This window comes from Protopterus annectens, chromosome 16.part0, assembly GCF_019279795.1.
Source record: "Protopterus annectens isolate FY-2018-M chromosome 16.part0, PAN1.0, whole genome shotgun sequence".
NCBI classification, from domain to species: domain Eukaryota; kingdom Metazoa; phylum Chordata; order Ceratodontiformes; family Protopteridae; genus Protopterus; species Protopterus annectens.
The window spans coordinates 285,234,399-285,306,487 of NC_056750.1; positions in this window are offsets into that span (position 1 = coordinate 285,234,399).

Consider the following 72,089-nt stretch of genomic DNA (forward strand, 5'->3'; position numbering starts at 1 on the left):
AGGGAGGATCCAGTTTACCTAACAAGATGTTAGCATTGATGGTCATATGGCTGGTAAAAAATGTAGTAGTTTCACTAATATATTAATCCTTGTTCCTCATATTTGTTACTGAACTCCCTCATGGTTATAGGTACTTCAAACAAGCAAACTGTGAGAATATTTATATTACACTTTCCCAAAAAAAAAAAAACAAGCTTCATAAAAAAATCAGTGCAGCTGCGATATTATTACAGAACACAGAAAAGGTGTATTCTCATGAAGAATCTGGTATAGCATTGCAAAGTACTCTTTTGTTTCATGCTAAGTAAAATTCCAGTTTTACTCAGCTTTTTTTAAATGTCTCATCCAGTTATTTTACAGCAGTACGGTGGCCTAGTTAATCTCCCTGTACTAACAAGTTAGCTCAGTAATTAAACACTGTAAATCACTTTTTGGTCTTCTTAATTCACAGAGGTTACTTTTAGGTAACCTCATTGGCTTAGTTTCATAAAGTTCCTCCTTAATACACGTCCTGCATAGTATTTTTCCAAAACTCTCTGTCAGCTCTGCAAACAATGCAGACTTCAATAATTTTTCTGCATATAGTGAATTGTTTTTTTATCTTTCTATTCAGGTATTAAAATATGAGAAAGGAATTGCATTACTGACTATATGACATTTCCTGTTATAGTTGATCAATAAAACTGATAAAATCAAGCCTCACCCGATTACTCTGCTGTTCCAAGCTAACTCACTTGCTTTTAATGTTGTGTCTTTTACATTGTGAATTCTGTGATGCACCTGAAAGTAGTCCATGTATACTTCTATGGCTATCAATTTAGTTTTGTAATTATTCTCTTAAATGGTAAGTTGAAGTTCTCCTACCTGATTTTCTCATCATGTGTTATATCACTCTGCACAACATGGGGTGCCTTGCCACACTCAGTGGATTTCCCTGATCCATTGAACACTCACTCTGGCAAGATGGTTTAGTGTATAACTATGAACAAAGACAGCTATGCTTGGATATTACCATGCCAGATATCAACATACCCATCATCTGATCCTGATTTTAGAAAATGTCTCTGATTTTACTTCATATTTTTGCTCTGTCCCCCTAGCAAATCAATGAGGGCTTTAGTTACTAGGAAATGTCAAACATTAGCATTTAAACTTGTTACTGTTTAGAAAATGCATATTAATGTAAATCCTACTGATCATGATCAATATTTCAAATATGATCCTGATTTTGAGCCATTATCAGGATGTTTTGTTTTTTTCAGATTTTTGGGTTAAAACAGAGTGAGTTATAGATTGGAAATATAAAATCTTGAGATAAAATGCTCTTTTTAAAATTCTTATTTAGGGTCTATATTAGATCAGCGAACGCTTAAAAATGCGAATGCTGATTGATCAAACTTACGTAAGCGAAAGTTTACAATCTCAAACTGTCAGATCAGTGATTTTTTCCTAGGAAATTAACATTTAAAGGGACAAGTACTAAATAGAAAAAGAAAGGAAATGGATAATGCAAATGAGATAAATACTTCACATTTACACAATTCCTGGTAAGCTACAACATAGACATAATGACTACTTTAGTGTACTTTCAGTAAATGTAAATAGTATCAAAAATATAAGTAGAAGAATAAACATCCTAAACTGGTGAAGTTAAGTGTGATGCTGACATAATAATATTAGAAGATACAAGATTTTTGACACAGGAAGAGAGATTACAAAAAGAAATTGGGGAGGAGTTACAATATGAAACCTAGAAAAAGAACTATGTTTAGACACAGTTGTACTATGCAGAGAGTCAGTGAAAATATTGAACATAAATTTGGCAAGGATGGGAAGATTAACTTTTGCAGATCTCAGATGGCATAATCATGTATATAGAGTTATAGCACTGTATGCCTATGTTAAAAGTAAAGAAAGGGAAAATATATTTTATAAAAATTTGGACAATGTAGTAATTAATATGAATATAATATTAATGGGAGATTTTAATTGTGATTTGAGAGGAAAAAATAAGAAAAAGAAGAAGAGTAGAACTGATGTTAACAAAATTCTGAATTTAGAAAATGTGGCAAATTAATAATTTGGAATAATATTTGCAGCCATATACTCAAGGTATATATAAGACAGAAATAAATTATTTTATTGGCACAAGGGTTAAATATAGCTAAGAGGGAGACAACTGTAACAGGCTTTTCAGATCACTCAGCCATATGAAGTAATACAAGAAAATAAGGACTATATCAGCTTGGGAAAAGGAATAAAAAGAATAAATGAAAAAATGTATAGATTGGCAGAAAATACGTCTTAAAAGTCATGAATGAGTGGTTAAATGTAGGTTTTATGTGTGAAGATTTATGCAGTGGTGTACTTAAAATTGTATGGAAAAGGAAAATAAAAGTAAAGTTGGAGACGTATAATATTGAACAATACAGATTTTAAGATTTTTATGAAAATAATTCAGAAGAGAATGGAAAGTAAAATGAAAAATATTATGGAATGTAATGCACATAGTTAAAGGGAAAAGGATATCAGGAATTATTACTCATAGTAAGGGAAATTATGGATGATATTATAAACAAGACAGATGATAACAAGATCCTAATAGGACAACTATGGAAGAGTATAACATTAATAAGAAAATCAAGAATGTAAGTTGCTCTGCATATAATAAAAATAAAGTAAGAATTTTAGGAAATGGATGCTTAAGAAAATAAATATATATAAAGAATGGCAAACATCAGGGATGTCCTATGACTAGTATATTATTTGCATTAGTTATGAATATATTATCTAGAGATATAAATTTGTATGAAATGTGCTACTTATATTACCAATGTAGGGATACAAATTCCAGTCATGTTTACTTACGTAGATGATATTATATCGATTACAAGAAACAAAGTCTAGATAAAAGAAGTTATATGTTATATACATCAATATTTAAATATAATAGGCATGACTTTAAATAAAGAAAAACGTAAAGGACTGGGTGATATAATAAAGATAGGAGTAGTATCTGTCTCAATGAAATAATTCTTTGTGCTAGGAATAAGAGTTTGGGGTAAAAATATAACTGAAAAACAATGGAATAGAATACCAGATGAAATAAAGCAGCTTTGTTGTTTTTGGAAAAAAGTATAGCTACTGTTTGATAAAAAAAAGTTCATTTAATTAATTCAGTTATACTAGTAGATTGCATATTTAGCTATTGTCTATATGTTGCCTATAATTTATGAAAAAGAAGTGCTACAAGTATTTTTTTACATTTATTTGGGGTTCAAGACTGAATCCAGTGAAGAGAGGAGTTTGATACATAGACAAGGAAGATGGAGGTTTGGGATCAATAAACCCAATTGTTTATTTAGCTTCTTTGAATTTAAATAAAGTTTGTTTTGCATTACTGAAAAAAATGAAAAGTTAGTAATAAATTTGCTAAACTACAACTATAAGAGGCATTTGGGTATGTTAAAAAATTCGAAAGAGGAAAAGGATGTTTAAATGAAGCAATGAGATGTTATCAAGAAAAAAATTATTTTATCGAAAGTAAAAAGTGATGAATTATAAAATGAGAGGAAAGTGTGATATAAAATATCATGATACAATATTATTATGCTAATCCTTGGGCTGAGCTAGCAAATGAAAAGGTTAAAGCTATAAAAGTATGAAAAGCATGGTGTAATAAGCAAACAGAATGTCAATATTTTTATGGAAAATATTGATTAATAAATTACCAATAAAGGGAACTATGCCATATAAAAATTTAAGCAAAAGTTTATATATATATATATATATATATATATATATATATATATATATATATATATATATATATATATATATATATATATATATATATATATATGGGTCTACTTCATTTGATCGAAAGACCATTTGACCTAAACCCATTTGATGAAAAGTTCATTTGATAGAAAACCAGTATTCAAGGCATAAAACAGAGATTTGTCCCCCTCCCCAATGTCGTGCGGCCCTGGAGTTGGTATATATAGTTAGGGGGTGTGGGGGGTGCAGACCCCCACATTGGGGGGGTGGGGGTCGAAGCCCCCCACCTAGTTTCCTTTAAAAGAAGAAAATAAAACAAAACGTACAGATTTTAAATGAAAATAGGTGGGGGCTTCACCCCCACACTCCCCAATGTGGGGGGCTTCAGCCCCACACTCCCCAATGTGGGGGGCTGCAACCCCCACACCCCCCTAACTATATATACCAACTCCAGGGTCGCACGACATTGGGGAGGGGACAAATCCCTGTTATCTGCCTTGAATACTGGTTTTCAATCAAATGGGTTTAGGTCAAATGGTCTTTCAATCAGGTGAAGTAGACCTATATATATATATATATATATATATATATATATATATATATATATATATATATATATATATATACATACACACTGTGGTAAAGAAGAAACTACAGCACATTTTGTTAAAATGAATAAGGGTTACAAATTTTTGGGAAAATTATGTATAGAAAATTTCTTCGAAAATATCAAGGAGGTAAATTAAATAACTATGGTTATGATTATGTGTGGATACCATTGCCCATAAAAATAAGAACTATGTTAGTAAAATAGATAAAAGATAATTTTATGTTGTGTGGACCATTTGGAATAAAAAGCTAACTGAAATCATGTTTAATGGTAAATGGAGAGACTAGCAGTAATTTTAAGAAAGAAATAGATGGTGGTTGCGGAAAAAGGCATTGGGGTCTAATAAAATAATGAAACTAGAAGATTAATATAATAATGAAAAGTAAGATATCTGTGATTGTATGGCAATAATTGAAAGGAATGGAAATTTGTACACTATATAAATTTATAAATATGTAAAAATGTAAGTCTGTAAACAGTATGAACCACTACTCTTTTCGATAGGTACTGTGGGATATTTTACATCCACTTGAACTATCACCAACTCAAGCAGATAGAGCCCCAGTCTAACATCTCATCAAAAGGACTACACACTCTGGAGTGCAGCACCCCCCCTCTTATGTTGCACTGCAATGTTAGCAATCTATCTACCTAGTGTGGGAAGAGAGACAAGAGCCTTCTGCACCAAGGACCAGTGTGCTACCTGTTGCGATGGTGATACTGCTTCTATTTCCCTAAATAAAAATTAGCACATCTACAATCATGAAATTATAAGAAGCAGCAGCTGTTTCCTTTGTATCCAATGCAATTGTAAGTTGTAAGCTGCAGAGCTCTTTACTCAGTGATAAACATCTACTAACTCAGAAGTATTAATCCATTCATTCTCCTCTAGTAACCTGCATAATTCAATTCAGGGTCGTAGGGGAAATAAAGATCTGTTGAAAAGAAAAAAAACATTGTTGCTTCTCTGGATTAATAAGGTAGTTGTCACAGTTTGTGAAAGTTCACTAGCAGTCTGATTTTTTTTTAATCAGGTGTTACACGGTATTATTGGTTCATTGCTTTTAGCCATTTTACCAATCACATTTTAGTATATCTGAAGTCCATTTAATAGTCAGCAATAAGGAATGCAGAAGTTGATTAAGCATGCAATAATGCCTGATAGGGTGTGTGTTACTGTGTAAATAATGCATACCCATGGATGTTCTGAGTTACGATGCTGCAGGTTGTGGGCCTATACAACCCTAGAAGGGCATTATTTATACAATAACATACACCATTGTTGTACTTAGAGAATGGGCTGTCTGTTAATTTGTTTTGTATTTTTTTTAATTAATATATATTTATATATCTATATCAATACACACACACACACACACATATATATATATATATATATATATATATATATATATATATATGTATATATATATATATATATATATATATATATATATATATATATTTATATTTTTGATTTAAAATAGTTCCTGCTGAAGTATATGTAATTGTTGTTGGAGGAACTATTTTACATCCAAAATATAAGTTTGTTAAGTACTTCATTTCCAAACACACACACACACACACACACACACACACACACACACACACACACACACACACACACACACACACACACACGCACACTCAAAAGCACAGACATATAAACATATAAATAGAAACACACATTCAGAAATACAGACAGACAGACGTACATACTTATGCACAGAAACACACACACACACACACACACACACACACACACACACACACACACACACACACACACACACACACACACACACACACTCACACACGCACACCAATTACAACCAACTGCATCCTTAGATGTTATTAAAAAAACATAGAATACAAGGTATTGCAACTCTCTCCTCCCACCCACCCCACCTCTTTTCCTTCCTTCCCTTTACTGTCACTGATTTTGCTAATATTGCTGCTGTTTACCAGTAAAAACACAGCTGAATAAACTAAGTCAATAATGGTGGACATTAAGAGTTTCATACCCTTTAATGTTTAACTAAAACATGCTGATAAACTGCCTGTTGCAGGCAGTGCTCAATCTCTCTGTCTCAAGCTCAATTCCACTTTTGTATGAAACCAAACACGCATACACTCACACATGCAGAAGGGAACATAAACACACAAAAACACACATGCATTCACAGACACATAAACCTGTTTTTCTTTTCTATTTTTTTATTTACTTTTGTTTTAATGTAACGTTCACAAAACAGCAAAGCACTGTTTAACGAATGTAAAAAATGGAGGCAGTTTGCATTTTAATTGTCTGACCTCCACAGCAGCTTAATATGCTGCTGTAGTGCAGCAGGTCAGTTTTTTTTAGCAGGAATTACTTGTACATTAACACTCTGATGGAGAACATTCATTCTCCAATCAGGGTGGTGATATATAGATCATTCTTTAACGTACATTATCATAGCCTTGGGAATAAATTAGTGCTATTGTTATAACTAGGGTTATATTTTGTTTATGTGTTCTAATCCTATAGTTTAGTCATTTTAATAAACTGCAGACAATGAGTCCATCCTGGACTGGCAAGAAATTCATCCTTTTCATTTTTGAACATGTTTTTTGTAATAATGCATGTAAGATGCAAAGATCATAGGTTGGCTATGTGGTAGAGAGGAGCCAAGCCCTGGTTATAACCTAGGTGGCCTTAGTTCATGTAGCACGTTAGGTGGTGGAGAAACATAACAGTGGAGGTAGGAATGAGTAACTGCTGCCAAATTTCCCATCTCTGTGAGAGGGTAACTGATGAGCCAGTTACTGCAGTGACCTCTAGCAAAGGGTACAACTTGCTGTGGCAACATCAAGGATAATGCAGAGCAGTTGTAAATAGCACAAGGGGAAGTTGATGCATGTGTAAAAGCACATATGCAGAAAGGAGTGGTATAGTGCATTTATATTTTAGTAGCATAAATGCCAGGTCCATAAACTAAGAGGTTAGGGTAATTAAAAATCTATTTTCTCATTGTGGTATATGATGGCTGCTTGGAAGTTCCCAATATGAAGACAATTACAATCTGCCATTAATTGTGAGTAGCCCTACTACGGGGTGGGTGGTGAAGATATACCCTCAGTCTACTGGGATGAGGATGTTTTTTGCAGTGTTTATCACTGAAGAAATAACCATACTTAAAATAGATCAGTACAAGTAAAAATATAAAATCAGCAATGCGAAACGTTTACTTTAATGGGAAAAAAACAGCATGCTTGTAGCTTATACTCCCACACCTCTGCATCTCTAACCCAGTTAACTCTGAGACCAATTATATTTGGAGATAAGGATAACATTCATTACCCTTGTAGTTCCATGATCTCATTAAATAAAACAGGGATTTTTTTGACAAAACATTAGAATCAAAATTTGAAATATTCTCATTTCATCAAACCAGGGGGACATGCTTTGCAAATATCCCATTCCGATGGAGTGAGACAAGGGACAGGATGAAATTCCCTTCCTGGATGCCTGGATGACAGCTTCACCAATTTCTTTAGGTGTGAGCTCAAGATCTAGTAGAGGGGTTTCTTTGTTGGCAGGCTTAAGGCTGAAAATGGCTGAAAAAGGCACAAATACCTTACTGTTACAGCCACAATACAGTAAAGAACTTATAAAATAACTTCCAGTTTCAAGGATTTCAGAATTTCAGAACATCAATTTCACTCTTCCACACAACACACAATAGAACTGTAAAAGAATAACCTTACATATTGTATTTCAGCAATGCAATACTCCTCCAGAAAATATGGAATACTTCAACAGTAATCTTATCATCAGAGTACAAAGAAAGACGTTATTTCAATATTACAGATATAATTTGTAAGTGTGGTTCAATTTCTAAGTGTGCATTTCTTACAACTACAATTTAAAGGCACACTCAAAATAATACTCCATCTAGGGGCAGAGATTTTATGATGCTTCAGGTAGAAACGCATCTCTAATTGCTCTCAATAAGATTGTTGAAAATTTTGCACATCACGTTATAGTTTTAGTTGCAAAGACTGATAAAAAGCTACAAAATGACAAACCTATTCATTAAACATTTTTGTCAGAAAAGGTTTGAAAACACATTGAAATGACTGAATTTTTTTTATCTTTTAGCCAACATTACTAAGATGAATGTTGATGAAAATGAGGTTTAAAAAAAACTCCAATTCAGTTGTCTTTTGTATTATTTTAGAATTCCTGTTGGGCATAATTCTGGCACAACTTCAAAAGATCATAGCTAATTTGAGTGATTTTTCTTCAGATATTGCATCAGGACAAAACTGAAACTGAAATGAAATAACATGTGTTCCATTTGAATCCTGAGAAGAAAACTACCACAGATAATAGAAAAACATCCAATGAAGAACCAGGCATGGGTAATGTAAATTTTAATGTTAAAAGTACACAGCAAGCACTTTCCCCAAAAGTTCCATTAGACTGAACACATAAAAATTGCTCAAACTGTAGTACTCAAATAACATAGTTAAAATGATGTAACCAACCTATTTAAAAAGACAATATCTACTTAACATACAAGCTTAAAAAGTAAAAGCAAAACAAGAACAACATAACATTGTTATTCCCCTAAATATTTATTATTATTATGATTATTATTATTATTACTTTATATTTCTTAATTTTCAATGATCATTTCTTTAGAAGCGGTTTCAGTAAATAATTATCACTTAGACCTGGGGATGTAAAGAATCCAATTCAGTAATCCATTTAAACTCATTTTCTTTAGTTAAATTAATAATATCTCCACCAATTAGGTGTTTCTAACAATATATAAAACTATAAAAGAAAATAATGTTGTATATTAGTATCAATTATATGTCTGGCTAGTGTATTGGTTTTATTTAATTTCTTGATATCGCAAATATGCTGACTGATGCATTCTTTTAACATCCTTGTGGGTCTTGCCAATGCAGAATGCATTATGTAATTGGCACATAGCCAGAAAGACTACATTTTTAGTTATGTAGTCAGCATAATACATAATATTATATATCTTAGTAAAAGGATGTTCAAAAACTGAATTAGTATCAATGCATCTACAAAATGTATATCACTTACATGGATGTGTGCCCCTTCTATTCAATAACTTATAAGGTTCCTTAAAGTTATAACAGAGTTGCCTTTTTCTCAAAGCTATAACAGAGTTGCCTTTTTAAGTTACTCTTATTTTTAAAAGAAAATCTGGAAAGAGGTCCAACTATGTTGGCCTCTCGCTTGTCAGCCTGTAACATATTCCAGTGCCTTTTTGTAGTGTCACAAATAATATTAGTGTTGTTAGAATAAGGTAACAGTATTTTAACAGCATCTTCTTTTATTTTGTAAGTATTGGCTGAGGTACCACATATCTGAATAATATAACCCATTCTGGATTGCTTAATATCTTCACATATATTATCAATCACAGTGCTTTCGTAGCTTCTTTAAAATCATTCACAAATTTATCTAAAGTAGCAAAGGAATCCTGCTAATGGGTAATGAATTTACTTGCAATAAGCATTTGTTCTATGGCTATGTATGGGTAGGTTGCAAGTTTCTCCTGTGCAGATTTGTGTTCTTGCAATCTGTTTGATGTAATGTGGTGCATAAAACCCTCAATGGTTCCTAATTACCACTGACATCTAAAAAGCTAATTTCATTATCTGAATAACGAATCAAATCTTAAAAAGATACTGAATTTTTTAAAATATTAGCAAAATCAAATAATTATGTAATCACCTTGCCAGAGAAAAAACACATAATATCATCCACAAACCTGCTATAAAATAAGATATGAGAATAATACTTGTGTTGTGAAAAAATAAACTCTCATTGTGCTAAAACAAGACTGGCATAGTTGTTGGCACAAGATGTGCCCATCGCTACACCATCTTTTTGTAGATACAACTGATCTTTAAAGCAAAATACATTATTTTCCAAAATTAATTAGAAATAGTGACTACATTAGAGAGAAAAGCTCTAACACAGTAAATACCTGTAATATTAGGAATGACTGTGAATAACAAGCCTACATCTAATGTAATCTCTACAGCTATTATTTTTTTCAAATATTTTTCTTTATTTTCCTATTTCTCTTTTGTCACTTTCACCTTGATATTCATATTTATACATCACAATCAAACATTTTAACAGTAATACAGTTATAGTACAAAATATTCTTTAAAAATATCTGTTATATTAAATGCCAACAGAATATGACTTTATCATATATTAGAGTGCAAGAAAGAAACAAAAGACAAGCAAAATAACATATGTACACTAGACACAAGTGCTAACATTTGTACAACTGTTTGATATATTCATTTTGTCATATCTTCTTTACATCTTTGTTAACAATAGACCTATATTATCTAACACAAACAAAATAAGATACCGCTTACATCATTTTATTTACATTCTAAGTTCTATGTCCTGCCTGTCTTATTTTAAGATGTGGTCAAGGAGGATATTCCAATATAGTGTTTATTAGGATTATTTGTTATTAGCTTATGTGCTGATATATATTTAGTTGCCATTTGTCTGAAGCTGTCCCATGTCATCTGAGTCCTACCTACCTAGTATTGAGTAATATATAATTTTATTAATGAGAAGATGGCAATTAATATGTGTAATTTTTGTTTTGGCAATTTCTGAGACGTAATATATAAGACTGCAAATTCCCAAGATAACGTGGACTTCTCATAGCTCAACTTCTCTAATCTGACTCTTAATGAACACCATAGGTTGTAAGTACATTTACAGCTCCAGAAGATGTGGATTATGTTTGTTTTCTGGGAGTGGCAATATGGACAGTCTGGGTAGACTTTTGCATTGAAATGATTTATTATTACTGAGGTTAATAAGCATTGTTTGTGATCATTAGTTGGTTATAGATAAGTTTTTTTAAAAGGGGTTAGTTTCATTGTCAGTAAATGAAGCATTTTGTTTCATCCAGAAGTTTGAAAAAATAATAGATGACTGGTATTTAAAGGATGCAATCAATTTGTATGAGTATGATATTATTTTCTTCTTCAGTTTTAATAAATTCCATAAGGTTCTACAAGTACTGACATTATTTTTGTTTATTTCAGAGTTACCCACATCCTTTAGGGAGACTTAAAGCTTTTCTTGTGTTTTCCATAGATTTGTATCAATATTCATATAGGTCTCATAAACTTTTCTCTTTAATAAAAGGGTAGCTGTTTAAATTTATCATCTCACTATTTAATCTCAGGCCTGGATTTAAGTGTGTTGGTTGCATCATATTAAATGACAAACGAATCAGAAAAGTACAAACGCCACAAAAACAAACACGCCTGGTCACAGAACCACCTGCAGTTCAATTCTTGGCACGGAATGGCACCAAATGGTTCTAAAAGGAAACAGCTCCAGTACTTATTATTAATGCCCACCCCTCCAGGCATATCTAAAGGACAGTTCCCTGTATTGCCTCCTATTAACCTGGTGAAATTGGGCATCCTGAGGCAATGTAGCAACTGCCTCATGTACAGCGACAACCCTCTCCTCTTACCTCCCAACACTCAGACTTGCGAGAGGTGCACTTATATAACCAAATTGGAAGCCACGCCCTCTCCAGCCAAGACTGGAATAGCTGGTTAAGAGGAGAAGGTCAACACTTGCAACACACCACATGGAACACATAGCCCTCCAGAACACACACCAGCACTGCCTTCACATAAAAACACAAACCACACACCCACCTTCGCAGAAGCTCTCGATAAAAATCTGCCCAAACAACAGATACCTCCAAGGCAGAAACACACTCGACCACCACAACACAACACTAATCACAAGACACATAACTCTCCTAAACAGTGTGCCACTCAACCAAAACCACGAAGGCAAAATAGCATGCCCAACACACTAGTCATAAGTGACTCGATAGTGAGGCACACTGATGTCCCACTCACTATGTTGAATAAGGAGAAAGTAACAGTCAGCTGCCTGTTAGGTGCCAGGATACGCCACATAACGCACGCACTCAGGACCCTCAACAACAGGTACAAATATGACTCTGTCATTGTACATGTGGGTGTGAATGACCTGAGACGTACTTCCCTGGAATATATGAAAAGAGACATGGAGGAGCTCTCAGATCAAGTAGCCCAGGCGGGTATGACCTTAGCCCTGAGTAGCATCCTATCATCACCCAGAATGATACCACAGTACAAGCAGAAAATTATTGATTTCAACAATTGGCTAAGTTTTTGGTGTCATTCTAAGGGGATCCAGTATCTGTCTGCCTAGTATGACATGAGTGACCTCCATGCTTTGCCAGAGATGGCGTGCATCTGTCACCCCTGGACTTCCAGATACTGGCGAAGGCTCTTGCCACCCCTATAGTGCCTTTTTAGGTGGTGTTCCAAAGACCAAATTACCACCATAACAGCTACAAACAAATGCAATCTCAGGGTCATGCTGCTCAATGCCAGAAGTCTAAATCTCAAAATGCACTCACTTGAAGCACTCCTTAAAATACATCGACATTTGTGCTGTAACAGAGACCTGGTTCAAGGCAGCAGAAAGCACTCCTGCACTACCAGGCGATAACTCATTCCACACCTTTCGGCCCCAGAACTTGGACCGAAGCTCCAAAGGCGGTGGTGTTTCCATATTCATAAAGGATGTGCACACCTCCAGACTGGTAGCCCAACATGATGCATTAGAGATACTTCAGGCGCAGCTAACATAGGGTAAGACAGCAATGCAGGTCGTAGCCTGCTATAGGTCCCCAACCATTTCCCTAGACTCACACTCTATGTTCCTAAGCACCTTGGAGAATATTAGGGTCCAACCTAACACTCTCATATGGGATGACTTCAACTACCCCTCCATTAACTGGGAAAACTACTCATGTACCAATACACTTGCACAACGTTTCCTGGAATTCATTAATTCCAATGTCCTGGACCAGTTCATTCTTACCCCCACTAGAGGTAGCAACATCCTTGACCTGGTCATTACTAACATGGGCGGCCATTGCTCTACACCAATAGTCAACTCCTCCCTGGTTAGATCCGACCACAAAGTAATTTCCTTGGAAATCCACATCCCCCCCCCCCACAAAGGTAACAACCATTAAAAACTTCTCCAAAGGTAAATTTTGGCTCCTAAAAACAGAGGTGGATAACTTCATGGCACCCATGAAAATGGACAATAGTTGCATGACCGCCAAATCATACACCAATGCACTGTACGAACATGTACACAAATGCATGGATCCCGCCATACCCAACAGAACCAAGACTCTCTCCTCCAAAAATAGGAAGCCAATCTGGTGGTACCCTGCCATAAACAAACTCTACAACAGAAGGAGGAAACTGATGCGGAATAAGGTGAAGTCCCAAGAGTGGAAAAACTCCCTTATCAGCCTCAACAAAAAGTTGAGATCCCTCATCAAATCCTCTAAAGTTAGCTATGAAAACAGAATTGCAGAAGATAGTAAAGACAACTATAATGCCTTCTATAGTTATGTGAAGAATATCCATGGCAATACCCAGATTTGCTCTGAGTTACTGCACAATGGTACCTTCTATACCAAGCCAACAGATATTGCCATTATACTGGCCAACAGATTCAGTGCCAACTTTACCCCCCCCAAAGGACCAATAACAATACCAGTTAATTGTCAGGCACCCAGTATTACTGCTGCACAGGATAAAACAGCACTATCCAATGTCAAGAATACAGCTTCTATGGGACCTGACAATATCCCTGGCTGGGTTCTAAATGAACTACAGAGTAAACTGGCACCTCACCTGTGCGCCCTGTTTAATCACAGCCTTACCTCAGGCTTTCTCCCTACCGAATGGTGCACTGCTACAATCATCCCTCTCCAGAAAGGAGGAGTCATTACAGACCCTGGGAACTATCACCCCATTAGCCTGATGAGTCTGATATGCAAAGCTATGGAAAGCATCATCATGGACCTAATAAACAAGTGTATAGGGAATCTCCAAACTCTGAATTCCACACAGTTTAGTTTTGTGAAGGGTAGATCATGCCTGCTCAACTTTGTCGACTTCTTTGAGTCAATCACCAGAGCTGTGGATGAAGGCAAGGTGCGTCATACAGCCTATCTTGATCTGGCCAAGGCTTTTGATACCATTCCCCACTCAGGAATCATAGAAAAACTCACTAAGCTAGGCATTGACCCCTATATCACTAGGTGGGTTGCAAACTGACTCACAGATAGAACCCACAGTGTGAAAGTAGCTGACTCCAAGTCAGACTGCCGACCAGTCACGAGTAGAGTCCCACAGGGTTCGGTCCTGGGTCCTCTCCTGTTTGGTATCTACTTCTCTGATGTCCAGGCCAAAACAAAGGGACTCTGGCTGACAAAGTCCGCAGATGATTGCAAGTTGGAAGCTATTATTAACTCCCCAAGCGATGTTGACATCCTACAGAAAGGCTTCACTGAGACCAATGACTAATGTCAGAACCATGATCTTAAGCTCAATGCCAAAAAATGTGTTGTCATCCCCTTTGGGAAAAGCCCGGTTTCCATGAATTACCACATTGAGGGTAGTCTATTGAACACAGAAGGCATTATAAGAGATCTGGGAACACAGGTTGACAGCAACCTCTCTTTTGACCACCACATTGCCACTGTGGTCAGAAAGTCCTTCTATGTGGCACATCTCATTATTAAGGGTTTTGCATCCAGGAAGAAAGAAGTCATTGTCTCCCTCTACTCTTCCCTCATTAGGCCAATCATCGAGTACAATTCCCCATTTGGCATGTACCTCACTAGACACCTGCAACAACTGGAGAGGCTGCAAAAGTACCTCACAAAGAGGATCCTAGGCCTTAAACACTTGTCCTATATGGACAGACTCAAAAAACTTCAGCTATTCTCTGTCTCATATCACCTACTTAGATGCGCTCTCTGCTTGACTTACAAAGCTATATCTGGCCCAACTCTGTTAAAAATGCTACATTTAAAGAAATTACAATCCCTCCGCACCACATGCTCCAGAGACATCAACCTCATTACCACAATCAACAGAACGTGCTGCAGGACAGGTTCATAACCCAGAGACTGCCCATGCTATGGAATAGACTTCCCATACATGTCAAACAGAGCACCTCACTTGCCCTCTTCAAGAGAAATCTTGATGAGTGGAAGGGAAATAGAAAATTCACCTTGGGGATCACTCCTGTGGCTCTACTCGACAGAGGCACTGGGAACTAAGGTTGGGTGGCACAAAGCCAGGGTAATCCTATGGGCTAGGCTTGTAAAGGCTCCAGGGCCATTAGCCAAGTATACACCTATAAACCTATGAACAATATTAACTAGAAATTAAATGGATAAGTGCTTTCATTTTATTAATGTTTAAAACCTTAATTTTATTTTAATCCGTTTGGTGCTGTTTAGTGCCGAGAATCTTTCCGATGCTGGTTCAGTGATCACATTAAAAGAATTGGTTAGGTTTAGTGATTCCATTAGTTTTTGTAGTCTTATTATTTTGTATTTTAACAAATCATATAATTTCATATTTTTAACACTTCCTCTATGAGGAAATGGAAAGGACTTAGGGTTGATTTTACAATTCTTAGAGTATTCATACCATATTTTGATCCATGCCAGAGTTCACTCTTTCCTTTTAGGATCATAGTCTGAGATTTCAAAAATTCTGTTTGAGCATATTAAATTATAATATAGATTAAAGTCTGGTAGACCCACCCCTCCATTTTCATTTGGATGGAATAGTTTTTGATAACTAATTATAACGGATTTGGGAACCAGATGAACTTAGCCAGAAGTAGATTTCATTTTTTAAAGAATTTGTTTTGTATTGACATATTAGATGTGTTGGGAGAATATTAATTTTAATAATTGCTACTTTTGAGAGGAAGAGTAGTTTTATTTTTCTTAATCTCTGGATACCTTGTTCAATATCTGACCACAGTTGTAAAAGATTATTTTGGACAAATAGTCTTTGGTCATGCTGGAACGATATCCCAGATATTTCAGAAAATAGTTTAGTTTTATTTCCAAGTCTGGGAAGTATGAACTTATATGACATGCTGGATTTAAAGGGAATATAGAAGTTGCAAATGCATATGCTGGACTCCTATATTGTTTGGATAGTAAAGACACTGTGTCCATTGTTAATGTATTATCCCAAGTTTGCCTGTTCTGCATAAAACCTGATTGCTCAGGTGATATTATGTTTGGTATTATACTTTTTAATCTATTTGCCAAAACTGCTGCTAGGATTTTGATATCTAGGTTGATCAGGAATATTGGTCTGTAGTTCAATGGGTTTTTATTATCAGTCTTTTCTTTTGGTATAGAAATTGTCTTGGAATTGTTTAAGTAAAGGTCTGTAATACCATACTCCTTTATGTACTTATTAACAATAGGAGATGTAATACTCTTCGTTCAAAGGTTTTGTAAAATTCAGCTGTGCAGCCATCTGGACCAGGAGCCTTACCTGTTTTGAGATTGTTTATTACTGACAAGATTTCTTGTTGTGTGAAAGGTGCCAATAAAAGATAATTTTAGGCTTGACTTATTTTTGGGAATTCTAGATTTTTTAAGAAAATCTCTCTCTTGATATGTGATTTTTTGTTTTTGATGGCCATACTGTTGGGAATATATATCTTCAAAAATGTTGATAATTTCTGTGTTCATATTATAGGAGTTTCCTTGGTATACTATTTCTGTTATAAGATAAGCATTATTATTCACATTTATTAGTCTTGCCAGTATTTTCTAGGAAGTTTGTGTCCATTCTGCATATCTTACCAATGTTTTAATTTCTTTAAATGAGTATTCTTCTGTCTGCAGTAGATATAACACTTTTTGAAGTCTATTCAGTTGTTCTTTTCGGGTTGAGTTAAAGTTATGTAATTCCTCTTCTATTTTGTTGGTTCTCTTTTTCAATTGTATTGCTTTGTCTGTAAATGCTTTTTTATAATATGACGCCTATTTGATCAAAATTCCCCCAATCTGAACTTTAGTTTCTGCCCACTGGATATCATATGGAATCTGTGAAGAGGTTATATTGAGTTCCAGTTCATCTAGTATGTTATTTATATCCTGTATGACATCCTTCATTTTGAGTAGGTTTGGATTTAGGGACCAGTTATATCCTTTTACTTTAAAATTAGCATCATCTGACCAGCTTAGGCTTATTGTGATCTTAGACTGGTCTGAGAGAAATCTAGATTCCTTATGATATTTGATCTCCACTCTTGGGTATATTTCTGAAATTAAATAGAAGCCTAGTCTGGACCATGACTTGTGGCAGTGAGAGTAATATGTGAATTCTGCTGTAGGTGAATTGTTTTGACAGCAGTATGGATCAAACAGATCAAAATCTGATTTTAGGTCTAAAATTGCTATGGAAGCCTGAGTGTTATATGTTTTACTCTTACTCATTCTGTCATAGGATCAGCTAATGAGTTCCAGTCTCCCCCCTGACTATGTAATAGTAATTTGGAAAGATAATTAAGATATTATATACTGACATGATAAATTATTGCTGCTTCTCACACAGGACATATATATTCAAGAATAATATTGGTTTGTCTAGAATAGGGTTCTTAAGAGTAAAAAAACAACACAATCTTCCATTAACATGTCAATCATACTGTAGAATTTGCTCCTTAAATGAGTTTTTAATTATAATTCCCACCCCCTTACTGTTGGTTTTATTATCTGAAACAATAATTGTTTTTCTCCATGTCTTGTACCCAGACCCCCCATAACATGTGTTTCTTGAATAAATATTATTTCTGCTTTTGATTTATAAACTAAATCTAATAATAATTTCCTTTTTTTTTTTCTCTTGTATCCCTTTAACATTCCATGAGTCGATTATCTACATTCTCCCCCCCCCCCACAACATTGTTTATCTGATTTGAAATTATCTCCTTGTACCAATGCAAGTGGTCTTTTAGGCAGGTTAATAGGCATCTATTCTTAAAGCACTTGACTTTCCAGCTCTAATCCTGTGCCTAACCACAAATCTACTTTGCCAGGAAAAGAATGACAGGTTATGAAAAAGAGTTGCTTTTTTATAATCATAACAATAGCTTTGATACTTTTTAATACGACTACACAGTAACTTTTTAATAGTCTTTTTAACACTAGAAGAACAAAATAGGTAAACTAATGTTAGCACATCCTTTTCTACTCACCTACAATTACTCCACGGATCCCTTTTGAAATGTAGAGTCTATGTCATGTATTCCACTTTAAATTAACATTTACCATACTAGGCCCTATTTACAGTCTTCAATAAACGGTTTACCTTCATAATGTCGATCACATATAATCGATCGGCCACATCACTGAACTGTTTCCATGAAACCAGAACCGCAAAATCTTTCAAATGTCGAAAAAACTTTGAATTTCGATATTTCCGACCGCACCATACCTCCACACCAGTGCTAACATGGGCCAAAAAGGGAGTGAGATTTTGTCGTTTGGAAATTTGGTGTTTGGCGTTTTGAAGAGCCACAGTTCGGTATTCGTGGAAGCGGGGTTGACCATAACGTGATCGGCATTATGAAGGTAAACCCATTAACAGTCTTATCTAAACCTATCACTGCTTTCATCCAGATTTTTCAATGCTTCACTTTACATTAGACATATTTCAATTAGATTAAATGTAAGCAGTAAGGTTACTTATACCATTTAGTCTTTATAAATGACCTCCATACAGTTATCCCTGAAGCCACCTGTATTCAGTATGCAGATGACTCAACTCTAATATGTTCCAATGCTTCTCTAGAAAACCTACTAACTACAACCCAGCACAGTTTTACAACAGTCAAAAACTGGCTCGCTGACCATCACCTGATCTTAAACCCAAACAAAACCAAACTACTTCTCTTCTACCCAACTAATAAACCACCTACCACACACTTTACTATACAATCCAACAATGGGATCATTATCTCCCCTGACTCCTATACAAAGCTAATAGGAGTAAACATTGACAATAAACTTAGATTTGATATGCATATCAGCCAAACCATTATGTCAGTAAACAAGAAACTTGGGTCCTTATACAGGATAAAAACCTTCCTAACTCCAACTGCCAGAGCAGCCACTGCCCGCTCACACCTTCTCTATACCCTACTATATGCCTCTCCTGTGCTTACTAACCTTAACAAATCTGACCTAAACAAACTCTCATCTTGTTATAATCATATTGCCAGATTTGTAACTGGCTTGCCCTACAGAACACACCATTGTATTAACCTGAAAAAACTTGGCTGGATAGAACTTCCAAATCTTCTCCAGCTGTACCAACTCATAGAAGCATTTAAAATCCTTAAACAACCTGAGAACACCCCTGCTCTAAAAAATATAATAATTCCTTACACCAATCTAAGCTGCCTTCGCTCAGCAAATAGACTCCTTGTCCAAACAATTAAATCTTACAACCTAGGTGGTGACACTCTGTTTGCCAATACCACTGGAAAATATGGAACTCCCTCCCCAACAACCTCATGCTTATAACTTCACTAGTTCAATTCAAAAAGAGTCTAAAACTCCATTATAAGTCACATTGGCTTTGTCCTTGCACAAACCCATACTAGCTCTTTGAAGTAAACCAAGCCCATACTAGTTTTTAGTATTATCCAATCCCAAAAAGAAAAACCTAGAGAGGGGATATCTAACCTCAAAAGAACAATGTATGTTAGCCAAACTCTAAGCTATAATTTGTCCTAATGACTTTGCTAGCATGTTATTAATGTACAGTATAATGAACTGTAGTATTCTGCATTTGCTAGAGCATGGTAGTTTATGATAGTATGTAAATTGCTTTTTTTCTTTTTCATTTTTGTTCATCTTAACTCTATTTTGTAACTATCTGTCATTGTAACTCTGTTGGAGCTTTTCTCCCCGGGCCTCCGTTGAAAATGGACATGTATCCAGTCAGACCATCCCGGTCAACAAATGTAAAATAAATAAAATAAATAAATAAAATAAATAAATAAACTACGTTTCACTCTATAACAATCAAGACACAACATTCTTTACCAAATACTTCATGCATTTTTAATATCAAAGTTGCTGCATATTTTCCTGTAAAGCAAAATATTACTTTATCGGTTATTGTTTCATTAATATAACTATTGTGATTCATTGGTCACATTTATTTTTACCAACCAATATTGATTCAATACTTATGGCTTATTTATGCCTATGTGAAGAGCAATTTTAAAGTGGTGGGTTACTTGGTAGTCAAGCTATTTCAGTACTAAGTAATACATTTTGCAAAATGTGAAAAAAATCTTAATTTCATTCATAAGATGAAGGGGTTAAGTACAATGAAAATTTCAAACAAGAGGGTACAAAGAGCCATGCTTTCTGAGGCTTACTCACATCTCAAAGACATTCAGTTTTAACCCTGGCGAGGCAACTACAGCTACCACTTCAAAATACAGGGACTGAATGACATGCATCAGTAGCCAGAAAAAAAACCTGAGAACACAGAAATCTGTCGTTGAGTGAGAGGTATACCTCTCAACTGTCCAGAATTTTGCAGAATGTCCAGATTTTTGACTCTAATTTTTGATCTGTTATTCATAAAATTTGAGGTTTTCTGGCAAATGACAGGGTATTGAAGTTACTAAATAATAACATACATTTGAGTTTCAGACTTTGTATCCTCCAGAAAAGGCATGCAAACACAAATTCAGTTATTCTAGCACTTTCCTAAGCTTTCAAGAGCAATATTTAAAATATGTCCCTATTTTGGGGCACTTCTCCTCCTATTAACTTAGTCTTTGTCCAGATTTCTTGCCGTAAGAGGTTGAGAGGTATGGTGAGAGGAAACTAATGGCGAACATATTGTGTCTCACAAAAAAAAAAAAAAAAAAAGTAAGCTTCTGCAAAGAGATGGCACAATCACGTTAAACACTAGCAATGAGCGATGTGTCATTACCCAAGTAGGTAACAGACTACTGTTTTTTTTTTTTTGCTAACTCCCAAGGTATCATTATCTGTTGTAACAGTTTATAGTTTCTTCACTTATGACCACCATTTGTAGCTGCTTTTCATCTTAATCGTTCCTCTATGTCAAACACATATCCTTCTCTGTTTCTTACAGTTATGCCATTAGGGGCAAGGTTAGTGCCAAACTTAACTTCATCCCCTTCATGAAATAAGGTTGACTACTGGTAAACTTGTAGCTACAACTGCAATACAAGTCAAGTCATTTCTGACGTAAGCCCCCTCTAGTATTTTTAATTCTTAAAGCCTGGCCATTGATGATTTTTGTGTTTTCTTTGTATAATCTGTGGGCTGGAATAATTAACAAAGCCATTACAGTGCAGTAATTATTCAGTGCTAGCTACATGTGTATTGCAGCTATACTATATCAGCCACCAAGCCACTATGGTACAATTGCATTAGAATCAGTTTGTATAAACATGTTAGTCTTGTTGTAGTTCCTTTATTAACTGAAGCTACAAACTAAACATACAAACATTTCAACTTTAAAATTGCTGTGCCATTTATTTACCACATTAGTTTGCTCTCCCATTGCCTTTGATTTTATTCAAACCAATTTAAAATCAGGCATTTAGAGTAAACTTAAAATTGGAGTCCAAACCTGCAGATTATGTTCATTACTGGTCTTCTTAAATGTCCGAGAATCCCCACCTCCATGGTTCCTGTCATGTTCCCATTCTTAATAGATAGTTTTCTTTTCATTTTTGCTTGATTTGTATCTACTTCCAAACTTTAGATTTCTTTTCTTTCTGTGTTTTCTTTTAGCTTTTCCAACTCTCTTAACCTGTTGTCTTCTAAGTTGGTGTGTTTTACATTTCTTGTTTTCATCAGCCTGCTTTACAGGAAAAAGAAGAACAAGAAGTGCTGAAGCTAAAAGTGTCTGTGTAGACAGCATATTCACTCATTTACCACAGGTCAACCCTCATTCCATTCGCAGGTTATGGGTCCATTCAGGGCAATCTGTTTAGTATATTCCTTGTTTTTTTTTTTATTTATTTCATGATCATATATAGTTTTTCTTGTTTCGGCTTGTACAGATTGCATTTAGGACTGAATATCTGGCAGTTTGTTGAATGCTTTCATAAATGCAAGTTTTACTTCTTTAACGGAATCAGCTGCATATTTACTGTCCTTGTATTGAAAAGTGTGCATGCTTGGGTAACGCATCTGGAATTTAATTTTTTTTGGCAATTAGACAGGTGCAAAATGGTGACAGCTGTTGGCTTTGCTGTTTTATTTGAAAGGGTAAGTCTTGTGAGAATGTTATTTTGCTTCCATTCCAAGGTATGTTTTTCCTTTTTTTTTTCCTGCTGTTGCTAAGATTTTGTACACATCTTGATAATTTAAAAATTTAGCATATATCTGTCTTGGCTTGTCAAGTGTTTGTGTTGGGCAAATGGCACAGTGTGCCCTTTCAATCACCATCTTGTTAGCTTCTGGTGTATTTTCCAGCAGGCAACCAATGATTTGTTTTATTGTAAAGGGGTAACTTCCCCTTTACTACTCTCTCCCATCCCTGATTTTCTTCTCTTCTATAACTAGTCTCTTTTCCCATTCCTTACTTATGACTTTGTTGTTCTGGGAATCTCCCTCTTCCTTCTTATACTTTCCCACAGTGTAAAAAAAAAAAAAAAAATTCCTTAATTGTGAAAATAGGGGGAAGAGGTATTTTATCTTAACTGAACTTTAATGTATCTGTAACTGAACTTTAATGTTTTGTAACTGTATTTTATCTTAACTGAACTTTAATGTGTCTGTTACTGAACTTTAATGTTTTTGTAACTGTTATTGTATTTTTAATCTTAAAATGTTGTAATTTTAAATATTTTTAATGTTGTCTGATCCTTGTGGAGCTTTTCTCCCTGGGCCTCTACTGAAAATGGGCATATATCCAGCTAGACTAGCCCGGTCAACAAATGTAAAATAAATAAATAAAATAAAATTGTTTCTACTAATTGTAAATGCTCATATTTTTCCAGAACTCCTCTGATTAATTTATTATTCCTTCTGCTTCTTGCTTCTGAATCGATAATTTTTTGTTGAATCGCTTGAATATTTTTTGCATTTATTTTATTGTCCTTTTGTATCTGATCTATCTTTATTTCATTTTCTGTCACTTTGGCCTCTGTTTTTTTCTAGAGGAGAAGCTATCTGGTTTATTGTGTTTCTGAAGCTAGAAAGCTGGTCTAAGAAGCTTTGAGTGGCAATTTGCAGAGGTTCTAGTGCAGATTTTAAATCTGTTAGGTCAGGGAGTTGTTCTGTTTTTGGTTTGATATTAGTTTTTGGATTTTCCTGTTGCTTTGCATTTTTGGTCTCTTTATTATAGTTTCTTTTTCTGGAATTACGACTGTAGAGTATTTTGCCTTGGTTGTTTGTGCTTCCATTGTTTCTGCTTTGTTCGATGTCTTGGTGTATTCATTTTTATTTTATGGAAGACTTTAGGCCTTTTTATTTCCATGTGTCCACTGTTCTAGAAAAAGATTCTTTACCGTTTCCCAGTAGAACAGCTTTATCTCTTTTCTTCAAGCTAAGTGATGTACTGCAGTATGTTAATCAAGAGCTGTATCTTTTAAATTTCATTGCATTTTCTGGCTTTATGGCTATATTCCTTTATAATTGTTATGCAGCCATGCTGTCTAGGTCCTCATAGGATAGCCACTATCTTGAATCATCTCTACAGCTATTATTAACAGACCATTCTTTCAAACTTATTAAAAATGCTTAGTATCAATTAAAACATGATGGGCATCATTCAAGAACATTCTTACCTTGATTTCACCATAATTATATAAAGTCTTAGCAACCCATCCTTGACCAGAAACAATATGTCTAATAGAAGGATTATGGCTGTTCTTATTAATCTTCGGTATCCCATACAGTTCTGGTACTAAAGGTAGATCAAGATAAAAATAATTGTACAATCAAATTCAAGAATACCGCTTATATCCAAATCATAAATACAAGTCTTGATCTGAGAAACATGATTATTTATGTTAATTGTTTAATAAGTGCATAGGTATTAGTGTCTTCTAACATACTGCATATGGAATTAAAATAATAAGTTTTGGCCAAGATAACTATAGCTCCTCCCTTATCTGATTGTTTGATCACTATTTTATCATTTGCTTTCAGATTTTGTAAGCTATACATTCAGATACAGTTAAATTACAATAAATACCTAATTAATCCTTTTATGAACAGTTAACTAATATCCTTTTTGCAAGTGCGAATAATAGCTTCTGTAATATGGTGATTAATAGGCACAAATGTGTTGGATATAGCAAAAGTATACCCGCCCATCTGGAAAAGTAAGTTTTATGTTAAATCTGTCTCGTGAATAGGCTCAGATCAGTTAAAATGTCTACTTTACCTGATCCAGAAGTGGAAAAAAGAAAAGCCTTTGTTCAATAGCTGTGTTTCTTCTGATGCTAGTACATAAGGAGAAAAATGATAAATAATATTGTACTCTCTGCCAATGATTTGCTTCTTATTGTTACCCAGTAATCTGCCATTTTGGTGTTCTTTACTCTTCCTCTCTGTCTTTCTCTCCCTCTGATAATAAATGAGAAACTGCTGAGACAATTTGTGCACAGGAAAGTGCCATTTTGTCCTTGTAGAACAAGAAAAAAGAACGGACAGGAGCAGTTTCCTAGAAAATTAGACAGTAATGGCTATGTCATTTGTTGATGTTATTTTTTTTATTTTACAGTTCTGGTTAAATTCTGTTTGTAATGATCCTTAGTTGACAAGTCCCTGAATAAACTGAATTTGAACTAGCCGTAAGTTTGTGGAGTTGGAATATAAGGCTAGAAAGAAGAATTTGTAAGTGAAAGGGGTTACAAGAAAAATGTATGAAATATGCTGAATATATGAAAGGGAAGTCTGATGCCTGGACTGCATCTTCAACAAAAAAGTATAGGAATGGAAAAGCTTAGCAACTCCCCTCATCTGATGAGGATATGGCTATTAAATCTAAACTATCATTATTGTGATATACTTTGAAAATTGCTTTTTTAAAGAACAGACTAGATGTGAATAACAGACAGTAGAAGGGCCTGTTTTGGCCATACATTTTTATGAAAAAATCAACAACAAGTGTGATTCTTTCATATAAAACGAAGAAATGTCTCCAAAAATCTATCTAGAGCTCAAAACGATGAATTCTGCTACCCTTAAGGTCTTGTTTCAGAAGGAGTAAGAGAAATTGAACAAAGTATATAATTATAAAGTTTGTAATGTGATTAAAGTTATTTGTTTTTTGAGAGTTAATATATGCAAACTTTGCCATAAATTTGGAGAGGCACAGTAGCTGGAGTTCCTGTTGATTACAGATTGATGTTGAGACTGTGAGGTTATTTACAATATTAATATGATACAAATTCAATATTTGTTGTTGATACTGAGATTCTCAGATTCTATACATTTCAGTGCACCATCTTTAAAAAGAAGTTATGTCCTTACCATAACGTTCCATGTAGAGTGTTCATCTCGCCTTTGTTCTTACACATGGGTTCGGAGCCGATCCTCGGCTCCGAGTCGGCCGAATTGCAAAGCTCTGAATCTCAGAGAAGCTCGAGACCAGCCCATATCCCACAATCCTCCCTGCCATTACTCAGATCTAGTTTGCAAGCAAACCAGACGAAAGGATCCAACACCTGCAGTGCTAGAAGCATAGACTCTCTTCAGCCATTCAGAGACACTCGCTCACCATAGCAATAACTAATGGTCTAAGCATACATCCCATGACACACGGGACCATATACCCCGCAAAGGGTCAAGACACGTCAGTCAGACTCTAATCCTACCAGTTCTTCCAAACACATGGGGGGGGGGAGGGAATGTAAGAACAAAGGCGAGATGAACACTCTACATGGAACGTTATGGTAAGGACATAACTTCTTTATGTAAGAGTGTTCAATCTCGCCGTTTGTTCTTACACACGGGTAGCGTCCCTAGCTCCGTGACCCCGAGTGACTCATGGAAGAACATTCCTAAGCACAGTGGAACCAAATGATGTCCTATCCTTGGAGACCTTGTCCACTCTATAATGAGTGATGAAAGTATGTGGTTTAGACCACGTGGCTGCTGCACAAATAGTGTCCAAAGGCAAGCGAGCCGCATGAGCTAAGAAGGTGGAAACGGATCTGGTAGAATGGGCCTTAGGTTTGTTTGGTAAGGATTGGTTTGATTTAGAGTATACAAATATTATACAGTCAGCAAGTCATTTAGATAGTGTATGTTTAGTAATTGCCATGCCCTTTTTATTGTCTGCAAAAGCGACGAAGAGTTGATCCATTTTTCTGAAAGCTTTGGTCCTGTCTAAATAAAATCTTAGCTGCCTGTGAACATCCAACTTGTGCAACATATACTCCAGTTTGTTAGTATGTTTTTTGAAAAAGGTAGGGAGTTCTATAGACTGGTTAATATTCGTAACTGAACATACTTTTGGAAGGAAAGATGGATTTGTATGCAAAGAAACCCTGTCTGGGTGGAATATCAGGTAAGGTGGTCTGACCGATAATGCCTGCAGCTCTGAGACTCTACGAGCTGAGGTCACGGCGACGAGAAATAGCGTCTTCCACGACAAGAACTTTAGGAGGCATGACGAAGCAGGTTCAAAAGGTGGCAACATGAGTTGTGACAGCAGCAAATTCAGGCTCCATGAAAAGAAAGGTTTTCTGACAGGCGGTCTAAGATGGAAGGTTCCTTTCAAAAAGGCTTTACAAAGCCTGTGAGACATAATGGAAGAACCTCCCTCACCAATATGGAAGTTTGATATGGCCGCCAACTGTACTCTTAGAGTGGAAGTAGAAGCTCCTTCGTGAAAAAGGATGGATAAGAATTCTAAAATTTTATGTAAAGGAGCTACCAAGGGATCTAAGTTTTGACTAGATGCCCAATATACAAAGCGTTTCCACTTACTCATATAGAGCTTAGTAGTAGAGGCTTTATGAGAAGCAACTAGGATGTGTTGAACTGACGGAAGGAGTAGATGAGACCTGGCTAGGCAGGGAAGCGGAGCAGCCAAGCTGCTAGTTTGAGGGACTGTAGAGACGGGTGAGGAACTCCCGACGAGTGTGTCAGCAGGTCTGGCACTGGGTCCAGAATCCACGGTTCCTCTATTTGATGAGCTCGAAGAAAGGGAAACCATATTTGATGAGGCCAGAATGGGGCTATGAGTATTATAGTCCTTTCCAGGCTCCTGGCTTTCTGTAGAAATCTGGGAATCAATGGAGTCGGTGGGAATGCATATAGGAGACCCGGGGGCCAATCGTGTATCAGTGCGTCCCTGGGGACATCCTCCGGAGGGGGTAGAAGGGCAAAGTAGCTTCTGCATTTTGCATTCAATGGGGAAGCAAACAGATCGCAGCAAGGCTGGCCCCATTTGCGGAAGATCTTTTCCACAGTCTGTGAATTCAGGGACCACTCGTGAGGTAACAGGATGGCTCTGCTCAACCTGTCCGCAATGACGTTGGATGACCCCGGGATGTGTGTTGCTATCAGAAAGCGACCCGTGGACTCTGCCCATTGCCAAATTCTCATGGCCTCTCTGCATAACGGGTAAGATCTGGTTCCCCCTTGCTTGTTTATGTACCAGACTACAGACATGTTGTCTGTCTGAACTGCTACTGTCCCTAGAGGTAAGAGGGCTTGGAAGTGTTGCAACGCTAGGAACACCACCCTCAACTCCAGAACATTTATATGTAGAGCGTACTCCGTGCCGGACCATTCTCCTTGGACTGTTCTTCCCTGAAAAAGGCCCCCCCCACCCTATCAGGGAAGTGTCCGTGTTTATTGTGGCTGTTGGAATGGGTAGAACGAACGGACGACCCACAGTGAGGTTCTGGTCGCGCACCCACCATGAGAGGTCCCATCTGCAAGATTCTGTTATCCTGATCTCGTGCGTTAGGGCTAGGTGTTGGAACGACCACTGCGCAAAGAGCAGCCATTGAAGAATCCTCATGTGTAACCTTCCCATAGGGACTGCAATTAATGCGGCTGCCATCAGTCCCAACACTTTTAACACCAGTTTGGCCGGGGCTTTCTTGCTGACTAAAAGAAGTAGGACCTGCTGTTTGAGCGTTGAAGCTCTTACTGGGGGGAGTTTTAGTAGTGTCGATCGTGTATTTAGATCTGCTCCGATGAAGGAAATACACTGTAAGGGTGATAAGCAAGACTTTTCGAAGTTTATGGATATCCCTAAGTGGGAACAAAGGCCGATTGTATAGTCTCTGGCTTGCAATAGTCGACGCTCGGTGGTGGCAGTGAGGAGCCAGTCGTCCAGATAGGGAAACACCCGGAATCCTTGTCGTCTCAAGTGAGCCGCAACTACTGCCATGCATTTGGTGAATACCCTGGGGGCTGAGGTGAGTTCAAAGGGCAGAGCTCGAAACTGAAAGTGACTGGCCCCCAGCCGGAAGCGCAGGTGATCTCTGGACGGTCTGGCCATTTTGATGTGGTAGTACGCGTCTTTGAGATCTATAGAGCACATCCAATCATCCTTCTGTAAGAATGTTAGGATCGATTGAAGCGTGACCATCCGGAACTTTTCCTTCTTCACGAAGTTGTTGAGATGGCTGAGATCTAAGATCGGTCTCCAGTCCCCTGTCTTTTTTGGAACTAAAAAGAACCTTGAGTAAGTTCTGAATCCTCTTTGATCCGCCGGGACTTGTTGGATGACTCTGTTTTCGAGCAGCTTTGAAATTTCTACAGCTGCTAGTTTTCGCAGACGGGGTGGCACGTCTGGAAATTTTCTTTGTAGAGGTGGTGTTGAAAAGAAGGGGATTTTTTATCCTCTGGTTATAATGCCTTTTACCCAAGAATCTGAAGTAATGTTTAGCCAGGCCAGTAGGTATAAAGCTAAGCGACCCCCGACTGCCTCCAGAGCAGGACAGCCGGGCCTCCATTCAGGAGTGCTGAAAAGGCTTCCCTGGGATGGAATCCCTGTCGCCTTGGTTATGCGGACCCCCTCTGCCGCCGGGGTGGCGTCTTCCATTTCTACCCCCTCCTCTGCCTCTGGAGGGGGTATCACTCTGTGTGGTCTGGAAAGATCCCTGATTCTTACGGAACCACATTTTTCTGCCTCGTTACCCTTTGGGGTATGGTCTAGTAGGAGCGGAAAAACGGACCCCAACAGCAGACAGGGTCTTTCCCTCTTGCCCGCACCGAGTGAGAGTCTCCTTAACCTTGGGCCCGAAAAGTGTGGCACCATCAAAAGGGGCATTGGCAAAGGAAGACTTGAAGGCTTCCGCAAAGGAGCACAGCCGCTTCCATGATTGTCTTCGAAGAGCAATCGCTGAAGCTGCAGCTCTACTCGATCCCTCGGCTGCATATGAGATGAGCCTCATGGATGAGTTTACTATGGATGTGAGGGTGTTAAGTTGTGCTGTTACCTTATCTGAAACAGCAGCATCTGTGTTACCCTGGAGGGTATCTGTCAGCTCCTTGATGAGATCCCTCTGCAAACGTTTGAAATGGGTAAGGTAGTTTAGCGAACGCATGGAAAAAGTCGCTGAACTAAAAATGCGCTTCCCATATCTGTCCATAGTCCTAGAATCCTTATTAGGAGGATGAACAGATGAGGAAGACTCAGACATCTCCTTTTTCGTGGCTGCCGCCACCACCATAGCGTCGACAGGGACTCCCTTGGTGAGATAAGATTTATCTTGGGGGGGCAGTGATGAACTTGTTTGGTTTCCTAGGTACTGGTTCCACTGTGTCAGGTGTCTCCCACGCCCTTCGAGCAATCAAATCCATTAATTCATTGAAGGGCGGGGTCACCCAGGAGGTAGAAGGTTGAGCCCCAAAAGCCTTCAGCAGCACTGACTTGTCCTCAGAGGGGGCTAGGGACTGCCAATCACCCCTCTGTTTCAAGATCTCCAGGATGTCTGCAAATGACACATCCTCCGAGGGTGATTTGGGGGACCCCTCTGCCTCATCCAAGTTGGTGTCAGACGTTAGAGATTCCTGTGGGGAATCTATGTGCCTACTCTTGCATAACCGTTTCCTTGGGACCTCATCAGAGGGGGCTTCTGGTGAGGCCTCCAAGGAACAGGGGGAACCCTCTGTGGGTGGCTGAGGCAATTGGGCTCAATGCTTGGGATGGATCGTGGGAGCAGAAACAGAAAGTGGCCCTTTTGGGGAAGGAGAAGATTCCCCTGATGATGTGGTTGTCTGTGCAGACAATACCTTCCTCATAAGGTCAAAGGCCCCCGAACCCCTGGCTAAGGGCTCCCCCGGTTCCGAAGAACACTGAAGCATCCCAGAACCAGGTGCCGTGGGCTCCGACCCTGAGGACGGAGCCGAACCAATCTGTGCCGAGGCCCCGAGAGGGAGAGTCAGCACCGACAGGTCGGTACGACTCTCGGTCCCGGAACCGAGCAAAGACCGTTGGCTCCGCGACTCCCCTAACGGTTCTGAAGGAGTCGAAGTCAAAGGTGTCGATCGTGCAATGGACGGTTTCGGCACCGAGGGCACCACTATCATCAGGTCATCTTCTCCCGGCTCCGAGATCTGGATGGGTCTCAAAGGAGGACCCGTTGGAGATTATGGGGAGGCCTTCTAGTTTTGACACCAACTGGGAGGAAACTGCAATTAACTTGGAAAGGGCCGTGTTCTCCATGAGTTTCTGCATGACACGATCCACATCTGTGTCAGACAAGGGTCTGGAAGAACGGGTCGAAGGAGCCGAAGATGGCACCGACCGAAGAATGAACGGTGGTGGCAGTTCCGACACCGGTTCCAAGATCTGGGGCTCAGTAAAAGATAAATGTTCGACGCTCGACCCTGAGATCTGTGGAACCGGCGTACGAACCCGAGAAGATGAACTCGGAGCCGATGACATGGGCTCCGACATCTTCGACCCCTTCGAGGATTTAGAAGCCTGATCTGACTTGTCCAAAGCCTCTTGAAAGGCCGGCTTCAACAATCCTTTGTCAATAAGCTTCTTGCGTCTATCTGTCATGACCCTCCCGCTAAAGGAATGACAGATAGAGCAATCCTCTTGGAGATGGAGAGGGCCAAGACAGTAGACACAGGAAGCATGATTGTCAGTAATGGACATTTTCTGCCCACACTGACATCTTTTAAAGCCAGATTTGGCTTTTTCTGAAATTGTACAGTAACAATGATAATAACTATAATAATAGGAAAAAATTACTAATCCTAGCAATATATGTATACTAAACAGGTTATATATATAAAACTCTCAAAAAAAACACACTCAAGAAAAAAAGGTTAGGCCACAAGGGTGCCTGAAGAAGAAAAATGTGTGTGTGTGTGTATATATATATATATATATATATATATATATATATATATATATATATATATATATATATATATATATATCATACACACACAGCACTTCTACAATAACTACTAACTATAAGGAAGTATCAACAAGAAAAAAATTTGAATTCTTATCTGAAGAAATCAACAACAACTCAAGTTTCTATCTGGTCCGAGCTCTCCTCGATCCGATCTGTTGCAGCGGCAAACTAGATCTGGGTAATGGCAGGGAGGATTGTGGGATATGGGCTGGTCTCGAGCTTCTCTGAGATTCAGAGCTTTGCAATTCGGCCGACTCGGAGCTGAGGATCGGCTCCGAACCCGTGTGTAAGAACAAACGGTGAGATTGAACACTCTTACATCTATGTTTTATAACTTTTTGTTATTTCAGACTTCCTGAGTTACCGAACAATTACTGAGCTTTATATTTATGTAAATTGCAACTGTCTACAGAAGCATAATGATGTGCTCATTAGCCCACTCTGCATAACTAAATTATTGCTTTTTCATAATGATCTTAATGGATAAAGTTATTGGTCCTTGACAAAATAGATTATATTTGTTTCCTCTTTGTGCTTAAAAATATTTAGTATGAGTGAACCTGTTTGTCCACTGTTTACAACTTGAATGTATTAGTTTTAGTTTAGTTTCTTGCTACAGCTTATGAATGGCTATTTTGTTTTGTAAATTCATTTTTTAAATAGTGTAGATGGATATTTTTTTTTTTTTGGTTGTGGCAGATGAAGGGGATGATGTCTGGATTTGATGGTTTGTGTAAAATATAGTATGAAGATTGAAACAGCAGTGTTGATATTTAAAGGAATGGAGGCCCTAGAATGCATTGATGAATATGGAAATGACTAAGAGCTGTACAGTGTTGCTTAAAAGCTAATGGAGTACGACCACTTTGATTAGATGTTGAAAGATATGGAGTTTCATCATATGAATTCTAGAGAAATGCATGTGTGTTTTTATATGCTGGTTCGGAATTGTTACATTATGAATAGTTTCCCTTGTCATAAAGTGGCTCTTAAGAAAGTTACTAAGTAAACATGAAATGTTACTTATTAATGGAGGAAATGGTTTATTTGGCAACATATTGGTTTGCCTGGTGTTGGAACATTCACCTGTTTATACAACTCTTTGTTCGGTAACCTAGTTTTAATTTCCATGACAATAATGAGTTTTTTCAGCTAGATGGTGTGTTGTACTGCATGTTATAATGGCATGCGTGAAAATGGATGTATCATGTGTCTTCCTATCTCATTCAAAAGGGATGAGTGACACAAATGGCTTAACCATGGGCTGATTTTCTTTCATCTAGACATAACTGGACTTATGAAGAAGTGAACAAGAATTGGATGTCTAGTAGTTCATGTATAGATAACATTTATTTGACTAAAACATATTATTTGCAGTAAATTACAGTCTGTATTTAAAGAGGGTTATATCAGAGATATGGGCCATAATTGAGATTTTATAGATTTTATAATTAAGAAACGTGATTTTCTCAGATGTGGATATTATATGCTGACAGCTAAAAAGGGGACAAAAGTTACAGGTCTACTGGTAAGTGATTACAAGGATTCATAACATAATTGTTTAAAATGGCAAGCTGGACATATAGAGCTCAGGAAAAAAAAAACAGTGTCATTAAATAATGAAAAAAAGAAGTTATGTACTCACCACAATGTTCCATGTTTGTTGTCCAGTATCTCACCTTCAGTCTTGCTGGTTGGGTTCTACCAAAGCTCGAGAGCTTCTACTGACTCAAGGCTGAGTCCTATCTCATGGTGCTTAGCGGCTGTTCCCCAGATCTCATTTGAGGGAGAAAGGTTCTTATGATATATTCAATATCCAAAAGGCTAATATATGAAACATATTGTCATTAAATTAACAAGAAAGGGCAAGAAAAAAATCAGACCTTATCTGCCAGTTTTTGAAAAATTTCCTCTAGATCCTCCATGAGGGGGATGGCTGGGATGAACGCAAGACTGAAGGCGAGATACTGGACAACAAACATGGAACGCTATGGTGAGTACATAACTTCTTTACGTTATGTTGTCCCATCTCACCTTCATTCTTGCTAGTTGGGACAGAGTCCCCAGCACCTTTTTCTTGGGTGGCTCAAGGGAATAAACTCTTCAGGACAGTGGAATCAAAGGATGCCCTGTTCTGGGAGTCCACATCTACTTTGCAATGAGTAATAAAGGTATGAGGGTTAACCCATGTAGCGGCAGCATAAACTGAATGCAATGGAAGTCTGGATTGAAAAGCAATGGAGGTAGATACCGCTCTAGTTGAATGCCCTTTGATTTTCCTTGGTGATTCTTTATTGTGGGAATCATAAACATATGTGATGGTCTCAGTAAGCCATTTGGACAAGGTAACTTTTGAGATTGCCAAACTTTTTTATTTTCTGAATAGGAGACAAACAATTGGTCTGACTTTCTGAATTATTTGGTCCTATGCAATAAAAATGCAACTGTCTATGCACATCCAGTTGGTGGGGTTTATACTCTGCCTTGTTGCCATAGTTAGGAAAAAACACTGGTAATTCTATATTTTGGTTTAAATTCACTTGAGAACAAACTTTCAGTAAGAAGGAAGGATTTGTTCTTAGGGAGACTCTGTCTTTGTGGAAGATCAAATAATGTGGACGGATAGACAAGGCTTGCAACTCTGATACTGTCCTGGCTGAAGTAATTGCTGTCAGGAAGAGTGTTTTCCAAAATAAAAATTTAAATGAACAAGATGATGCTGGTTCGAAAGGAGGCAGGATCAAAGATGATAATACTAGATTGAGATCCCAAGGAGGAGGAGGTTCTCTGAAGGGTGGTCTTAACAGGAAAGTACCCTTGAGGAAAGCTTTGCCTAGTCTATGGGACGTTAGACTAGATCCCAGTTCTCCCACATTATAATTATAAATAGCAGCTAATTGAACTCAAATAGTGGCTGCCGCTACTCCTTGATTAAAGGTTTCTGCCAAAAATTCCAGAATTGCAGGTATACATGCTATAAAGGGATCTATATGTTTTTTGTTAGCCCAACAAGAGAACCTCTTCCATTTGCTTGCATAAAGTTTCCTAGTTGTCTGCTTGTGCGAGGAGACTAGAATGTGACGAACTGCAGGGGATAATTCCAGAAGTCTGACTAAGATCAGAAGTGGAAAAGCCAAACTGTCAGCTTGAGGGTGTGGAGGGCAGGATGGAGAGTTCCTGACTGATGCTTCAGAAGATCCAGCACTGAGTCCAAGATCCATGGGTCCTCCTGAAGGTGGGGCCAAAGAAAGGGGAACCAGATCTGACGAGGCCAGTATGGCGCAATGAAAATTAACCTGAGACTCAACAACTTTGCTTTCTGGATAATCTTTGGAATCAAGGGAAAAGAGGGAAAGGCATAGAGAAGCCCCAGGGGCCAATCGTGAACCAGTGCATCCCACAGTGACTCTCCCAGAGGGGAGATTAGGGCAAAGTAGTTGCTGCATTTGGTATTGAAGGGAGTGGCAAAAAGGTCACAGCAAGGCTGGTCCCATTTGTGAAAAATTTGATTCGCAACTTCCTGATTGAGGGACCACTCATGAGGCATGAGAATCTCTCTGCTTAGCCTGTCTGCTATAACGCTGGATTTCCCTGGGATATGCGTTGCTGTCAGAAAGCGTTGAGAAGATATCGCCCATTGCAAACTTTCTGGGCCTCTCAACATAGGGGGTAGGATCTGGTTACCCCCTGTTTGTTGATGTACCATACCACTGACATATTGTTTGTCTGAACTGCAATAGCCCTCATGGGAAGAGAGTTCTGAAATGCTTGCAACGCCAGAAGCACCACCCTCATCTCTAGGACACTGATATGCAAATGGTACTCATAATCTTTCCAAACCCCTTGGACCATCTGTCCCAGATAATGCCCCCACCTTATCTGGGACACATCCGTGGTTACTGTAGCGACAGGTTGGGGAAGTAGAAATGGTCTGCCCATTGTTACCTGAGTGGACTGAACCCACCAAAGTAGGTCCTTCTTGCAGGAGTGTGTTATGAGGATCTCGTGAGACATGGGTAACTCCTTTATAGTTAATTGAGGGAAAAGAAGCCACTGCAATATTCACATGTGAAGTTGTGCCATGGGAAGTAGTGTTATCATTGCTGCCATAGAGCCTAGAACTTTGAGGCCAAATCTTGCCTGTACTCTTTTCTTGTTGAGTAAGATAAACACTTGACTGCGTAACATCTGAATCCTTTCTTGAGGTAGCTTTGCCAACATGTCGTTTGTATTTAAATCTGCACCAATGAATGTAATACGCTGTGATGGCAACAAGGAAGATTTTTCTGCATTTATAGTAATACCTAGTTTTGAGAAGAGATGGATGGTGTAGTCTCTTGCTTTGATTAGTAGCTGCTTAGTGGTGGCAGTTAGGAGCCAGTTGTCTAAGTATGGAAGCACCTGGAATCCCTTACATCTCAGATGAGCCGTGACTACCGCCATGCATTTGGTAAACACCCTGGGGGCTGTGGTGAGACCAAAGGGCAGAGCTCTGAACTGGTAATGAATGGCTCCCAGCCGGAAGCGTAAAAATCTTCTTGCATGCCTGTCCATCTATATGTGGTAGTACGCGTCCTGAAGATCTAACGAGTACATCCAATTGTCTTTTCCCAACAATGGGAGTATAGACTGCAGTGTTACCATCCGGAACTTTGACTTTTTCACCAACTTGTTTAGTCTGCTGAGATCCAGTATGGGTCTCCAGTCCCCTGTCTTTTTTGGAACTAAAAAGAACCTTGAGTAAATTAGTAAATTCCAGATCCTAGCTGGTCTGCGGGGACTTCTTGGATGACTCTTTTTTCTAGCAACATTTAGATTTCTAGTGTTGCCTGATCCCTTTGACCGGGTGGAATGTCTGGGATAAACTTTGGCAGATGAGGTGGACAGTGAAAGGGAATGTTGTATCCCCTGGATATAATGGACTGTACCCATTTGTCTTGAGTCAAATTTAGCCAGGCTTCTGGGTACAGTGATAGTCTCCCCCTGACTGCCTCCAGAGGTGGACAGGTGGGCCTTCTTTCAGGAGTGCTAGAAGGGCCTACCAGAAAACGTATCTCTGCCGCCCTAGTTATGCGGACCCCCTCTGACACATGAATGGCATCTTCCATTATTTCCTCCTCTGCCCCTGGGGGAAAGATCACCACGAGTCTCAGATCAGGCTCCTTTGGACTTACGGAACCACATTTTTCTGCTCTTTTGACCTTTAGGATAAGGTCTGGTAGGGGTGGAAAAATGGACTCCAACGGCAGACAGAGTCTTACCATCTTTTTGGCTCCTGGTGAGAGTTTCTTTCACTTTTGGCCCGGACAATTACGAGCCATCAATGGGAATGTCAATAAAGGAAGATCGGAAGGGTTCGGCAAACTCGCAAGGGCACATCCAGGAATGTTTATGAAGAGCTATTCCTGTGCCTGCTGCCCTGCACGCTCCATTGGCTGCATAAGATATGAGGCACATGGAGGAGTTAGAGATAGAGGTTAAGGTTACAAGCTGGGAATTGACCTTATCAGATAAGTCCTGGGCTGTAGCACCTTGTAGGGTATCTCCCAGCTCTTTTAGGAGATCCCTCTGAAGTCGCATGAAATGCAACAAATAATTCAGCGACCACAAGGTAAAGGCTGCTGAGGAGAACATACGCTTCCCATATCTGTCCATCATATGAGAATCCTTGTTCGGTGGATGGACAGATACAGAAGTTTCAGCTAACTCCTTCTTTGTGGCCGCTGCCACCACCATTGCATCTACAGGAACCCCTTTTGTTAAATACTGCCTATCTTCTGGGGCTGTAATGAATTTATTAGGCCTCCTTGGAAAGGGGTCCACTGAGTCTGGAGAGTCCCACACCTTTCGACTCACCAAAGCCAGGAGTGGGTCGAAAGGTGGAGACACCGAAGAGGTGGAGGGGTGAGAGCCAAATGCCTCCAGGTATACTGACTCACCTTCAGAAGGGGAAAGGGACTTCCAGCCACCCCTCTTCTTAAGGATCTCCAGGATGTCTGAAAAGGAGACATCCTCAGAGGGTGACCGTGGGGACCCTTCTGAATCCCCTAAATCCATATCAGAAGTGACAGACTCAGGGGAGTCTATGTGCTTCCTCTTACACTGTCTCTTTCAAGGAACCTCCTTGGGTGGGATGCTCCTGGGAGGTATCAGAAGAGGAGGATTTACCCATTGTGGCTTCCTGGGGCACTGGCTCTCTGCTCTGTGGGTGATGGAGGGATAATGAAGAGGTGGACACCGGTCCCTTAGGGGGAATAGAGGCTGGAGCCAAAGGTGGAGCAGACTCAGTAAAGAGCACACCCCGCATCACCTCGAAGGCACTGCAGTTCTGGGCTGAAAGAGACTCCGGCCCCGAGAGGCCGGGAGATCTCAGCAGCACTGAGGAGAGTGGCTCTGAGGCTGATGTGGGAGCCGAACTCACCTGAGGTGAAGCGCCGAGCGGGAGAGCCAGTTATGACAAGGGCCCAACTCGACTCCCCCCCACGGAGCAGACCAGGGAGTGTTGGCCCCCAGGTCCCTCGATGGATGAGAGCATTGAGGAAACTGGAGCAGACATTGGAGCTGAGATTTCAGTAGTGATTACTGGCTCCTGTGGTTCTAGCACAATGACTTCCATACTCTCTGGCTCCAAACTTGTTCGAGTCGGAGGAGGAATAGGCATAGTTGGGGTACCATTGTTGGCTCCACAATCCGATGGGCTGGGCTCGAGAGAATTTCTGCTAGGTCCTGGGTCCGAAGCAACCTCTTCACTACCCGCTCCATGTCATCATCTGATAGCCTGGAGGATCTAGAGGAATGACTCGAAGATTTGTGGCTACCTGCCACCAACTGTAATAAAGGAGATAACGGCACCGAGCGACCAGCTCCAAGGACAGTGACCGACTACTTTTTCGGCTCCGCAATGGTTCCAATTAAGCAGATGGCTCCAAGGGAGAACTATGCTTTTAGGGCCCGACAACTTTCGGAACCAAGGAAATAGCAACTTTGATGCTGCTTGTCAGCTCAGACGCCAGAGCCGATGAAGCAGCCTTTTTAGAAGTATCCAATTTGGTAGTCTGATTGCCTTCATCCACTTTCAATAAGCCCCTTAAGATGAGCTTATTCCTCCTCTCCTGTAAGACCCTGGCACTAAAACCATGGCAAATGAAGCAGGAATCTTGGAGATGGAGAGGTCCCAGGCAGTACACACAACTAGTGTGTCCGTCAGTTATGGACATTTTTTGAGTGCAGGAATAGCACTTTTTAAATCCTGATTTGTGTTCCTTAGTTTGTTCTTTAGACATAACTAACTATAAGGAAAAAACACTCTATAGCCGTAACACAAAATTATAAGCCTTAACACAATAATGGAAAGAGACAGATAATAAGACAGGAAGGTATATTTATTTATTTTTTTTTTTTAAGAGAAGAGGAAGAAAGGGAGGAGAAGTCTCTAAGTTAAACAACTATCTTCTCCACCGGAGGAGATGCCTCTAACTTAAACAGTGACTCCTAAGAGGGGAAGAGAAGGGACAAGAATCCTTTAAAAATGGATTCTTAAAGAGATGACAAAGCCCAAAGAAAGAACAGCTGCAAATGGAAAAATTACCAAGGTTAAGAGAGAAAATTAGCACAAGGCTGTTACAATAAAACTAGTAGGTTATAAGGGATAGTAATTAGAAGATAACTAGTATAAAGATAGAAAATTATAAGTTTTTACAAGCCTGAGCCAGTGAAGACAATCCCGAAGCTTCAAGTGGCAAACGAGATCTGGGGAACAGACGCTAAGTATCATGGGATAGGACTCAGCCTCGAGCCAGTAGAAGCTCTCAAGCTTTGGTATATGGCTGAATCAGAGCTGAACCCAACCAGCAAGAATGAAAGCGAGATGGGACAACATAACATGGTTGTTTTTATTAATTTGTAATCAGTCATGAAAGTATGTGGGTGAAGTGTTTTCAACATCTCATTGAGTAAGCATTTTCTTTCCATTAGATAAGCAAAATTCTGAATAACTAAACTATTATGCTTCTTCCTTGAGTGCCCACGTAGTTTCTTGGGCTGATGACTTAAGTTTTCAAAAAAGTAGTTTTATTATCTGATTTATAAAAAAGATGTAAAGAGTAGTATTAGTATGGTAAAGTATATTTAGGGACAGATAGAAGAATGAGATGGGAATCTGGAAAATGAGTTTATAAGAGTACAGGCTCAATTTGTCTATAAGGTGTTTATTGGAGGGACTGTAATGGATTGAAGGACTGATACCCACAGAACTATATCTTTATTTTCTAAGGCTCAGCCTATTAGATCATCTTTAATTGATATGCTCCTGCTCTACCCCAGACTGAACTATTTCCTCCCCCCCCCCCGGCACACTTCTTAATAATTCCTTCTTTCTGAACATAGTCAATCTAATTCTCACATAAATGACAAATACAATTTTGCCCAGTGTATGTTACCTAGTCATCTCTGTTCCAAAGTGTGTAGTCAGTTGTGTTTAATGTCATCACTATAAACTGTAACGTGAATTCTTTAACTATTGATAATGTTCTTTTTTCATCTCATTATCTCTGTCCAAATATTTGCACTCTGTGTGTATAAGTTCAGACTGTATGAACTGAAGTTGTAAATTTTTTGCTTAGTTAATATGCTGCTGTTATGTATTAGGTAACAACTTTGTTATTTAACTGTAACCATATTATGTCAATGTGGAGCTTTTCTCCCCAGGTCTCCACTGAAAATGTGAAATTATCCATGTTGGACTTTCCTGGTAAACAAATGTCAAATAAATAAATTGAAAGGAAATATATTTTATTATCATGGTAAGGCATCACATGAAGCATAAACTTGTAGAATTAAAGAAACATATCTGAATGATAACTGAGATAAATGATGCAAATGAGGAATTCTCTGTAGACTGTATTTAGAAATAGAATATGCTGATTTTTTTATCTTATCAGCCTAAATGCATCATAGTGAATGGTTTTTGCTGTTGATGGTATTGAAGGTGAATTTTAATGTGCACCATTTACTAGATGAGGGTTGTAGTACTATGTAAACTTTCATTAAAGTTAATTAAAACAATTTTAAAGTTTGAAAGAGTGTGTACCAGTCCAGTTATGTTTTGTTCATGTGTTATAATTTAAATGGATAAGCGACTAATTCTATGTGCATGTTTTCTCTGCTGAGGTAAAGAAGATATGGGTAAAGAGGTACTTAAAAATACTACATTTTGATGTGGGAGGTGTAGTACATTCAGAACTATAATGAATATTACTAATAGTGTAAACTTCGTAGATTTCATGACAGCAATATTCATTAAAGCATTCCCTGTCATATTTTTGTATAATGCCAAGAAAAAATGGACTGGAAGCCTTGTGGGTCAAGTCTACATTACTTGAGGCCAAACTGTTAAAACTAACCACCATTTTTTCACGAAAGTTGTCAAAATGCCCTTGAATGATATAATTAATCCTCCTTGAACTGACTGACTCCAACTTTGTTTGGTCTAAACAGAGTAACCATTCTGTCCCACTACCTCATTTGATTGAATCATTATGCATTAGATTAAACAGACCACCAGAGTGTTTTGCATGGGGGTGTGCTCCCTTACACTCCTCAGTATAACAACCAGTCCATATCTACATACCAACTATGAGATCACACAATCTCTGAAGAAAGGGAATTACATTTTTACCATTTCTCTGAGTCAGTGTAACCTTAGAGGTTACATATTGAGAGATTTGGGGTGTGGGGCTCAGACTTAACATCAGGTTGTTGGGTGGGCATCCCCTGCAAAACAAAACACTCATACAATGATATCAAACTTAGTTTAATGTATCACAATGATCTAATATGTGACAGCAAGCTCATCCACATTAGATCATGGATGGTGCATTAAACTTTGAGCAAATGAATTAAACTTTGATCAAACAATGTTAAACCCATTTACTATTTTTAATTCACCAGCTTACAAATAACTCAGCTGACATGTGGCAGCACCATTTCAGGTATGAGCTGTGGAGGTAACACACATATGCTCTCTTTGAAATCTGAGTGCTACACACGGTAACCTATGAAATATGTATTAATTTTGCTTTCTTAATTAGATATTGACCATAAAAAGGCTTTGCAACCTGTTATTTACTGAAGAAGGATTTCTAAAATGTCAGCATTCTTGTGACATTAATTTTTTACATGGGATCAGGGTACTGTATGTACATTTGTCTCCTCTCTCAGTTCAGAGCCACTATTTGACAAACATGCCTGACTCTCACAGATCTTCTCTTCTGCAATCCACCCATCTCTTGGATGAATGTCCTTGTCTCTTCTTGACCTCTTCCTGTCTTTTCAAAATATGCTTTTCCATATTGCCTTCTGCTTTCCTGTACATATGACTCTACCACTGTAATATATTCACTTTCAATTTCTATGCAACTGGGGCTAGACTGGCTTCTACTTTAATGTTCTCACTTTTTGGCTGTTCATCACTGTCCATCCTATTACTCATCTCAAGTTTCCTCTGCTGCTCTGCCTTGTCTGCCCATGTTCCTCTGCTCTGCCTTGTCTGCCCATGTTCCTCTGCCATAAAGAAGCATTGGTCACATCATTGTTTTATACACCTTACTTCTTTCCTTCTTTGGAATTCTTCTGTCACACACTGCTCCTGGCTGTATGTGCCAGCTGGCCTAAGCATGTCTGAGTCTAACTCTGACTGTGTCATTTAAACTTCCCCTTTCCTTAATCATACCTTGTAATTATCTGAAGCTGTTAATCTTTTCCACTATTTTGCTTTCTATCTCAAGTTTTCAACATTTTCTGATTACTCCATCTACTGCCATGACTACTGTGTTGTCTGTAGTCAAATTGATCCCGTCTGCTTTCAATTCTGTATTCTAGCTCTTTTGCTAAAGTCTGCTTATAGGACACAACATTTGCATACTGCAGGGTTGTTGGTCTGTCCCCACCTAACTGCTTGCTGATGTAGTCAATCAAAAACATGAACAGGAATGGGCTCAGAGCTGAACCTTGATGCACACCCACTCCCACTGTTGAGTTCAATTACTGTTTCTACTTGTGTCATTGGATCCATGTACATAGCCTGTAGTAATTCTGTCAATGTTTCTGGAACTTCGAACCATTGCAGAACTGCCAAAATCAGCTTTTTTGGAACCTAACCATATTCCTTCTCAATTTTTAGGAATGCCCGTTGAACTCTTTCCTCAGTTTCTATACCACTATCTGTCTCACTGGAAACATTGTGCTGCTTATACTGCACCCAGATCTGAATTGCTCATCTCCCATCTAACTTTCTGCTACACTGTGTATTTGTTTATTAATCACAGAGAATGGAGAGAATTAAATACATTATAAATTCCAAAATATGTTGTATGCCTTTAAAGACTTCAGACTCATAAGTCAGACTCATAAAGGCATACATAAAAGGCCTACTCTTTATATAAGAACATACATTTGAAAATACATGTAGCAAATATAACTGCATCAGACCATAACCTTTCAAGAAACAGGGGCCAACAACCATCCATGCTGTGCTATTGCATACATCTTATAAGTTCTGTAGAGTTGAAATAAGCAAAACAATTACATGCATGGCAAAATCCAAAAATGTCTCATTGAGAAACTTTTACTTCCATTGAGCCATCTCCAACTTGCCACGATCCTTTGTGATATCACATGACCCTCTCACTACTTGCTTCCATACTGCTGTCACTCTTTCTAGCAAAACACATTCTGATCAAAAATCAGCATCATCATCAGCAGACCTGTTTGCCATTTTTGTCATTACATCATTAACAATATTGCAGGGTTGGTCATTACTGAGAAGAGCTCCCTGCTTCAGCTCAGTTATTGCACAGTAGAATGACACAGAACCAGAATCCGGTGAATTAAACTGTTAAATCCCAGAGACAAACTGCTTTCCTGAAGAAGGTCTACCTTTTATATTTGGCTGTTAATTTAATTCTCCAGCCCAATGTTTCCTACTATTCTGTTCCTTTTCTAAAGTATAGAAATATCCTACAATATTTAACATAGGCATTTACTAAGGACATTTGAGTAACAGTTGAGTAATAGACTCTAATCAGATCAAGACAATATTCTGCATTATTCAGCTTTTCACACAGTTGTTCAGCCATATTATCTGATTAAACACAAAAAAAAAGCTAACTGCAGTTTTATAATGTTCTGCGCAAGCACTAGATATAGATATTACCTTTTAATTAATTATGAATCTCGCTACAGGCCCTAGTTTGAACTTATCTACAATAACATTAATAATACCTTATGCATGCTATTTAACTGAGGGGATACAACCCACAGGCAATAGTATAAAAGTAAATCCAAACTCAATATTATCTCATACAAGCTTTTCATGTCACCAAATACATAAACCACGTTAATTTAAATATTCTTAGTCCTAGATAAAAAAGAACACCCAGCTGTACAATCCATGTAGAAAGAATAGAATATATTTTACAATTATATGGCTATAGATATTTACCTTATGTTATAATTAGATTCATGACATTAACTAGGCTAACTTTACCCCCCTCTCACCCCCTAAAGGGACCATCTTTATACCGGAAGATTGCAAAGTTCCTGTAATCACAGCTGCACAGGTAAAAACCTCACACTCCAAAGCCAAGAACACAGCATCCATGGGACCTGACAACATCCCAGGCTGCCTTCTAAATGAACTACAGAATGAACTGGCACCCCACCTAAGTACCATGTTCAATCATAGCCTCACCTCAGGCTTTGTGCCCATTGAATGGCGCACTGCGACAGTTATCCCACTCCACAAAGGGGGGGGGCAAAACAGACCCCGGGAACTACCACCCCATTAGCCTGATGAGCCTTGTCTGCAAGGCCATGGAACGTATCATCATGGAACTCATAAATAAAGACATTGGAGATCTCCAAACTCTGGACCCCACACAGTTTGGGTTTGTAAAAGGCAGATCATGTCTCCTAAACCTGATAGACTTCTTTGAAGTAGTCACCAAAGCCAAAGATGAGGGTAAGGTGGTTTACACAGCCTATCTAGATCTAGCCAAGGCGTTCAACACCACCCCCCACTCTGGAATTATAGAAAAACTCACTGAACTAGGTATAAATCCCTATGTCACAAGATGAGTTGCCAACTGGCTTACTGACAGAACCCACACTGTGAAAGTAGCAGACTCCAAATCAGACTTCAGGCCAGTGACAAGTGGAGTACCACAGGGTTCAGTCCTGGGTCCTCTCCTGCTTGGTATCTACTTCTCTGAAGTACAGGCTAACACAGAAGTTCTTTGGCTAACTAAAATCATAGATGACTGCAAACTAGGAGCCATAATCGAAACTCCTAACGATGTGGGCATCTTACAAAAGAGCCTCACTGAGACAGATGCCTGGTGTCAAAGACATGGTCTCAAGCTCAATGCCAAAATGTGCATTGTCATCCCCTTTGGTAAAAAATCTGTACCCATGAACTACCACATAGGCGGTAGTCTACTTAACACCGAAAGTGTGATAAGAGACCTTGGGACACAGGTGGACAGTAGTCTCTCCTTTGATAATCACATCGCCACAGTGGTCAGGAAATCCTTCTACGTGGCACACCTCATCACAAAAGGCTTCTCATCCAGAAAAAAAGAGGTAATTGTTCCCCTCTACTCATCACTCATTAGACCCATTATAGAGTACAACGCCCCTTTTGGTATGTACCTCACAAGACATCTACAACAACTGGAAAGGCCGCAAAAATACCTCACAAACAGGATTACTGGCCTCAAACAGATGCCTTATGCAGACCGTCTCAAAAAACTCCAGCTTTATTCCGTCGCATATCGCCTACTCAGAGGCGATCTCTGCCTAACATACAAAGCTATGTCAAACCCAGAGCTGTTGGACATGCTCCACTTAAAGAAATCCCAATCCCTCCGAGCTACACACTTTAGGGACCTAAACCTTGTCACCACAATAAACAGAACATGCTGGAGGGATAGATTCCTGTCCCAGAGACTTCCCATGCTCTGGAACAGACTACCTATCTATGTCAAACAGAGCTCCTCATTAGCACTCTTCAAGAAAAATCTTGATGATTGGATGGATAATAGGAAATTCACCCCAGGGATCACTTCTGTGGTTCTGCTTGACAGGGGCACAGGAAAATAATTTTCTTGGGTGGCGAAAGCTAAGGTACCTTTTTGGCTATGCTTGTATAGGCCCTAGGGCCAATAGCCTAGTACCTACCTATGAACCTATTAAGAAAACTATTAAGTAATTTTGGGCTACAATGATTTTTATCAAATACAAGTCTACACTTTTTCACCAGGCCATGCACAAGCAGACAATAATAGAACATACCTTCATGAAATATGTTCAAGAGAGCTCTGTGCAGTATATATTTGGATTTTCAGTTTCTGTTTGTACTATTGTAAATAGTAGTTAGAAAGCAATGATCATAGTAGCAAATGTGAACTCTGTGCTTGGTGTATGCAGAAAACTGAGGACATTTTTCAAATTATGACAGTCTGTTTTATAAGAAAATAAAGAAAATAAGAAAGAAAATATATGTGGATCTTTTTTGCCCACATTTTGGAAAATTTATTTTCAGTAAAGGAAATATAGTCATTAAATAAAATCATCACTACCCTGAGACAAATGTAAAAACTTGGAAGAAAAATTAAAATCACAAGTTATGTTTTTATATATTTTAGGTAAGTTTTTAGAGAGTGAAGTATTTCAGTGCATTACATTTTTAAAGGTAATTGAATTTTAAAGTTCAGATTGGAAAATCTTTTCTTGAACAATCCAAATAAATAACCAAAAATCTGTTAAAATATACTAGTGGTAAGTGGGTGACATCCCTGTCTAGTGGGTTGAAAAGGTTTGGTTGAACTCTTGAACTTGCATGCTTGGAACAAAAGTATCAGATGTTCCTTTACATTGTTGTTGCGGCTGTTATTGTGAAGTTGTTAAGCACAGTTTGACTCATCTAAACCTCAAGAACTTTAACATGTCACACCTGTCTATCAAGATCTGCTTCTTTAACTTGTTAAAAATTCATATTCATTATTTCACTAATGCTATTTATCTACCTTAACCTCTGCCATCCCTTTCTGCTTTAGCCCTTGATCTTTCCCGGTACCAGTGTCCTCTAAAAAACATCTTAACAGTTTCTGAGTTATAGATTCACTAGTGTCTTCTACTGAATGGTGTGATTTTAGCTCCTTAAGTATTGACTGATTTGACCTTTTTGCTGTACATGGAATTCTCAAAAGTTTTATTCAATATCACAGTTGAAAAGCACTGATTTTCCATTGCACAATCTAACTCTCACAGCCATATGTCATCATGACATCAAAGATTGAAAAAATACTAATTTCATGAACTTTAGGAATAATACTTGGGAATGGGGTCCATTCCCGTCATGGTATTAGAAACCCAAAAGACTTGGAGAAATTAAAAAAAGATTAAACCATATGTTACTATTAGAAAAAACATAGTTTTGTCTATAAAGGCCTTTGCTGACAATGTGCTGGTTTTGCTCTTTGAAATCTTATCCAGATTAGCTATAACTTTCCTTCTAAAAAAGCAAGTGTCTTTCACCATCTGCAGAGATCTTTGACACGAGAAAAATAAAACCTGTCACTGCCTCCACTGCTTGCCCATCTGTTTGCAAAGAACTGACAGGGTTAGATGACACAATTGTATTTAGTTATTTTGAAGTTTAGTAAGAAGCCAATCTTTGCAATTTCTACTTTCGCTGTCAACAGGCTCTTCAACCCTTCCTTACTTTTAACTAACAGAGTGGTATCACCTGCATATATGAAGCTAATTATTTCTTCCAGCAATTTTGATACTAGCATCTGATTCACTGAAAATTTTTGAGTGATATATTCAGTATATAAATTGAATACGTGTGTGTGTGTGTGTGTGTGTGTGTGTGTGTGTGTGTGTGTGTGTGTGTGTGTGTGTGTGTGTGTGTGTGTGTGTGTGTGTGTCTTTTGGCTTTTCCTGGTTAGGGGTCGCTACAGCGGAACTCCGGTCCGCTAATGATTGGCAGTAGATTTTTACGTACTGCCTTGCCGGGCCTAACGCACAACCTTCAACGAAGGAAGGCCCATTCACATATGTTGCTACACAGAAGACGCTCTAACTGAGAATCGAACGGGCAACGTCTAACTGTGAGGCGATGGTGACAATATGCACCCTGATTGTACTAGTTTCTTTGCCTTGAATCGGCCATTTATTCCATATTTGGTTTGTTTTCTTATACTGCATATAGACTCCTTGGGAGGCAAATAATATGCCCTAGTATCTTCATTTGTCTAAGAACATGTCACAGTTTGTTATGACCCACACAATTAAAGGCTTTAGAGTACTCAGTAAAGCAGAAGTAAACATTTTCTGGAATCCCCTTAGTTTCTCCATTATCCAGCAAATGGTGGCAATTTGATCTCTAGACCTCTGTCCTTTCTAAAACCAACTTATGTATTTGGCAGTTCTTGATCCATATATTGTAGGAGTCCAACTTGCAGGATCTTGAGAATTACCTTTCTAACGTGAAATAAATGGAATTGTTCAGTAATTTGATCACTGTACTATTGCTATTTTTGGGACTGGAATATAAATTGACCTTTTTCAAGCCAGTGGCCATTGTCATGTTTTCCAAATTACCTAGTAAATTCCAAGCACCACCATAACAGCATCAGTTTGCAGGAATTTAAACAATTCAGCTAAAATTCCAAAACTGCCTGCTGTCTTGCTATTAGCAAAGCTTTCTGGGGCCCATTTAATGTCACTGTCCAGGATATATGGCTCTAGAGCACAGAACATACCAAATATAGTTCTTTAGTATATTCCTGCCACCTCTTCTTGACATCTTCCACTTCTTTCTTCTTTTAGGTCCCTCAAATCTTTTATCATTTATTATGCCCATTTTTACCTAGCAGCTTCCCTTAACATTGCATATCTTTTTGAACAGATTTCTTATCTTTCCCATTCTATTGTTTTCTTCCAGATTTTTACACCTCTTTATTTAAATGGATGTCCTATGCATTTTTCTTCATTTTATGTCTGGTGTTTTTCACTTGCTTTCATATTCTGACCAGTTGAACAGAAATTCACCCTCATATGGAGAATGAGTTTTTGGGTAGTAAATTACGACTGGATGGTCCACTGAAGTAGGAATATAACTATACATTTCACACATACACCTTGCTCTGTGATTCACGTCTTTATGAATTATGAAAGAAGGTATTGGGCTACATTTACACACCTACTCCATATATAGACTCTTTCAGCAGTTTGCATTGTTTCTGTTACTTGTGTAGTGCTCCAGTATGTGATTTGTACTAGGAACCATTCCTACACAATTGTGGACCACATTTATGAATGTCAGTCTATATTTTTATTATCTTTACTTTTAGAATCTGGTTCTCACAATAAACACAGGCTGTATCAGATGTATAACCCGTTAAAAATAAAAATAATCAACCTAGATATTTACTATGGTGCAATTTTAAATTTGTCTACAATATATTAGTTTTTTAAAACTCCTTTATTGAAAACAAATGCACACACTTGACACTGTTACTTTCACTGCATACAGATTAAAAATATCTGACTAAATAATTAGTATAATAGTCAATAATTACCTTTATACTTCTCTTCATAACCATTAATTTCTGAAACCTTTAAGTGATTAACAGAAAAAGAAGTTATGTACCTACCATAATGTTCCATGTTAGTTGTCTTCTTCTCGCCTTCTTTCTTGCTGGTTGGGTTCGGAGCCGATCCTCGGCTCCGACTCGGCCATCTTCAAAAGCTCGAGAGCTGCTTACTGGCTCAAGGCCCCCCTATATCTCATGATGCCTGGCGCTAGATACCCAGATCTCATTTGGTAAGTCTAACTGCAGACATAATAATAAAGGAATCCTATCCTAGAATGCATAAATCCTACTGGAGAGACTACTAGTCAGAAAGGAATAGCCAGAGAAGACTCAGCCAGTGAAAAATCAAGAGGAACTCTTCTCGGTCCACTAGGATAGGGGGATAGAGAGTGGGACGCAAGAAAGAAGGCGAGAAGAAGACAACTAAATGGAACGTTATGGTAGGTACATAACTTCTTTATGTTAAGTTGTCTGTCTCGCCTTCATTCTTGCTGGTTGGGACAGCGTCCCTAGCACCTAAAATCCTGAGTGGCTCATCGGAAAAGATTCTTCAGAACAGTGGAACCAAAATCAGCTCTGCTCCTGGAAACCAAATCCAACTTGTAATGTGAAATGAAAGTATGTGGGTTGGCCCATGTAGCCGCATTACAAATAGATTCTATGGGCAACCTAGCCTGAAAGGCCACCGAAGTGGCTAAAGCTCTGGTGGAGTGACCTTTTGGTTTTACTGGCAATTCTTTATTCCTCAGTTGATATATGAATGTGATGATAGAAGTCAACCACCTGGACAAGGTTACTTTGGAGACTGGAAGACCTTGTTTACTGACTGCATAAGACAGGAAAAGTTGGTACGATTTTCTAATGTCCTTAGTTCTATGCAAATAAAAGCGTAGTTGCCTGTGAACATCTAACTGATGCAACTTATATTCCGCCCTGTTGGAGTGGTTAGGAAAAAACACAGGAAGGTCTATGGACTGATTCAAGTTACTCTCTGAAGAGACCTTAGGAAGGAAGGAAGGATTAGTCCTAAGAGCAACCCTGTCATTGTGGAACATGAGGTATGGGGGACGGATAGAAAGAGCCTGGAGTTCTGAAACCCTTCTGGCTGAAGTAATAACTACCAGAAAAAGGGTTTTCCAAGATAAGAACTTCAAGGAACAAGAAGCTGCAGGTTCAAAAGGGGGCAAAATTAGAGAAGCTAAAATCAAATTTAGATCCCACGGCGGTGGAGGATCTCTCACTGGGGGCCTGAGCAGAGTGGTTCCTTTGAGAAAGGCTTTACATAGCTTATGAGAAATGATATGGTTTTCCAACAGGCCAATGCAAAAATTTGAAATTGCAGCCAACTGAACTCTAATTGTAGCAGAAACGGACCCAGCATGGAAGTGTTTCGCAAGAAATTCCAAAATGTGGTGTACAGGGGCTGAAAAGGGGTCTATACTTTTAGCCTCTGCCCAGGAAGAAAAACATTTCCACTTACTATCGTAAGTTTTTCTAGTTGTAGACTTGTGTGATGACAAAATGAATTTGTGCACAGAGGGGGAGATATCTGGAAGCCTGGCTAAAGATGGAAGTGGAGCAACCAAGCCGTGAACTGGAGAGAGCGTAGGGATTGGTGCAGCCCACCCGATTGATGAATCAGGAGGTCTGGAACTAGGTCCAGAGTCCAAGGCTGCTCGAGAAGATGGCGATGCAGGAATGGGAACCATATTTGTTGAGGCCAGTAAGGAGCAATGAGGATCATTTTGCAGCCCAATACGGCAGCTTTCTGAATTAGCTTCGGGATTAGGGGAAAAGGAGGGAATGCATAAAGAAGTCCCTGAGGCCAATCGTGGACTAGAGCATCTCTGGGGGAATGCCTGGGAAGTGGAAGGAGAGAGAAGAAATTGCTGCACTTGCTTTTGAAAGGAGTTGCAAAAAGGTCGCAGCAAGGTTGGCCCCATTTGCGGAAGATTTGGTCCGCAACTACCTGGTTCAGAGACCACTCGTAAGGCATGAGAATTGCTCTGCTCAGCATGTCTGCTATGACGTTGGACCTCCCAGGGATGTGCGTTACAATCAGAAACCGTTGGGAAGAGATCACCCACTGCCAGAGTCTGAGTGCTTCTCGACATAGGGGGTAGGACCTGGTTCCGCCCTGCTTGTTGATGTACCACACTACAGACATATTGTCCATTTGAATTGCAATGGTCCCGGTAGGAAGAGAGTCCTGAAGAGCCTGCAACGCTAAGAGCACGGCCCTCATCTCCAAGACATTTATGTGCAGATGGTACTTGTGAGGTTGCCAGGTGCCTTGGACTGTTCTGCCCTGATGATGCCCCCCCCCCCCGATCAGGGAGGCGTCCATGGTCACCGTAGCAACTGGAGGGGGGAGTACAAATGGTTTGCTGTGGGAAACTGATGTGGAGACCATCCACCACGCCAGGTGCTTCTTGCATGCTTGTGTGATCATAATCATGTAAGACATGGGAAGCTGCTGGAAGGATCACTGGGTGAAAAGAAGCCACTGGAGAATCCTCATGTGAAAACGAGCTAGAGGGACAAGTATGATCGCTGCTGCCATGAGACCCAGAGTTTGAAGGACAAACCTGGCTTGAATTCTTTTGCATGCTAATAAAATCTTCACATGCTGGTGAATCACTAATACCCTGTCTGGTGGGAGGCTCACTGACATGTCTTTGGTATTTAAATTTGCACCTATAAAGGTGATAGATTGACAGGGTGACAATGCAGACTTTTCGAAATTTATTGTGATACCTAGCCTGGAGCAAGTGTCGATAGTGCAGTCTCTGGCTCACAGAAGGTGATGCCTGGTGGTAGCAGTGAGGCGCCAGTCGTCTAGATATGGAAACACCTGGAATCCTTGTCGTCTCAGGTGAGTGGTAACTACTGCCATATATTTGGTGAAAACCCTGGGGGCTGTGGTGAGACCAAAGGGCAGAGCTCTGAACTGATAATGGCTGGCTCCCAGCCGGAAGCGAAGGAATCTTCTGGAGCATCTGTCCATTTTGATGTGGTAGTACACATCCTGAAGATCTATAGAGCACATCCAATTGTCCTGACCCATTAAGGGCAAAATGGACTGTAGCGTGACCATCCGGAACTTCGTTCTTTGTACAGACCTGTTCAGTCTGCTGAGATCCAGAATGGGTCTCCAGTCCCCTGTCTTTTTTTGGTACCAAAAAGAACCTTGAGTAAATTCCGGATCCTTGTTGGTCTGCTGGGACTTGCTGAATGGCCCTTTTTCTTAGCAGTTTTGAGACTTCTTGAACTGCTTGGTCCATAGATTGGGTGGAACGTCTGGAACGGACTTGTTTGACCTTAAGGTGGTGCGAACAAAGGGAATTCGGTAGCCTCCGGATATAACGGACTGTACCCATTTGTCTTGTGTTATGTCTTGCCAGGCTCTTGGGTACAGCGATAATCTTCCCCCGACTGCCTCCAGAGGTGGGCAGCCGGGCAACCCTTCAGGGATGCTGGAAGGACTTCTCAGAGAAGGATTCTCTGCTGCCCTGATTTTGTGGACCCCCTCTGCCACGAGGGTGGCGTCTATTATTGTTCTCTCCTCTGCCCCTGGATGGGAACTCACCACGTGTGTCCGGCAAGGCTCCCTGGGATTTCCGGAACCACATCTTTCCACTCTTCTGACCCTGGGATATGGTCTGGAAGGAGTGGAAAAACAGACTCCTACGGCAGAGAGAGTCTTGCCTTCCTGCTCACACCTGGTAAGGGTATCCTTCACCTGTGATCCAAAGAGAGAGGAACCATCAAAAGGGGTGTTGGTGAAAGATGCTCTGAAAGGTTCCGCAAAGTTACATAGCCGCATCCAAGCGTGCCTCCTTAGGGCAACGCCTGTGCCTGCGGCTCTACTCGCATCATCGGCTACATACGAAATGAGCCTCATGGAGGAGTTTACCACTGAATTAAGAGTCACCAGCTGGGAGGCTGCCTTAGCCTGGGCCCCCTCAGCTGATGGATCTTGGAGGGTATCTCCAAGCTCTTTCAGGAGATCCCTCTGAAGATGGGTAAAGTGGCACAGGTAATTCAGGGACCTCATGGAAAAGGTCGCTGAAGAGAACATCCACTTCCCATATCTGTCCATCGTCCTGGGCTCCTTGTTAGTGGGATGGACAGATGAAGAAGTTTCTACCAACTCCTTTTTTGTGGCCGCTGCTACCACCATGGCATCAACGGGGACACCTTTGGTCAAGAACTGTTTGTCCTGTGGTGCAGTAATGAATTTGGCAGGTCTTCTAGGGGTCGGTTCCACTGTGTCTGTAGCTGACCACGCCTTCCAAGCCACCACAGACATCAGTGGGTCGAAAGGTGGAGACACTCAAGAGGTGGAAGGTCGGGATCCAAATGCATCCAGGAATACCGACTCATCCTCGGAAGGGCTTAGGGCAGTCCAGTTCCCCCTCTGCCTAAGCATCTCAAGGATGTCCGAGAAGGAGATATCTTCAGAGGGGGATCTTGGGGACCCTTCCGACTCCTCTAAGTCAGTATCTAAATGTGACAGACTCGGGGGAGTCAACATGCTTTCTCTTGCATTTCCTCTTGCGAGGTGGCTCCTCTGAATGATCAGGGGAGGCCTCGGAAGAGGAGGATACACCCAAAGGGGTGTCCTGGAGCGCTGGATCCCCACGCTTGGGGTCTGGAAGAGGGGCAGAGGCTGACACAGGCACCCTAGGGGGAGGAGCCGATGGGGTTGATCGTGGGACTGACTTGGGGGCCAGTACACTCTTCATCACCTCGAAGAAGTCCGTGCCCGGATGCAGAGAGGGCTCCGGTTCTGAAGAAACCAGAACCCCTCTCCGCACCGAGGGGGATGGCTCCGAGGCAGATGTGGGAGCCGAGCTCACCTGAGCCGAATCCCCGAGGGGGACAGCGGGGTCGGACAAGGGTCTGATGCAACTCACCCCCTCGGAGCCGACGAGGGAGTCTCGGTGCCCAGATCCCTCCAGGGACAGTACCATGGAAGGGATCGGACCCGACAACGGAACCAAAGGAGAAGGAGACCTGGATCGTTTTCAACTCTCAGACAGCTCTGAAGAACGTGTCGGAGCCAACTGGGAGGGAAGAACATCGGTTCCAGCCGGAGCCGAGATGGATGGTATAGCTTCACCCAACGACAGCTCCGAACTGGGAGACGAAGGTTTAGGTGGCCTGGAAGATTTCAGGGGCTGAGCCTTCGCCGGTGAATCTTGGGGCTTAAGCAAACCACTCAGGATCAATTTGTTTTTTTGCTCCGGCAGGACTCTGGACTGAAAGCATGGCAAATCGAGGAAGAGTCCTGCAGTTGCATAGCGCCCAGACAATAAACACAAGAAGTGTGACCATCTGTCAGAGACATCTTCTGGATGGCTTAGGATCCTTGGACATCCTGGAGGAAAACCAAGGACAAGAAACACACACAGAAAGGTTAAAGTACTAACCACTAAAATTGCAGACTACAGCTATCACAACCAAAAACTACAAGCAGTACTACAAACGCTATAGATGACTATCACTAAACACTAACAGTGATACTAAGGACAATATATATATATATATATATATATATATATATATATATATATATATATATATATTTTTTTTTAAAAGGAGATAGAGAGAAAAGGTTATCCTCTAACTAAAACGGAAAAACCTTTCTGAGGTAAGGAGAGGGAGAGAAGGGGGGAGGGGAAACTCTCTAACTTAAACGAGTTTCTTCAGGAGAAGTAATCAGGATTTGGAGAAAACTAACTACAATACAACAGTTTTATCTAATGACTAATTCTACACTAAAAACTAACAGTTTTGTGACAAGAAAAATACAATAATAATAAAGTTTTATACGACCTGAGCCAGTAGAACAACCTCGCAGCAGAAGCGGCAAACGATATCTGGGTATCTAGCACCAGGCATCATGGGATACAGGGGGGCCTCGAGCCAGTAAGCAGCTCTCAAACTTTTGAAGATGGCCGAGTGGGAGCCGGAGCCGAGGATCGGTTTCGAACCCAACCAGCAAGAATGAAGGCGAGATAGACAACTTAACATTTATAATTACCAATCACTCTTTATTATTAATAACTTTTTTACTTATATGTGATGAATTAAGATGTCAAAAATATTTTCAAACCTAAGTGGATCAATTTTTTGTCTGATAGAGATTTTAGAAAACTAAATTACTAAGCTCTAAATTCTGAAATAAAAATGTATGTCTGTTTTCACTTTATGATTTGGAGTCGGACTTAAGTTTGTAATTACATATGTCAGTAGCAAGAATATCAAATGTATTTTGGCACACAATAGGTAGGTTTAAGTTAGATATGGTCTTTGAATTAGACACATATTTATTTTAAATGTTTTATACAGAGACAACAGAAACTGCATTTATGAAACTAATGATAGTTTGTCATCTGCTAGCAATTTGCATTTAGGGCATTCATATAAAACACCATACTCATTAACATTCTGTGAGTAATACCTATTTTTTTTCCTTTTGTTTGAAGGTAAATATATATTTTTGATTGTAGTGACACATATTTGTTAACATTTCTAGTCATCTGCAGATTTGGAGAAAGGATAAAATTTACACTTTCATTCTGTTATAAAACTTGTTAAAATGAGCCATATTTTTTACAAGTAATATGGTTATACCATAAAAATATAATGTGTATATAATCAAATACAATCTTGAATATAAAATCGAAGATTAATTACTGTCTTAAAATGTTTCCCTACCTTTCTTCCTGTCGCTGATATGAAATCCTCCTTACTAACACAGAATTGAAAGCATCAAAATAAAAATACACGTTTTAAATACCTTTGGATGGTAGTCAAAGAACTGAACACAGCAATGCAAATTGTGCTGTACTGATATGCTGAGTTGTGCTACTCCTCTATAATGAGATTCATAATCATGCAGGATCTGCATAGTGCTGGATCTCATTAATGATTAACATGCATGCATATGCATTTCTCAGATAAACAGTTTATACAGCTGCTGAGCACACTATTATCCTGTGCAAGGAAGTAGCACAGGTTGTTAGACCATCCACTTCCCCATCAAATAGACACACACACACACACACACACACACACACACACACACACACACACACACACACTCACACGCGCGCACACACACACACACACACACACACACACACACACACACACACACACACACACACACACACACACACACACACACACGCGCACACAGACCTGCACAGCCAATCACAGAGAAGGAGACACAAACACATAGAAGTTTACATAGACATGTACATATCCATTGTCAAAACACCGCGCATCCTTGATATCCCCATTTATAACAACATCAGGCAGGAGTCATCCAACACAAAGGGACATAGGCATTCATAACTATCACAATAAGCATTCATATACTTTCACTCACAATATACACTTAGAATCCATCACTGTGTCTATACACATAAAGGTCTAATCGACTTGCATTCGACTACCACCTCATGTCCTAGAAGGAGCAGGTTCTAGCTTATCCACTCTGGAGGAGGGAGGCAGGCAGTACTGGTCTGTTGTTGTTCACCCAGTATCTCTGACAGAGTAGTCTGCAAGGAATTTTTACAATCTTCTTACTTTACACTCCTCCAGAATATGTTTCGAGACATACATATTTCCCCCACTGTTTCTTTGTGAATTGCTTATCCAATCTCTCTTATCCAATCCTTTATAACCTCCTCTGATTGATTCTTATAGTTATGCATTGTTCTATATGTTCAGTTAATTACTCCTTTTTTAACAGCAGCTTCTGTTCCAGATTCTATTAAATAATCTACCAGTGCTGGTCTTTCGCTAAGGATCCCCCTTTTCTTTCTCTTTGCCTATACTCTAATATCAATCCTTGACAGGAAAGGCAATCTCTAACCTGCAGTCCAAATAAATTCACGGCCTCTTACCATTCTGTTACCTTTCCCACTCTGATTATTTGCTCCCAATACCTTGGTTCTTTTGCCAGTTTTCTCCAATAAATTCCAGCCCCCTCTTGACTGTTATCTGCATCCCTAATTGTAGTCATCCCTATCAGCAGAATATCCTTTCCACATTCTCATGTTGGCTTAGTTCTCATAATACTTTCTTATAATTTATGAATATAATATTCTGTATGGTTGTTATTATTCTTCTTAAGGATCTGCATCCAAAATCCCAGTCTCTCCTTGTTTCTTGAGCTTCATCTCTGTTTCATCATCACTCCTTTCCACTTTAAATTATAGATTTCTGCTTGTGCTATGTATAGGAGCTTTAATTGTGTAGCTCTGAAATACCCCTCCATATTGCATAATCACAAACTGCCTTGTTCTATTGGAAGAATCAGCTTGTAACACTTGACTCTTGCTGTCTTCCCCTCTTAGATAAAATCCTTCAGCTGTTTATTAATTGCTATCCACAACTTTGTGTCTGGTTGATAGAAATATGCCTGACCTGTGTATAAAACTAATGGTACTAAAAGCAATTAAATACTTGTATCTTGTTATCCATATCCATACAACAGAGCTTGCAATTTCTCAGTTTTTGTATTATTTTTTGTTTAGTTTCTTCCCACATATCCTTAGCTGCCACACCAGAATCATTTTTAATCCATATTTCATTTTATCATTTTCTCATAAATATGGATATTGTGAATCAACTCATGTATGGGTACATAATTTACAGCTATTGAATTTGTTTTAGCTTCATTAATTTTGTATCCCAAAAATATATGAAACTGACTCAAAATTTTCCACTATGCTGAAATGTCCTTTTCTGGTTTTATCAGGTATAAAATAATATCATATGCAAACGGAGCCAGCTTTTCTTGACTACCATACCAATTATATCCTTGAATTTCTGAGTCCCTTATTTTCTTTGTCAATGGTTCTAAATATAATGCAAGTAACAAAGGGGAAAGAGGACACCCCTGAATGGTTCCTTTTCCCAAACAGAAATTATCAGAGGGGAACCCACTCACTTTAATTTTCACTTCCGATCCCGCATATATCCTTATAATCAACCTTATACTGAAATGCAAATGCTTCCATTGCCCTGCTCAAAAACTTCCCACTTACTCTGTCAAATGCTTTCTCTGCATCAAGACCCAGCAACAACAGTGGTATCTTCTTATATGCAGCTTCCCTCTGGATCATCAGTGTTCTGTTAATGTTGTCAAATATTTGCCTCCTCTCCACAAGACCACACTGATCTATATCTATCAATCTTGGCATCACTTTTGCTATTCCTTTAGCCATTATAGACATAAACACTTTATAATTATGGTTTAGGATTGAAATGGGCCTGTATGAAACTGGATCTCATGGATCTTTACCCTTTGTAGGTATTACAGCTGCCACCACTTTCTCCCAAGATGTTGGCACTTCTCCTCCTCCTCCTAAAATACTTTTAAACCATACCTTCCAAATCTTTACCAGTTTTTCCCTCCCAGCTTCCAAACTTTCACAGGAATACCATATATTCCTTGGGGACCTTCCCCTGGATTGGTAATAAAAATCACCATTTTTTATTTCGTCTCCACCTGTCCTAATTGTTAGCAATTGAGTTTCATCTACCTCTAACTTTAGCATATTTAATAATTTCATAAACATTTTTATTTGCACCTTTTCTTGATTTCCATATTTCTCTGCTTTATACAGACTTTCCTAACATTTCCGAAATATTTCTAGTACCACTACAGGATCTCTTGTTATCTTCCTTGTTATAGGCTCACTAACCTTGGTGACAACCCTTTCTACTTTCTGTTGCCTGAGTCGTTGCTATAAAAGTTTTTGTACTCTGGAGTTATTATCAAAAAAACAGCTGCTTAACAGAAATCTTTCCAAATTCATGCATATTATCGTGGTAATCCCTTGTTTTCTGTTAAGATAATCATCTTCCAGGTTAGGAACTTCAAGTCACAGGATGATGCAGGCTCAAATTAAGGAAGAATCATATGGGATAACACAAAATTCAGGTTCCATAGGGGTAGAGGTGGTTTAATGGAAGGTCTTAACAGAATAGTACCACTCAAGAAGACTTTGCAAAGTCTGTAGGACATAATGTTCGGCCCCACTTCTCTTAAGTGGAATTTAGAGATCACTGCTAATTGAACTCAAATAGTAGCTGCAACTGCCCCGTCATGAAATAGCTTTGCTAAGAACTCCAGTATGGAAGATATAGGTGCAGAGAAAGGGTCAATATGATTTTCCAAGGCTCAAGAGGAAAATCTTTTCCATTTGCCGATATATAATTTTCTCCTAGAAGCTTAATGAGAAGAAATCAAGATATGCTGCATTGAAGGTGAAAGGTCAGGTAGCCTGGCTATGTTTGGAATCAGAGCAGCCAGGCTGTCAACTTGAGGGTTTGAAGAGATGGATGGAGCATTCCCGACAGATGGGTCAGAAGATCTGGAACTGGGTCCAGGATCCAAGGCTCCTCCTGAAGATGAGGCCACAGGAAGGGGAACCAGATTTGACGAGGCCAGTAAGGGGTGACAAGTATTGAGGTCCTTCCCAATATGCTGGCTTTCTGAAGAACTTTGGGTATCAATGGGAAGGGATGGAATGTGTAGAGGAGACCCGAGGGCCAATTGTGTAAAAGTGCATCATTTGGAGACTCCCCGGAGGGGGATTAGGGCAAGGTACCTGCTGCATTTGGCATTCATTGACATGGTAAAAAGGTCACAGCAAGGCTGGCCCCATTTCCGCTATGTCTTGTTTTTAGGGACCACTCGTGAGGCATCAGAATTGCCCTGATGAGTTTGTCTGTTATCATGTTGGATTTCTCTGGGATGTGCATTGTTATCAGAAAATGGTGGGAGGAGGTTGCCCACTGGCATACTCTTAGGGCTACCAGCAAAGGGGGTAAGATCTGGTTCCTCCTTGTTTGTTTATATATCACACAACCAACATATTGTCCATTTGTATTGCAATGGTTCCTAGCAGAAGAGAATTTTGGAATGCCTGCAATGCTAAAAGCACAGCTCTCATCTCTAGGACACTGATATGAAAGTGGGCCTCGTGATCCTGCCAAGTGCCTTGGACTGTCCTTCCCTGATAATGCCCCCCCAATCTGGGAAGTGTCAGTTGTCACTGTGGCTGCAGGCTGTGGAAGAACAAAGGGTCGACCTAAAGTCACATGCGTGGAGTGAAGCCACCAATAAAAGTCTTTCCTACAAGAATCCGTTATTATAATTTGGTGGGACATGGGTAGTTCCTGCATGGACCACTGAGTGAATAGCAGCCACTGAAGAATTCTCATATGTAGCCACACTAATGGGATTACATTTATTGCTGCTGCCATGGTATCTAGCACTTTTAGAACTGTGCTTGCTTGAACCTTCCTCTTGAATAGAGGGATTAAGACCCGATGTCGAAGGACATGAACTCTTTTTGGGGGAAGCTTTACCATCATTTTTGTGGTGTCTAGATCGGCTCCTATAAAAATGATACACTGAGATGGCAATAAGGCAGATTTTTCATAATTTATTGTGATCCCTAAACAGGAGCAGAGTTTCAATGTGGTGTCTCTTGCTTTTATTAGTAGATGCTCAGTGGTGGCGGTTAGGAGCCAGTCGTCTAAGTACAGAAACACGCAGAATCCTAGATGTCTCAGTGAGCCATAACCACTGCCATACATTTGGTGAACACTCTGGGGGCTGTAGTGAGACCAAAGGGCAGAGCTCGAAACTAGTAGTGACTGGCTTCCAACAAAAAGCGCAAATGACTCCTGGATCTCCTGTCCAATTTTATGTGGTAGTACGCATCCTGGAGGTCTATAGAGTACATCCAATCGTCTTTTCCCAGAAAAGGGAGAACTGACTGCAGTGTTACCATCCAGAACTTTGACTTTTTTACTGCTTTGTTCAGCCTGCTGAGATCCAAAATGGGTCTCCAGTCCCCTATTTTCTTTGGAACTAAGAAGAACCTTGAGTAAGTTCCAAATCCTATTTGGTCTGTGGGGACTATTTGGATGAGTCTGTTTTTTAGCGATCTCTGTATTTCTAGTGTTGCCTGTTTCCTGTGACTGGGTGGAAGGTCTGGAATGTTTCTGATGTGTGGGGTGGGAAAACAAAAGGGTATGGAATAACCTCTGGATACGATGCTTTGTACCCATTTGTCTTTTGTGATTTTTAGCCAGGCTTCTGGGTACAAAGATAAGCGACTTCCGACTGCCTCCAGAGATGGACAGGTGGGCCTCCTTTCAGGAGCACTGAAAGGACTTGCCGAGGAAGGATTCCCTGTCTCCCTGGTTTTGTGGACCCCCTCTGCCATGTGGCCAGCGTCTTCCATTATTGCTTCCCCCTCTGCCTCTGGGGGAAGGATCGCCACGTGTCTTGAAAAAACTCTGAGATTTTTGAAACCATATTTTTCCTCCCTTTTGACATAAGGTCTAGAAGGTAGGGAAAAACAGACTCCTACAGCAGAGAGAGTTTTTCCTTCCTGTTCACACCTGGTTAGTGTGTCTTTAACTTTAGGCTGGAATAAGGACTAGCCATTGAAGGGAGCGCTAACAAAAGAATACTTAAAACTCTCCACAAAGTTATACAACCATATCCACGAATGCCTCCTTAGTGAAATTCCTGAATCCGCTGCCCTACTTGCTCAATCAGCTGCATAGGAAATGAGTCTCAAAGAGGAGTTTACCACTGAATTCAAGGTGGAGACCTGGGAGGAAACCTTATCTGATACCTCTGCACCTACTGAACCCTGGAGAGTATATCCTAGCTTCTTCAGGAGACCTCTCTGTAACCTGGTAAAATGTGTCAGATAATTTAGGGACCTGAATGTAAAGGTCGCTGAAGAAAAAGTGCACTTTCCGTATCTGTCCATCGTATGAGACTCTTTGTTCAGAGGATGGACAGAAGAGGACATCTCTGACAGTTCCTTCTTTGTGTCCACCACCACCACCATAGTATCTACCGGGACACCTTTCGTAAGGAAAGTTTTATCAGCGGGGGATGTAATGAATTTATTTGAACTTTGAGGGACAGGCTCCACTGAGTCTGGAGTCTCCCACGCCTTTTGACAAACTAGGTCCATGAGTTCATCGAAAGGCAAAGACACCCAAGTGGCAGAAGGGCGAGACCCAAAGGCCTTCAGGTAGATAGACTCCTCCTCAGAAGGGTTGATGGGCTTCCAGCCACCTCTCTGCTTAAGTATTCCTAGGATGTCTGCAAAGGAGACATCCTCAGAGGGTGACCATGGGGACACTTCTGACTCATCAAAGTCTGTGTTAGATGTGGTAGACTCCTCTGGGTAGTCCAGATGCTTCCTCTTGCATAATCTCTTGTGAGGGACCTCTTCAAAAGGTATTCTGGAGAGGTTTTGGAAGACAGGGGTTCATCCAATGGGGCGTCCTGAGGCCGTTGGTCTCCGCGTCTGTGTGGCTGCGGTTTTGCTGAGTCAGACACCGGTGCCTTTGGGGGAGGAATAACTGGATTTGAGAGTGAAGGCTGCCGGTGGGGACAGCACTCTCCTCATCACCTCAAAGGCCCCCCCCCCCATGATCCAAGGAGGCTCCTGGCTCTGAAGAACTAGAAGGCATCTCCAGCACCAAGGGGGTTGGCTCTCAGGCAGATGTAGGAGCCGAGCTCCCCCATGCCGAAGCCCTGAGAGGCAAGTTTGGATCTGACAAATGTCCGATTCGACTGTCCTCCCCAGACCCAACTTGAGAACATCGGCTCCTAGACTCCTCGAGTTCAGATGGCATTGAGGTTTCACTACAATCAGCTCTATGCATTCCAACTATGAGGCCCTGTGTCAGGTCAGAGGAGGAATTGATATGACGGGGTAGGATAAGTTAGTTCCGAAACCCTCTGGGTTAGCTCTGACAAAAGTTTGGCTAGTGCCAGTATCCTCAAAAGTCTCCACACCATGCGATCCACATCATCATCTGAAAGGTTCCTGGAGAATCCAGAGGCAGCAGGAGATTTTGAAACTTGCAAGATGGGAGATCTCAAAGTCAGAGTAAACAGTTCCAGTACTAGGTACCAGCTTCAAGCTTGAAACGCCAATGGTTCTGACACTGAAGGAGCCAAGGTGGATGGTTTCTCAGGCCCGACAGGTTTCGGGTCTGATGAGGAAATTTTTAGTAACTTTTTTGTCAGCTCTGAATGAGGTTCTGAAGATGAAGAAGATCTTTTTCCTGATTTCGAAGAAGGGGAAGAGGTCTGTTTTGTAGGGCTCTGACCTTCTTCTATGGCTTCTGAAAAGGAAGTGTTCAATAACCCCCTAAGAATCAATTTATTCTTTCTTTCAAGGAGAACCCTGTTGCTGAAAGAATGAAAAATCGCATAAGATTCTTGTAGGTGTACTGCTCCAAGGCAGTACACAAACACAGTATGATCATCAGTCATCAACATTTTCTGACTACACTTAGAACATTTTTTGAACCCAGAGGGTTTATCATCTTTGGTTTGTTTTGACATTTTAATAGCCAACAAACAAAAACACTATATATGTAAAATCACCCTAAGGAAAGTCCTCTAACTCAAATGGACTAAGAAGCCCTCTAGGTAAAACACGCTAGCTTACTTGATGAGGGAAGTAGTAAAAATATTTTTTTTTTTTTTAGGGAATACGTAAAGCGGTTTACCTTTACATAACCGAATCACAGTGGTGCGATTGCTCACATGAGTGAATCGTAACCACGAAAGTCAAAACAGTGACAATTTAATATGTTCGAAAGTCAGCAAATCGAAAAGCAGATTTTTGAACATAAATATCAAAAGAAAATTCTAATGAAGTGTAAAGCAGAAAGGCAACAGTGGTGCGATTGCTCACATGAGTGAATCGTAACCACGAAAGTCAAAACAGTGACAATTTAATATGTTCGAAAGTCAGCAAATCGAAAAGCAGATTCGCTGATTTTTGAACATAAATATCAAAAGAAAATTCTAATGAAGTGTAAAGCAGAAAGGCAAGCCCCCCTGCACCCCCCCCATGTGGGGGGCTGTGCCCCCCACCCCCACACTTTAAAATTCTAACTCCGAGATCGCATTACAGTGGGGAAAGGGACCATTTTCTGATCCCTACTATAGTGCAATCCGCCCCAGAATGTCGAATGTGCAATGAGCGAATGTCGCTGTGCATTCGCTCATTGCACATTCAAACCTTTTTCCGTTTGGCGTTTGCAAACATTGCAAACTGCCTTTCGGACAATTGTGGTTCACCCTTGTGCAATACGCACACATGAAGGTAAACCATGTAAAGCACATGCTAAAGAAAAAGTTCTCTAACTTAAAAAAATAGCTTAAATGAGCTAGCTTAGGTTATAGAACAATCCACCAATAAAACAGATCGACTATATATTTAACAAGACTAATGCATACAGAATGGAAAAAGATCCTCTAACTTAAACGAGCCAATAACAAGACTAATGCACACGGAAGGGAAAAAAAACTCTAATTTAAATGGGCCAAGCAGCTTTCTAACTTAAATGAGCTAGCTACATAAAAGGCTCTTAACAAAAGGGGAAGAGCTTAAAGGGAATTATCAAAAACACACACACACTTAGGAAAAGGCATTCTAAACCGGGGTATAATATCCCTTTAAGTAGATATCTAAGTTATCTAACAATGAAACACATTAAATTACACGTCTAAAAATAACGAGCCTAAGAAAAATTATTTTGAATGCACAGTTAGGAAAGCCGGGATAGGGAAGATATATAGGCCTAGTGAGTAACAACGGCCAACACTCAATCAGCAAGAAAAAACAAACACAGTCAAGCTGTTAACCAAGGTTAACCATATTAACTAATCTAAAACTACTATGAAGTAATTACAAGAGAAAAGTACTAAATTTTTCAGGAAAAACACAATTGAAAGAAATCACTTAGCCAGAGCCAGTGAAGCATCCGATCTTCAAGCAGTTGATGTATATAATTATCAGGAGATCTGGGGAATTCCCTAGGGCATCATGGGATAAGGTGTAAGCCACAAGAATAGTTGAAGACCTCGAGCTTTTGTAAACAGCCTAGTCAGAACCGAGGATCAGTTCCAAACCCAAGCAGTACAGAATGAAGGTGAGACAGGACAACATCACATCAAATATTATCCTTTCACTTCTATAAGTCTAGCAGTGTTTAAGCAGAAGGCTTTCTCTAAATGTGTGTGTGTGTTTGCTTATAATTTGACCTTAATCACCATGCTGGGGTGTTTCATACCTGAGAGGATAAAGCTCTTAAACGAAACTCAACACCCATCTGTCCAGTAGCTGTAGCTGGTCTTGCGGCAGTATAACTAGCACAGTATGCAGGAGGTCTTGGGGGTTTGAATACCAAATGAAAGTTAATATTGGGTCAGATTCCAAAAGAGTTGCTATCAATTTTAAGTCTGCCCTGATTCCAAAACTTTGCTCAGAGTGTAAGTGACTTACTTCAGTGTAAAGCCTATCTATAAATAGGCTTACACAGGGGGTCAGATTCCAAAAGACTTGCTAGCAATGTAAGTGACTTACTCTGGTAAATAATAATATAGGCTTGTACTGAAGACTAGACTCCAAAAGACCTGCTCTCAGCATGAGTAGTCACTTTACTGAGAGCAAGTCTTTTGGAACTGGGCCCATTATGTCTTCATTTTTATGATTCTAGAAAAGCCTAAGCAGATGGCCTTCTCTTTATTTGAGTGTTTGTAACTTGGACAGGCATTTGTTGTGTTTTCAGATAAGAGCCTTATCCATTCAGCTAGAACACCTCAGTATGGTGACCAAAGTCATATTCCAAATGCACATTGCACACACAAATTATCCCAGAATCTACGCCATATTTTAAAGAAAAAATTGAAACAGAAGTTGACAAAGTGCTATTTAAAGTGCCTGCTGTAAGGCTTTAAATCTGCTCAAACCTAATACAAAAAATTCCTGTGTAAAAAATTGTTCTCTGTGCAAAGTCAGTTTTACCTTTAAAACCCTTTCACTCTGCCACAAATACTATCATGCTGCAAACTACTGTGAACAAAATTTGCAGGATTACCATTCTGGCAGAGCCCTGAGCCCATTGCTGCACCCCACAACAAAAGGTTCACTGACTTTCAATATCAAGCAGGGTTACCTTACTTCACATCATTGCCCATCACTCTTCTTTAAACTGCAGTTTAACCCTCCTAGTTATTCACTTAGAGTTAAGGATTAATATGAATGGAACTTGGATCTCTTTCAAACTACTGAATGGCCGAATTGTTGAATTGAATATGGTCGAGACCATAAGATTAACAATGCAGTCCAAAGACAAAAAACACAAAGGTAAACAACACCCGCAAACTATAGTAACAATGCTTTTGCAGGGGGACTAGCCTCCCCTGATAATTATATACATCAACTCCAAGATCTCACTACAGTGGGGAAAAGAGCAAATTTCCTGATCCCCAGTGTACCGTGATCTCAGTCGGAAGGTTCAACGACCTGAACTGTCGATCATATGATCTCAACTACATGGGTTTTGACAATTCGACTGTTAGATACTTTGAAATAGACACCTGAACTTCACTAGCCCTTCATTTGGTTCAGCCACAAGTAAGAAAGTCTTAACTATGATGGGCCCTTTAAGCTGAAATCAAATACCCAACAAAATTAGAAACTAGAAACACTGCATGGCTTTCATGCTTTCAAAACAAATTAAATACACATCTCTATAAAGAGAATGAATGCAAATCTATCAGCGATACAAGACAGAATAAATAACTACAAAGCATTTAATGACCACTACCTAAGGGGGGGTAGAAAAATAAATTCTGTTCTAAGCAGAGCCATAGCTTGCACATCTAGCAGCACAGTGATGCTCCTTTGATCTGGTGGACCTCAAATTTAAATTGAGGAGCAAAAAAAAAAAAAATACCACACAAAGCACAGAAGTGAGTGCTTCAGTCCTCACAGCTAAAGCAGTATGGGAATTCATATAACGCTGGTAAGGAAATGAATGACAGTAATGCACTACTCTCAGTTGTGCCCCTAACACCTTGCACCTGGGGTGGCTGCCCCCTTCGCCCAACTCTAGTTACACTTCTAGTTACAACTGAATGTTTTACTGCAATTGCTTGTCAGTAAAAACACAGTAGAATGTTTGTTGAACAATTGTAAACTCATGTTATAATAAGTATACATTGTACTTTACGTTGAATGTACATAATAAATATCAATTTCATTACTTGTGCATACTTTCTGCTATTGCCTGCATTATGCCTGTTCATTTTTATGGACTGCATTGACTGCAAAACTGCATGTTCTTTTGTAACTTTATATGTTCTGCATTGAACTTGGGTCATTACTGAAAACTGTGTGGTCCAGCCCTCTCTCCTGCTTAACAAACTATTAAGTAAGTAAAATAAGTGTGAGAGGAAAAAAGTTGTGTTAACCTTATTACATGCATCTGTCAGATGTTTTCCACAACAAAAAAAATCATTGTTAACTCATCCATCAGAATCTTACAATTTCATCCACATGGCTGTCTTCCTTTCAGGCTCCTGAAGACTGACAAAAATATGAAGTAAACGAACATTTGCACCAGGGATTTTTGACAGTATATTATTTTCTTTACAAATGAATGCCTATAGCGCACACAGATCCAAGATGATCAGTCATGATGATTCTGGAAAACATTAGTAAAATGATACATGCTCAATCTGAAAAGTAGCAATATGTGGCTCTATTGTATGAAATAATAAAGAAGGGATGTTCTACTGTTCACACAACTTGTTGGCACCTTCCCTGAAGCAGTATCTACTGGCATGGTAAGCCAAAGTCACATGATCTTGGTAAAGCACACGTATTGTTTGATGAAAATGTATTATAAAAAAGAGCAATGGGGAATTACAACAGTTTCTCTTCAGCAGTTTTAGTGTCAGATTTTCTTTCTGACTTTTGTCTTCAGCTCTTCAGTTTCATTTATTCTACATTAGCACTTTTTTAATGAACCCGTGCACCCATCACAGAAGGACAAGTTGTCTGTCTTTTTTTCAGAACTGAACCACATTTTGACTTCACAATCCAATTGCTTGGAAATAAGCCTGGAAATGAGAATCTGAGTATTATGTTTGACAGTGCTATGCTTGTACTCTCATTAGAGTCATCAAACTAGTCAGATGAAGTGAAGCTTTTTGCCATAACATCCTATTTCAGCTTCTAGTAAAACAAATCTTTGTGATTATTAATGGTGTGCCTGGAATACCATGTATTTTTTTTTCTATAAAATATTTACACAGTTTGCACAGATGTCTTCTTCAAAGTTCCTGGCTCTCTAAAATAATTTCAAGGATTTATAGCTAGAGTTTATTTTTGCTAAATATTTTATAGCTTGTGTAGTTCCTTTCTGGCACCCTTTTATTGATTGCTCAGAGATGCAGAGACACCAAAGAAGCCTTGTACAAGATGGTAAAGTTGGCTCTGATCATTTTACAGTCTTCCAGAGCTCTTTCCATTTTATACTTAAATAAAAGTTCACTGTCATCCATTCAAAGACTCTGAGGTTGTTTACAAAACTTGTGTAACAGTGGCATTTTAACTGCAGGTCAGTTTTCAAAAGAAATACTGTGTCAGAAGTGAAAATCCCTAGAAAGAATCCTGGTGTTAGTTAAAATACTTTCAGGCCAGAACTACCTAAAAACACTATGTTCACAGTTGGGCTCTAAACCAACCTTGTATTCTGCATGACAGTTTCACAGTAACATAGGAATGAACAAGGTAGGCAGTCAAATGCTATTGAAGGATTTGGGGTGATGTGCAGAAATACCAGTAAATCTAATGTTCATTAAAAATAGAACACAACACATGAATAACAAACACAAGAAGTGCATTAGCATAGTTGAATGTCTGCATCAAGGATGCATTAAGATATGAGGCCAGATATCAAAGAGTCCTTATACCCTTCAGCAATGCACTGTGTTCCCATTCATTTAAAAAAGTAGTTCAATAACAAGTTAAGAAATTTCAATTAAATGCCTTGTACATCATACTAAGAAGGATTTGGCTTTAGCTTGTGGAATATGATTGCAAATTATGGTTCACTGAACACCATGACCAAGTCCTGCTCAATCCAAAACACTAAGTTGTGTTTGAATGATCATCATAAGCCCTGAATCTTTTTTTCATATCATCTCTGAAATTGCTATGTTCAGAAAGTATAAAATTATTAGAATTTTGTGGTGATACGCAGTAGGTCTACCAAGAAAAAGGCATTTCAAACAGCTGTGTTCACTGAACTGCAGTTCTGTTAATCATTATTCTGTGAACTGCACATGCTCCTACAGGAATGACTGTGACACCAGCTTATATATTCTCTCAAGAAGAGTTAGATATGCCAACCGGAATCAACAAATGTCCATCAAAAATGACCACCATATAGCAACACTATTGCTTATAGTTTACTATTATTAAAAATTGGAAATATATCTCATATATTTTTACCACAAAGTAACCGCTTGAAAAATACATTTTCCATTTCACAATAATGAATTTTATACTATACATATAGTTAAAGTTAAGAAAAAACAAGACTAGATGTTATGGTCAAGCTATCCGCAGAATCAAAGATGGTGTTAGTTGTAAATGGAAATGCTCTTATTTATAGTTTGGCTACTGGAGTAGTATACTGATCACAATAGACTTTGCAGACATAGCCCAGGTGTATTTTATTAAGTAGTAATAATTCCGTACCAAAACTTCATACAGACTGATGCCTTCATTTCTGATATGTATCTTCTTTCTGATATGTATAAACATGGTAAAAATTTCTAGAGAAATGATTGAAATAATAGAAAGATGTGGATGTTATTTTAAAGGATCACTATGCATTCTTGTGAGAGTCTTAAATGCATTTCTCTTAGATAGATATATTTCTGATTATCAATTCATAAGACAGCATAACACGTGAAACGTTAATTTGAATTCTAATTTATGTTTCCATTTACTTAATTATTTCTGTCATATTATTATTACAACCTGATTATAATGACTGATGTGTTTTACTTATTTATTTATTTTTATTTGATGGGCTATGACATCCTGGAAAGGGGGCAGTTAAGTATGCTGTAAGGAAGAAATTTGTTAATAAAATCTGCTGATACTGTATGATAATTAAAATATTTTGGGGAGATTGCTCAGTAATAAAAAGATTAATTGTTAAGTCACCTATTATCCTCTATTTTTTAAAAATACATTGTCCTCAGAACATATGCAAATGAGCAAAAACACATGAAAAAATGGGTGGAGTACACTTCAGAAAGCACAACATTTTGTATCATCTTCAGTACCATACACGGCTGAACAGCTCAAAAAGACAAGAATACCACACATGTAAAAAGTCTTGATGTGAGCAGCTAGAGACAGTACATGGGATCTGTATCATACAGGGATCCATGTAGGTGGATACATTTATCAATGTGCACACAAACACACACACACACACACACACACACACACACACACACACACACACACACACACACACACACACACTGCCATTTCTATGGTCTCATGATTATTATTATTTATTTATTTATTTTATTTTACATTTGTTGACCTGGTTAGTCTAGCTGGACATATGTCCATTTTCAGTAGAGGCCCGGGGAGAAAAGCTCCACACATAACATAATAATGACAGACAGACATATTGTTAATAAAGACATACAATAAAAATAGAAGTATAAATCAATTTTGTTAATAAAATCAACATACATTAAGGAACTCAAACAGTTTAAAATCATACATAATGTTTGGTCAGTTTCAAAGCATTTTACCTAGTACATAAAGGTTATGCAATAAGGCATTTGCCATATGGATAACAGCTGAAGCTCAGAAGGGTAGAGAAGTAGAAGGAGAATGTAAGATGAATGAGAATGTAAGATGAATAATAGGGAAGAGGCAGGGGTCAGGAAGAGAGAGAGGAAAAGAAGGAAGACAGTCAGGAGGAGGTGGGAGAGATGGGAGAAGTAGGTCAGAGCATAGTGGGACAGCAAGGGAAAAGAAACAGGGTAGTTGCTAATTAATAAGCAAAAGAAGGGTTAAAGGTAAAGAGAGGGTGGGGAGAGGAAGTTAGCCTGCAGTACTACAAGAACAAAGCCAGTGGTTTTGGAAGTACAGTTTGATATGTTGTTTGAAAAGAGGTAAGGATGAGATTAGAGTTAACTCCTTGGGCAGCAAATTCCATGCTCTTCCTACAGTATTGGTGAAAAGAGAGTCACCAGCTACGTTGTGGGCCTTTATGGGTTTGGTCATAAGTTTACAAGAGGAACAAAGAGAGGTGAGATTGTTATAAGGGAGTAAAAGTTGTGATAGTATAGGGGTGTTGGTAGGTTGGTACAGTAATTTGTGGGCAATAGTAAGTTGTGAGATAATAAGATAGTTTTGTAGTTCCAGCCAGCCTAAGTGTTTCAAATTGTGGCAGTGATGGGTTCTAAAAGGGTTACCAGTGGCGAAGCAGGCAATGTTATTGTAGCAAGTTGCTAGTTTGTTTAGGTTAGTTTTCTTGAGGTTGGTGAAGATAGGGGAGGCGTAAAAGAGAGTAGATATGAGATGGGAGTGAGCAATAGTAGCTCTAGTAGATGGGGTGAGAAATGGTTTAATACGGTATAATGATCCTATTTTTCTGTTAACTGATTTGATGGTGTTGTTGATGTGTTGGTCAAAGAGAGATTGTTATCAATGGTTATTCCTAGTAGTTTAGTTGTGGGGTCAGGAGAGATGACAGTGTTGTT